The sequence below is a fragment of the Mytilus edulis genome, chromosome 4, assembly GCF_963676685.1.
Source record: "Mytilus edulis chromosome 4, xbMytEdul2.2, whole genome shotgun sequence".
NCBI lineage: Eukaryota > Metazoa > Mollusca > Bivalvia > Mytilida > Mytilidae > Mytilus > Mytilus edulis.
Window position 1 is genome coordinate 59,445,939 of NC_092347.1, and position 71,063 is coordinate 59,517,001.

Sequence of the window (71,063 nt, forward strand, 5' to 3'; positions counted from 1 at the left end):
CCTGTTTACCGAACACTTGTATGATTTTACACATGATAGCCAAATTGAAAATTTTCGTCACATTTTTCTCAGGAACTACAATACAAGGATTTCTGAAATTTGGTTTCAGGATTTACATAAGTCAGCTTTACCTTGTGATGCGTTTTCAGATTCATCACTCGACAACTTCCTGTTTACCGAACACTTGTATCATTTTACACATGATAGCCAAGTTGAAAATTTTCGTCACATTTTTCTCAGGAATTACAATACAAGGATTTCTGAAATTTGGTTTCAGGATTTATATAAGTCATCTTTACTATGTGATGCGTTTTCAGATTCATCACTCAACAACTTCCTGTTTACCGAACACTTGCATATTTTTACGTCTGTCCATCAGTCCGTCCTTCAGTCAGTCTGTCCCACAAAACTTTCGTCACATTTTTCTCAGGAACTACACATCCACCCTTTCTGTAATTTGGTATCAACATTTATATATGTCAGCCATACCGTGTGATGCGTTTTCAGATTCATCACTTGACAACTTCCTGTTTACAGAACACTTGTATGATTTTACACATGATAGCCAAATTGAAAATTTTCGTCACATTTTTCTCAGGAACTACAATACAAGGATTTCTGAAATTTGGTTTCAGGATTTATATAAGTCAGCTTTACCGTGTGATGCGTTTTCAGATTCATCACTCGACAACTTCCTGTTTACCGAACACTTGTATGATTTTACACATGATAGCCAAGTTGAAAATTTTCGTCACATTTTTCTCAGGAACTACAATACAAGGATTTCTGAAATTTGGTTTCAGGATTTTTATAAGTCAGCTATACCGTGTGATGCGTTTTCAGATTCATCACTTGACAACTTCCTGTTTACCGAACACTTGCATATTTTTACACTATTAATATTATCCACTTGCGGCGGGGGTATCATCAGTGAGCAGTAGCTCGCAGTTTCACTTGTTAGAATTTTCAATACATAACCATTTGGGATAAGGTTTCGGTTTCCTTATTGTATATTGTCAGCTGTTCTTAACCTTATTGTCATTTTCTGTATTTATTTATTTGTGTTAAGTATCTATTATTAGGACAGTATCTTCAATAGTTAAAGACGAGACTAGCTTTTTATGGTACATGTATATAGAATTATTGTAATGTGTACATGTCCTTTTCACAAGATTCATTTAGTACCATGATGTTCATTTAAGCATTATTGATGATTTCAATATGCATTTATATCAAATCTTTTATAAATTGATTAAAAAAAAACAGTTTATGTATTTTATAAACAATATTCTGTTCTACAACACGTAATCAGTTGACCGATAAACAATTGAAAACACTAATTTATTTTTAATATTATGATTAACTGCCATGTAAGAAGTAATCTTTGAATGTATGTTTAACATGTAAGATGTGATTTAAAAGCATTAAATCTTTAAATGTTGTACATGGATAGTTTTTCTCCTTCCTCAAATGACATTGGTCTCCATTAATGATAAAAATTAGTGATTTCATCGTTCAAAAGGTTCAAAAGGTTTTTAAGGATTACCTTAGCCGTATTTGGCACAACTTTTGGGAATTTTGGATCCTAAATGCTCTTCAACTTTGTACTTGTTTGGCTTTATAAATATTTTGATATGAGCGTCACTGATGAGTCTTATGTAGACGAAACGCGCATCTGGTGTACTAAATTATAATCCTGGTACCTTTGATAACTATTTACACCACTGGGTCGATGCCACTGCTGGTGAAGGTTTCGTCCCGAGGGTATCACCAGCCCAGTAGTCAACACTTAATCGCTTAAGTGTTGACATGAATATCAATAACGTGGTCATTTATAAATTTCCTGTTTAAAAAAACTTTCAATTTTTTGAAATAACTAAGGATTTTCTTATCCCAGGCATAGATTACCTGAGCTGTATTTGGCACAACTTTTTGGAATTTTGGATCCTCAATGCTCTTCAACTTTGTACTTGTTTGGCTTTATAAATATTTTGATATGAGCGTCACTGATGAGTCTTATGTAGACGAAAGTTAAGGGAGGTGTCATGGTTTAATGCCACATTTATTATGCCCCATTTATGGGCATTATGTTTTCTGGTCTGTACGTCCATTTGCTCATCCGTTTGTTCGTCTGTCCTGCTTCAGGTTAAAGTTTTGGGTCAAGGTAGTTTTTGATGTCCAATCAACTTGATATTTAGTACACATGTTCCTCGTCCGTTTGTTCGTCTGTCCTGCTTCAGGTTAAAGTTTTGGGTCAAGGTAGTTTTTGATGTCCAATCAACTTAATATTTAGTACACATGTTCCCTTTGATATGATCTTTTTAATTTCAAAACCAAATTAGAGTTTTTACCCCATTTTCACGGTCCACTGAACATAGAAAATGATAGTGCGGATGGAGCATCTGTGTACTTGGGACACATTCTGGTTTCCTAATAAGATATTCTAATCCCCAATTTGATGAAAAAAATATTGTTTTCAAGAAGACGACCAAAATTATGAATGTTAATTAGTTGTGTGAAAAGAATTATGACTCGGTGAAAAAGGGATAAAAAGCAAGCATTTTTCATGTTTCAGGACAATTATTTTTGTATATGAAACTTTATCACAAGGTTCCATGCTTCAAAAGTAAAGTTTGAATTGATTTTGGGGTCCTTGCCAAAACTGTTCAGTTATGAGGGGCAGAAAAGAGCCAACAAACTAGAATTTTCTGTTTTCTTAACAATAACTTCAGTATAAGTCTATGGATTGTGCTATTTAATTGTGCTAAAAGGTGTTATGCAACAAGAGGAAGGTTGAGATTGATTTTGAGATTATAACCCTAATGGTGTAGGAAAAGGGGTCCAAAAACAATACTTTTGTATTAATTTGTATACAATGGTTATTTCTTGACAATTTTAAATGGAGTTCAATTCAAAGTCTTGAATTCTTGGGGTTCTTTAATAGGGTGAATATATCGGAGCATTTAGATTTTAGATATTGGAGTATTGGACCATAAAAGGTACCATCCAATTTTAAATTTATCAAATCTTAGGCCACATTCAATCGTTGACAGAAACCTATGGTGTGTCAAATGTTTAATCCCAATCCCAATTCAGAGCTGTATCAAGGTTAAATGTAGTGTCCATACTTGTCCCAACTGTTTAGAATTCAACATCTGCAGTCATATCTAGCTGTGCCTAGCAGAGCATTTTATTAACATAGTTTATAGTTTATTAAAGAAAACACATATACCCCTTTGCATCTGCAGAAGCGACACCATACACTTTTTTTTCCAAAAAAGATCTTTTAGACCTTAGATTGTACTATGTATTCATATACCCTTCTTGCCTGGTCGGCTCATGCTTTTTATACGACCGCAAAATTTGAAAAAATTTTCGTCGTATATTGCTATCACGTTGGCGTCGTCGTCGTCGTCGTCCGAATACTTATAGTTTTCGCACTCTAACTTTAGTAAAAGTGAATGGAAATCTATGAAAGGAGTAGGTCCGGTAGGGACCGATTTTGGCCTCAAATTTCATGTTCATCTGGCGAAAGATTTTGACCACTTTTCAAACACTTAAGTGTCTATTTTATTTAAATCAATTAGTTTATGTGAAATATTTTAACTGATTTAGTCATAAAAAACGTACCGATTCAAGCTGACATTTGAAAAATCTTCCAAATATGCCGAAAAATGTCATTTTTCAGATGGTTTTTGTCAAAAATGAAAGTGGCCGCATCCGTGTTCATCCTCAACCTTTATATATGTTATGTGTTATCATAAAATACAACTTACATTTAAATATTAAGGATGAACACGAATGCGGCCACTTCCGATTTACACGAAAACTGTCTAAAATTTAACTAAAATGCTAGAATTGTGAAGATTTTAGTAATTTAGCATGACTTACTGGTGCTAGTACCCGATATACGTGCATTTTATTGTCAAATTCAGCCCAAATGTATGTAGCAGAAGCATTCTACTGTCCAATGAATAACTAAAAGTTTACATTTTAACAATTTTGTAAAACTGCTATATTTTGGGGCCAAAAATGGGTCTTACTGGACCTACTCCTTTTAACACAAGGTTTATGACCACAAAAGGAAGGTTGGTATTGATTATGGGAGTTTTGGTCCCAACATTTTAGGAATTAGGGGCCAAAAAGGGCCCAAATAAGCATTTTCTTGGTTTTCGCACTATAACTTTAGTTTAAGTAAATAGAAATCAATGAAATTTAAACACAATGTTAATGACTACAAAAGGAAGGTTGGTATTGATTTTGGGATCAAAATTGAATAATTGGGGTTCTTTGATATGCCGAATCTAACTGTCATGACTGTGTATGTAGATTCTTAACTTTTGGTCCCGTTTTCAAATTGGTCTACATTAAGGTCCAAAGGGTCCAAAATTAAACTTAGTTTGATTTTGACAAAAAATGAATCAGTTAGGTTCTTTGATATGCTGAATCTAAAAATGTACTTAGATTCTTGATTATTGGCCCACTTTTCAAGTTGGTCCAAATCGGGGTCCAAAATTAAACTTTGTTTGATTTCATCAAAAATTGAATAAATGGGGTTCTTTGATATACCAAATCTAACTGTGTATGTAGATTCTTCATTTTTGGTCCTGTTTTCAAATTGGTCTACACTAAAGTCCAAAGGGTCCAAAATTAAACTTAGTCTGATTTTAACAAAAATTGAAATCTTGGGGTTCTTTGATATGCTGAATCCAAAAATGTACTTAGATTTTTTATTATGGGCCCAGTTTTCAAGTTGGTCCAAATCAGGATCTAAAATTATTATATTAAGTATTGTGCAATAGCAAGTCTTTTCAATTGCACAGTATTGCGCAATGGCAAGAAATATCTAATTGCCCAATATTGTGAAATAGCAAAATTTTTTTTAATTAGAGTTATCTTTCTTTGTCCAGAATAGTAAGCAAGAAATATCTAATTGCAAAATATTGTGCAATAGCAAGATTTTTTTTTAATTGGAGTTATCTTTCTTTGTCCAGAATCAACTTAAATCTTTGTTTTATACAATATACAATGTATATTCACTTTTTACTACCAACTGATAAATTAAAATAATCTTTACCATTCAGTGATAACAAGCAGTTTTTTTACATCTTAATATTTTATGATGTATTTAAATGAGTAGTTATTGTTGCAAACTCCATTAGAAATTTTAATTGAGATTAGTTTTGGAATAAGGGAAAGGGGGATGTGATTAAAAAATTGGGTTCAATTTTTCTCATTTGAAATTTCATAAATAAAAAAGAAAATGTCTTCAAACATTTTTTTGAGAGGATTAATATTCAACAGCATAGTGAATTGCTCTAAGAGAAAACAAAAATTTTAAGTTCATTAGAACACATTCATTCTGTGTCAGAAACCTATGCTGTGTCAACTATTTAATCACAATCCAAATTTAGAGCTGTATCCAGCTTGAATGTTGTGTCCATACTTGCCCCAACCGTTCAGGGTTCAACCTCTGCGATCGTATAAAGCTACGCCCTGCAGAGCATCTGGTTAATTTCCTGCCAAAGAGCTCAAAACATTCCAGCCATAAAAAAATCAAATCCTTGAGGACGTAGAGCCAATGAACTTTGCATGAATTATTTTGACAATTTGACAAATTTGATACATGTGTATATAATTACATTAGATGTATTTTTCATTAGTATACGTTATTTTGATTGGCTAACATCAATCTCGCTCCATTCTTCATTTCAAAATGAATTGCATGAATTGAAACATATATGATGACACACGTTTCCACGATAAAGTGCACAGGTAAATAAAAGAAAAACTTGATAGAAATCGTGTTTTCATGATCATAGCGAAAAAATGTATTGAATGCTTCTTTTAGTAATTTCATAGGGTTGTAAAAGCGTTGACCGTGCATACGTTTTTAGAATGATGCGCTTCCGTGCTTCATACAAAATGTACTTTGGTCAACGCTTTTACACCCAAATGAATTTACAAAAAGAAGCATTCAATTCTTAAATATGTTTCTGGACGAACGATATAAAAATAGCACAGTTAAAACCAATATTGGAACAGGTCTTCATTTGTTGTTTAGATAATTCTTTTAGGTTGCAATTGTTAAATGTTGAACACCATGGCTAAAAATAATACATAGTGGTAAAATGTAGATTTTGGCTTATATCTCTGAAACCAAAGCATTTAGGCAGCAACCATTTGATTTTCGGGGGGGGGGGGGGGGGGGGGGCTATGGTTTTTTTTTCTTGACAAATTAAAACAATCTATTTTTTTCGCGACAAGTCGAAAACAATTTTTTCTTTTAATTTTAGCATTACATATAGTGGCAGCTGAGGGTGAAACAAACAATTTTTTTTTCTCAGAATCAAAAACAAATTATTTTTTCCTCCAAAAACTGGAAACAAACTTTTTTTTCCAAAAAAAACCATAGCCCTCCCAAATTTTACATGGGGTGAAATGTTTGTCATGTCAACTTTTGTCTGCCCTAAAATTTTCAGTAGAATCGGACTACCCATTGTTGGGTTGTTGTCCCTGAATTGGTTATTTTAAGGAAATTTTGCCGTTTATTATAGATAGAGATAAATTGTAAACAGCAATAATGTTCAGCAAACTAAGATCTATAAAAAAGTCAAATTGATCCAAATGGTCAGTTAACCCTTTAAGGAGTTATTGCCCTTTATAGTAAATTTTTAACAATTTTTCGTAAATTTTTGTAATCTTTTACAAAAATCTTCTCCTCTGAAACTACTGAGACAAATTTAGCCAAACTTGTCCACAATCATCATTAGGGTATTAACCAACCAAGACGGCTGCCATAGCTAAAAATAGAACATACAATGTAGGGGTAAAATGTAGATTTTGGCTTATATCTCTGAAACCAAAGCATTTAGAGCAATTTGACAGGGTTGTCCGATGATCCCCACCGCGAACGGAGATGGTCGAAATGGTTAAAAATAGTACATAGGGTTAAAGTGCTGTTTTTTGCTCATTTCTCTGAAACCAAAGCATTAAGAGCATTTCTGACGATAATAGAATTGTTCATTAGGTCAAGATCTATCTGCCCTCAAATTTTCAGACCAATCAGGCAACCCGTTGTTGGGTTTCTACCCCTGAATTGGTAATTTAAGAGTTATTGCCCTTTATAGTCAATTTTACCAATTTTGTAAAGTTTTGTAAATTTTTACAAAATGTTTTCCTCTGTAACTACTGGGCCAAGTTCATTATAGATAGAGATAATTGTAAGCAGCAAGAATGTTCAGTAAAGTAAGATCTACAAACACATAACCATCACCAAAAACACAATTTTGTCATGAATCCATCTATGTCCTTTGTTTAATATGCACATAGACCAAGGTGAGCGACATAGACTCTTTAGAGCCTCTAGTTGTAATATATACTAGCATAAGAGATGCATAGCGTTTTCGGATTACTCCATCTTCAGTGAACCATAGACCTATGTGCTCCCATGCTCAATTTTGTGTGTTTTAAAATAACACTTTGTATCTACAGGGGCATCGTTTGTGCCTCCCAAATACAATAATATCTCAAAGAAAGTCCTACATTGCCTTTGTTATAATGCAGTTTCTTCAAAGCGGAGTGTGGGGGCATCACCGTGTTTAGTTGTCGGGCCCGCGACTTGTGTCGCAGAAAGCTCGACATAGGGATAGTGATCCGGCGGCGGCGGCGGCGTTAGCTAACTTCTTAAAGCTTTATATTTTAGAAGGTGCTTCATATTTTGTATATGAATAATGAATGTCTCATGTTATGAAGTTTCCGACAGTCACATGTCCAATGTCTTTGACCTCATTTTCGTGGTTCAATGACTACTTGAAAAAAAGTTAAGATTTTTTGTAATGTTAAATTCTCTCTTATTATAAGTAATAGGATAACTATATTTGGTATGTGCGTACCTTGCAAGGTCCTCATGCCAGTCAGACTGTTTTAACTTGACCTCAACCTCATTTCATGAATTAGTGAACAAGGTTAAGTTTTAGGGGTTAAGTCGCTATCTCCGATACTATAAGTGTTATGTATATGTATTGTATGGTCGTATGTGTTTTGCAGTTTAGTCGTGAGAGTTGTGTCCCTTTGTATGATAATGATGCATATTTGTCATGTGATGTTATCTGTCTCTTTGAAATAAACGTGCTATGGAAATAGACGTGTTTTTGTTGCTCTTAAGCAAATATAACTTTAGCGGCATGGGGAGGCAAGTATATATCCCCCCATGTACGTAATATGGTGGAGGACTTAAAAAACGACCCCTTTGAGTGTATTTTATGTGAGCTGTCCCCAAGATGAAGAACAAACTTTTTAAAGTCTAGACCACGAGGTTGGCGGTGCCATTATTAAATTTTGACCACGTTGAAACCTTGGAATTTTCGTTCAGTGATGTATAGCAGTACCATGACGTTAAGCACGATATTGCGTCTCAAATGGTAACGTCAATTTCTTACGTTTTACGGCGATTAATGATTTGGGATAAGTTTTTTTATTTCGCTTGTAATTTTTGTTTTGCATATCAATATGGATACTTCTTAATGATTTGTTGTACTGAATATGCATGAAATATTTCCCACTGAAAGTAACGTAAGCAACAAGCAACAACATATATCGTATTTGGGTAATGCATAAATCTATATGAAATGAGAAGATATATACGGTATGATGAGTGCCAATGAGACAACTCTCTACCAGAGACCAATTGACAACGTTATGAAATGCGATGTTTCCCCATTTAGATCCGAAAAGGAGGAAGATATATATTTTGCTTTATTATAAAAAGTTTGTCGGGAATTACAAGTTAAACGGGTCTTGCTTATAAAATTCAATTTACTAATAGCGGTACAATTAGATTAAGAAATGAAACGATTGTCAGAAATAAAAGGTTAATTATAATTCATCTCATTTGTTTACAAGCTTTGTATGATGTGGAGAGGTATATAGCCAATGGCACGCTTTACGCCCAATTTCATTTTCACTTTCAAGTTCTATACATATGAATTTTATTGCAGAGAAATAAAAAAAAAAATCGAAGTTTTACGCTTCCCAAATTTGAAAATTTAAATAAGAGGATTTTTTTTATCCTCTCGTGATACTAACATTTTCAGAACTTTAGAACCTCATCTAAACGGACAACCCCAGTCATCGGATTTTTTTATACTTCGTGGTCTTGTTGATAGTATCTGACCATCAAGAAAATTCTGTCTGAGGAAATATACAGATGATCCACCATAAATAGCGTACCCCGAATAGACAACGTTGAAAACGTATGAAAATCGTCCAGTGGACAAACTTGCAAGACATTTCATTTCTTTGAAAACGAACTCTTTTTGACTACGCAAATTATTAAAAACTATGTAGCTGTTTTGCAAAGTTAAAGCACAATTACGGAAAAGCACTATGTAGCATGCAACTAATCTAACTTTTCAATGAATAGCGTCGCAAATGCCAATTTATTTTTAAAAAGCGGCAAAATCCGACATTGGACATCTTGCAAGACAATTGCCAGAAGCCGTTGCATTTTTATATGAAGTGTGAGTGCTGCAAAAATTCGATTCTGATATGGTCTATGTATGTACTTTTGTGAGCATAATTTACACAAACGAAATATTATATAATCTTATATTTTAAAACCTATAAATTTTGATAACTTAACATTTTCCAAAATCTGACCATAATGACCACTATTTGTTTTTACCAAAAAATAGCGTTGATCGTTACAGGAGCGCATATTCAGTAATTATGTAATACTTTATATATAAAGCATATCATTCATTCGAATTTTCGTGGATATAACACTGTTTTGAAGAACACAAACACCCCTGCTAAAGTTATTATGCGCATAGTCTGTTACGTCTGACACGCATATTTTTGACGTTTTGTCAATATGTTGTCCTTATTTTAGACTATAGTAAAGTATGATAAAACAATTTGCACCTTTTTTCGAACTAGTATTTACCAGTCTAGTCTATGGATATAAGTTTTATATATCTTAAATGTTATGATTTTATAGAAAAGCTGTTTATTAGTGTGGACTTGTTGAATACACAGTATTGACGCAATAACGTGCGTAACGTCCATGCGGTTGACACTAGAAACAATTTTTGGATTTTGTGTGAAATTTGGATGTTTTTTTTATTTGGATTTAGCCAATATTCAGAAGTCACAAATTTATAGGAGTTTTCGTCAACAAAAGAAAACGGTAATTAAAATTCAAGGAACTGTTTTAAACAACATTGAATACATGCATATTATTATCGAAAGTATTTCGCAATTGTTTATTATCCTTTGAACTTTGATTTTCATTTGGACTGTTGGACGCGATTGAAATTTCTACACAAACAATTAAATTTTAACCGCAATTTGGCGTTGGTCAGTCTGACAGCTGTGTATGTTTATGTGTGCAGAAAACTGTAGCATGTGTCATGTGACGTCCCGGCCTATCATCTTACAGTACTTCGGAAAATAATTGCTAAAGTAATTGGCGTTATCTTTACTAACTAATCAGCTTGACCTATATGTGTATTTAGGATTTAGCAGGGAAAATGTGTTGCAGTTTTGAACTATTTAAATTATACTACAGACGGTACGTGTGAGACTTATCTCGTCGTACGCTACCCAGATACAAGGAAAACATAGACTTTAACAATGTTTAATTATGAATTCATTTCAATTTTTGTTTGAAGGATTTTTTTTTATTATTAATACATATATTTCTGTTAACAGTTGGACTGATTTGATAGCGGATTGTCAGTAGCGGTGAGATAATAGTCATAAATAAAACCTAGGTTGATATTGACATTTCTGGAGCTATTCATTTGTTTCATCTTTATTTTATTTTGTGAGTGTGATGTATGAGAGATTGAACACGTTAGAGAGGGAGAATTAGTCGTATTTTCTTTTGACTGCATATGTAACTTATGAAGTGTTTCTTTGATGTTATATTTACCATTTTTAAGAGTTAAAGGTCTCTGATGATTATCTATCAATTTGATGTATACAGCTACATTTATGACAATATTCTAGTACTTTCCATTTAGTAGATTGAGTAAATGTATCAAATGCATATTTTTTTTGTGTTGTTGAATGAACGTAATGCGTGCATAAGGTCCTAAGGGGGAGATCGAGATGCCAGACGTTCGGATTTTTCTGCATTGTTGATACTGGTGTGTATGCCAATGGATGCTAGTTGTGAGAACTGGTCAGCCACGAGTATTTCAGTTATTATAAATGTATTTACATGATAAGATTATTTGGAAAACGATTTTAGTCTTATACGGAAGTGATTACATAGTTTGAATGTAAAAGTGCATTTTTCTTCTTCTTGAATTTGTATATGGATAAAACACATAAACCATTTTGATAAAATTTGGGAAATTTTCTTTTTGGGGGCGGGATGTTATGTATATGTATTGTATGGTCGTATGTGTTTTGCAGTTTAGTCGTGAGAGTTGTGTCCCTTTGTATGATAATGATGCATATTTGTCATGTGATGTTATCTGTCTCTTTGAAATAAACGTGCTATGGAAATAGACGTGTTTTTGTTGCTCTTAAGCAAATATAACTTTAGCGGCATGGGGAGGCAAGTATATATCCCCCCATGTACGTAATATAAGCAATAGGTTTAGTATATTCGGTGTATGGAAAGACTCTATATATAAGTTGTACATGTCCAACTGGCAGGAGTCATCTGACCTTGACCACATTTTCATGGTTCAGTGTTTATAGTTAAGGTTTTGTGTTTTGGTCTGTTTTTCTTATACTGTATGCAATATGTCTACTATATTTGGTGTATGGAATGGTTGTAAGGTGTTTATGTCTAGCTGGCAAGTTTCATCTGACCTTGACCTCATTTTCATGGTTCGGTAGTCAAAGTTAAGTTTTGAGTTTTGGTCTTTTTTTTCTAATACTATATGCAATAGGTCAACTATATTTAGTGTATGGAAATATTTTATGATCTATATGTCAGTCGCGCAGGTTTTATTTGACCTTGACCTCATTTTCATGGTTCATTGCTCAGTGTTAAGTTTTTGTGCTTTGGTATGTTTTTCTTAAACTATAAGCAATAGGTCAACTGTATTTATTGTATGGAAGAATTGTTAACTGTACATGTCTGCCTGACATGGTTCATCTGACATTGACCCCATGTTCATGGTTCATTGGTCAATGTTTTGTTTTCTTGGTTAATGTTAAGTTTATGCGACAGTTGTAATAAAGCTTTATATTTAGGACTATCTACATAATATCAATGATAAGTAAAGAAGGCGAGACATTTCAGCGTGTGCACTCGTGTTTTTAATTATTTATACCCGGCCTTTACAATATCGTTATCGTCCGAGGCGCCACCCAGCAAATGGTAGGCCATATATCTCAAATCTACAAATCATATTCATGCCGATGTATGAACAGTTACACATCCAAGCGACCACAAGACACCAGACAAACCTGATATCAGCATTGGTAGGTTGGAATCTTTTTTTACCCTGATTTTTTTTTATAAATGTCAATTGCCTTCTGTTTATTTACAGAATGTTTGGACAATACAAATAACAATTTTTTTTTATCTTATGTTTTCATTTTTTTTACCACTGTTTCAATGATAAGTTATGCAAATCACCCATCCCCGTAACTAATTATTCCTGTAGAGAGCCATTCATATATAAAACAGCTGAGGAATTTCATGTATCAAGATAACTGTTCAGTTCATTTTCCTATCCATTGATGTTTGTTTGAGGTACACTACCTTTCCTCGAAGCTGATCGACATTTTTGATAAACACCATCTTTTAAATTGATATATGATATGTATTAAGAATTCGTCGTTTAAATTTTTTAGACGTTTCAGAGTTTCCCAGTACCACATTTGAAAAGGAATACTAGTAAATATTTTATGGTACTGAAGATTGTCTTGCTAATGATGTTTATTCTCAACTTTAAATAAACTTTAGAAAGCACAAATTTAATGGGAGAATTGTAATTCATTAACCGATTTTGCATGAAATTGATAATTGTTTTTGACTATAGTGCCAAGAGAATAAGTTTCCAATGAGTATTAATCTGAGTGTCAGTTAAAACATGCTATAGAGTGTAATTGAACCCTATGTTACTGCAAGTGCACATTCTGGTAATTAGTATAAGAAGCACTTCCTGATAAATTCATCACACGTGAGCCATCATTTTACATCCATTATAGCATCTTAATGTTTCTTCCATCTGCCGAGTTTGTGTGAACACAACATTTACGGTGGTGTATGTGTTTTATAATGTAGGTGTGATTTCTAACAATAATGTGATTTCATGAAACGAATGTGGTTATAATTTTGTTTTAATCATCAATGATTAAAAGGGATTTGCTTGACTTCGTAAATGTATCGTTGATACGCTATTAATTGGAACTATCTGTATCAACTGTTGAGTAAAGCCACATAGAAAAAAGGATGATTAAATAACTTTTATGTCACTGAAATGGATTTAAAGGAATAAAATTAAAACTTGACATCAACCAAAATGAGTGGTAAAAAATTTGGGCATCGGAATGGCCAAATACCGGACTACAACATTGTTCTTTTGGGACAAATAGGAGTTGGGAAATCTGGTGAGTATATTTGTATACTTATAACTTCATTACAAGTTGAAAAAGAATAAAATTGACAATACGTACAAACGTAAAACAAAAAAAATAGTAAACGAAGCAATGTAATCTAGGAAACCGAAGAAAACATCTAAGAAGGGGCACGACGGTTTAAAAACAAGTTCCTATAAAAGAAATATTTCCTTTTTTATGACTGATTTTGTTATGACCAGAAAAAGTGTCAAAATGTATTCTTGGGTTGTCGTGTCGTATTATTTCATAACTTGGGCGAAAGAAATCTGATCTGGGGTACATCTATCGATAGAAGATCGTGTAAAGGGCTGCGTGGTTTCATTTAAGGAGATTAAGCACATTGACCTTGCTTTTATTGTTTGTATACCTGTTGTTTTTTGAATCGGTCATTTCGGTTATTTTGAAATCCAATGCTTTTTCAGTATGGATTTTGCATGTTTATGGTCTATTCTATTATGTAACTTTTTGATTCCCGAATGATTGAGACATACATACTTAGGGGTTGAGGTTTCAAAAAACGTTTGGTTCTAATGGTAGATCTATGTTCAATGTATTCGCAACTTTTCTTTTCATTGTTGAACACCCGTATATGTCAAATATTTAAGGTTTGTTTTAGTTGGGTTGCTGTCTACGACATATTCGTCCCCAAATTATAGGCAAATCGACAAAACCTACGTATACTCAAAGTGTGTTTATAGGGATGTAAAGTTTTCACATGGCAAATCAAATAAAGCCGCTCAATGCAATTTGTAATGTGACACTAATATGATATAAATGTGCATGTTTAACATGAATTTAATTTTTGATAACAGACCTTACACAATATACAGTATTTCATTAGTTTTACCACATACTGCCTAAGTGGTGCTGGCCTACAGCGGCACACATTTTGTTTATGTAGCTTTTACAGTGTGTATTTCTATGTTATAATGTTATACTATTGTTTCAGTAAAGGGAGAATGTTTGGTACCATTAAAACGTTTGATCCAGCTGCAATTGTTTGCACCTGTCCTAATCTGATGTTCAGTTGTTGTCGTTTGTTTATGTGGTTCATAAGTGTTTCTCAATTCTCGTTTTTATATAGATTAGACCGTTAGTTTTCCCGTTTGAATGGTTTAACACTAGTAATCTTAAGGACCCTTTATAGCTTGCTGTTCGTTGTGAGCCAAGGCTCCGTGTTGAAGGCCATACCTTGACCTATAATGGTTTACTTTTATAAATTGTTACATGGATGGAGATTTGTCTTATTTGTCTCATTGGCACTCATACCACATCTTCCTATATCTACCTAGACTTCTTCCGTCCGGTCGTTAAATCCATGCATACTAAAGAGAGGCGTCCATTTAAGCTTGAATGGTGTATAAATTTGCAGTCACTTCCGGTCAGAACCAGGGGAATCGTGCAGGAAGAGAACCACTGTCGCTGAAACTTTATGAAACCCTTGAAACAACTGCAGCCCTTCTTATTAAATTGGTTATTTAATTGTTGTTTAAAAGTTCTGCTATACTGTCAAGTGTGTCATTTCTATAAATGCATGTAATATTTGCCACTGGAACAATTAATTTATGAAAAAATATAATTTGCATTTTTTCATCGGTTTCACAACGTGTTTCTGTTTGGAAACGAAACCTTTAGTGAGATAGATGAGGTATAAGTATTATTTGTATATATATATATATATAGAGCCCAGGTGGTCGTGTGGTCTAGCGGGACGGCTGCAGTGCAGGCGATTTGGTGTCAAGGTATCACAGTAGCATGGGTTCGAATCCCGGCGAGGGAAGAACCAAAAATTTGCGAAAGAAAATTTACAGATCTAACATTGTTGGGTTGATGTTTAGACGAGTTGTATATATGTATATACATACTGATGTTTATATGAGGTGTAAAACACGATCATCAGTTTTCTTATCTTAATATGTTTGTATTTATGCATGTTATACTTCAGTATTCATTGTATTATCTGATTTGACAAATTATAGCTGACGTTCATGATTCTTGTAATAGGTGTAACATAACAAGAAACTTTGGCATTTATTAGAAGATATAAATATAGGAGGGGGTAATCGACACTGAGAGTCAGACAATACATATATTATTAAACGAAGAAAACGCAATGCTTATTAATTAAGTGCAGTATTGTATTATATAATATATTGCATTAATAATAATAATACTATTTGATAATATGTTCCCAGGTACCATGCTATATTCATCTGATTTTTTTTTGGGGGGGGGGGGCATTTTATGTCCTATTGATTGATATTCAAAATATTTTATGCATTAAGATTTCGTTAAATCTTTGATAGAATGTTAGGTTTAAATCACAGGCACTTGTCTCAAAATTTCTTTTCCCTATATACCTTAATATAACACCTTGTTATATTAAGGTATATAGGGGAAAAAAATTTGAGACAAGTGCCTGTGGTTTAAATATAGACAGATATTTAGTGCATTCGGGAAAATAAAGATTTCCACAAACAGCTATCACGAATATTACTTGCCCTATTCATATTTTCTATTGTTTGCATATTAACTATATAAATAAAATGAAAATACACTGACCTAGAAACATTTGCAAACAACGAAGAAGTAAATGTATTTCTATGATAATGTCACGTTGTTTGACTGAAGAAAGGTCAGAAAACCAGAGAATGGTATATAAATAAACTACATTTTCTTCACGAGATTCACTAAACGGTGCCAGGAAATGTTTTATATTGACACGAATTGTTTATCTTAGAAATAGCTCTTTCTTTAACTGTTATACTTCTCAAACCCTCATGGTTTTTTCTTGTCTTTAATAAAGCAAATAATAAGGAGAGAAGATAGCTCTACGTTTCTTAATTAGTATTATAAGTGGAGATAAATAAACATGTCCAGTGCATTATCTCTCCGTTATACGCTATGCTTGAATTACATACGACTACAGTTGGTTTGTTTCCAAGAATCAAAGACGAGGAAACCAGACACTAGAGGTTAATCATTTCATTTTGTTATGATCATCGAAGATCCTTACATTGAGTATTCGTGTGGCGATGCATGGCGGATTTGGGATAGCATCTTCCTCATCGTTAAGAATTTCTTGATCTTATAAACCGATGCCTCAATTAAATGTATAAAACATATTACATAAAGATAGGAAAAATCTGAAAGTGTTCAAATATTGATTGTAAAGGTGAAAACAAAAGTCATATCTTCCGATCCCTAATTTATAATCGTTTATAGTTCACTTATTTATTTATCACCGCATGAATCAAGACTACAAAAATGTTGATCTTCACAACGACAAATACTCATACGCGTGTAATACGGATCAAAGAAAACCTTATTCGTGTACGATTCAGTGGCAGATCCAGAAATTATCATAAGTGGGGGTCAAATGCCTGCCTAAGAGGGGGCCCGCTCCATTCATGCTTCAGTGATTCCCTATATAATCAACAACAAAAAATTCCACAAAAAGGGGGACTCGGGTCCCCTGAATAATCCTCTAAATCCGCCTCTGAGATTGAATTAAAATGATATTTCCATTAAATACAATATTATGTTCGTATGTCAAAAATAGTATAGTTTGATGAAAATAAACTATTGATAATCAGAGCGTGTATGATATTTAAAAAAAAACACAATTTTCTTTTGGGGGTACGTACCAGATCAAGCTATCATGATTCAATGATGTTAGATTAACTGATGCACTAACGTTATGAAATTTGCTAGTGCATGTGTATAATCAGTCCTAACAGAAGGATGATGTTTAATATGATACGTTCTTGACTTTGGTGTGTAGGAATTTGATTCTGAAAATGTACATTTGCAGGGGTACTTGTTTGCCAATTATTTTAATTTTAATCATGATGGAATTTACAACACCTTTTGATGGTATTTTCTCTCAGGTTAACAAGGATAAAATACGTAAACACGTTTCCCTTGCATGTTATTACGTTATATACAACAGCTGAAATGAGATGCTTCAACTCGGGTTTCATAAAATGGATAGGCTTTGTCATTTGGCCTCTTGTGGAGAGTTGTCTCATTGGCAATCATTCCACATCTTCTTTTTTATATCCATTTATATGCTCTAGTTTGTTTTCAATTATTAAAATAAAAAATTTAACCAGTGATATCGGATTTCAATTTCCTTTCTTGGAAGGAAATCGTACAATTATATTAATTTTAATAAGTTCATATACATGTTTTATTTATGCAAAAAAATATTTTGAGTGTTTTCATCATGGTTTCGTTTCCATGAAGGGCCTCGGTGGCCGAATGGTCTAAATGGTTCAACTACTGAAATCACTAGCTTCTCAACACTGAGGTGTGAGTTCGAATGTTGACTTAATACAAAAGTGTTTTTCTTTCTTGTTTGTTTGTTTGTTTGTTTGTTTGTTTGTTTGTTTGTTAGTTTCAAATTTCTTTGATGGCATAAAACATTTCACTGCTTGATTTCTTGAATGACAACATATTTGTTACGTTTGAAGGACGTGTTTTTCAACTGTCGGAATTCTAATGGGAACCAATTGTTCCTCTCTTCTTGCCGACTTGTTTCTTAATTCTTATTAGGCTGACTTCATACAGGAACTTCTTAGGATAAAAAGGTTGCAATATCCTTTTAGTTTACGTTCCGCTATATAGATGATGTTCTCTCACTAAATAATACAAAATTTGGTGACTATGTTGAACGAATCTATCCCATCGAACTAGAGATAAAGGATAATCATACTACAGATACAGTTAAGTCTGCCTCATATCTTGACTTGCATCTAGAAATTGACACGGAGGGTCGTTTGAAAACAAAACTTTACGATAAACATGATTATTAGAGATGATTTCAGCTTCCCAATTGTAAACCTTTCATTTCTACTAGAACACACCGGTGATATTACGGGTCCGTGACTGAATTAAAGTATATATAGAAAAATCCTAAATACACCGTTTAGTGGTGCGCCTGTCAGATGTGACAATGATTGAATTTAGTAGTGTCAACCCTGTGATTATGACCCGTGTATATATAGCAAAATCCTAAATACACCGTTTGGTGGTGCGCCTGTCAGATGCGGAACGTATGTAGCTAATAGGTGAATATACTATTGGTATCGGTATCGGATTCGACCCGGAACTTGTTAATTATTGGCAATATTAATTATGTGGAAAACAAAAGGGTAGTGTTGTAATTTTTAATCTACACCATTGTCCAATATTAGCTATATATAAAGTTGGATTCTTTGATTTCTCGTTTTTACCCCATGACGGCTCACAAATTGGACCTCGTTATTTTAGTATTATAGATAGTATGATGTAGCAATATTCCAGCAGCGACTGTATACGGAGTATATATCTCCCGATTGATACGATATTCCCGGGCTTGTATTTCCTATCATGATTTCCTTGACAGAGGATTGCTGCTCACAAGGAAGCTATTAAACCAAGAGTTCCAAATGGTGAAGTTGAAATCATCCCTTCGTAAATTTTACGGACGCCATCAAGAGTTGGTTGACCGTTATGGAATAACCGCTTCACAGATGATATCGGATATGTTCCTTATGTCGTATCTACAATACCCTTCCCTTTTCACGAATGTGACCTACCGAATTGGACTATTTACCGGATTTGTAATAAGCGTCACTTAATCGCTTTTCCACAACTTTTATATATATACTTAACATTTTTCTGAATTTAAAATATTTCTAAAATCATTTTATAGCATTAGATTGTACATGTATATTTATTATTGAAGTGTGAAAACATGTTTCTCAAAGAATGTTCTTTTCGTTAGTAATTCTAGTTTTTCTTTAATATAAATTAAGAAAGGATTTTTCTCCTGTTGATAGTATATTTCTTGTACTTTAATCATCTAATTTGATTGTCTTACATATGTATTCCGAGCTTAGCCGCTGATTTAGATAGATACACATTATATATACCCTACTTAAATTGTTATTTTGATCACTATAGTTATTCTTAGTGATTGTACTTTAACAAAAAACATCTATAGGATATTGAACCAGTTCTGCTCTTACAAACAGCTATATTGCCAGATTGTTTACTAAGTACTAGTATATTTACTAACCACCAGCTGAAGGACACTTCCGGGTGCGGGAATTTCTCGCTGCATTGAAGACCTATTGGTGTCCGTCTGCTGTTGTCTTTTCTTTGGTCGGGTTGTTGTCTCTTTGACACAATCCTCAATTTTACTATTGCGAATATATTGTGAATATGAAAAGCACTCAATTATTAAATAATGCATGATACATATTCACAATACCTTCAACTAAAAAGCTTTTATCAATGTAAAGATCCGCTGTTAAGCATATTTATTAATATGTAAAATCGCGCTGAATTGATATTTAAGGGATTTTCCTCATTTAGGGAATTGTTCCGCTATGTTATTTATATATCAATATGTCAAATGGATTGACCTTTTAATCTAGCGAAAGAATTTATATTTTTTTTTGACAGGAAAGAAAACAAATTCCAGAAACTTGAGGATAATTTTATATATTTTAAAAATCAGGTTTCTATGTATTTTAATGAAACATTTTTTTTAGATCATGAAAGAATTGAAGCATCAATGTAACAATCGACAAATTGGACATGAATATCACTATATATTCGAATGCCACAAGTTCTTTTCCGATCAAAAACTTAAAGACCTCCTATTTTGTACAACGACATAATACTTATAAATTCTCTGAACTTATGTCGACAACACAAGAACCAGTCCTGAAGAAGCTTTGATAATTCATAAAAAAATATTAAAATACTTGTGTTTGTCCTTTTCTCTGTCGAATTTTGTAACCTCTCTCCCTTGTTTTTATATATATAAGTACGTCTGAGCCAGTGACAACTCTACAACAGATTTATCCATCGGATCACCAGCAGTGATGGTGATACATGGCTGTGTACATTATGTATATAATTATATACAACTCGTCTAAACATCAACCCAACAATGTTAGATCTGTAAATTTGCTTTCGCAAATTTTTTGTTCTTCCCTCGCCGGGATTCGAACCCATGCTACTGAGATATCGTGACACCAAATCGCCTGCACTGTAGCCGTCCCGCTAGTAAATATAGATATTGTTGTTATCTCTGTACTAATGTCATTGGCTTTATGATAATAAAGATATATATACACAGAACATTGAATCATATAACCAACTAAATGATACTGGACTAGTTCTTTTCTTACACGCATCTTAATTGACCGATTATTTACTAAGAACAAGAAATATTGAAAACATCAAAAAGAAAAAAAAGAAAATAATGGCAGTATTCTGAACTATTTCATTACTCAACTCGCCGATTCCGAAAATCTTGAATACCTTTGTATTTTCGCCACATTAACACACATTTTTTTGTCCTGTTTAAAAATGATATCAGTTTATCCACTATCTTTTAGAATGATTACCAGTGAATGCTGTTATTTTTAATTTTATATTAAAAAAAAGAAATTAATATAATTGCGTCTTCAAATATGTGGTTTGTTTCTTGTGTTGATAAACATGCGCCTTTTTGTCAGCTATTATTGTCATCTAAAACTATCAGGAGGTGGTATTTATATTTAGAAAGTTTAAACTACACGTATACATGTTGACATTTTATATTTGCGACAGACGCGCGTTTCGTCTACAAAAAACTCATCAGTGACGCTCGAATAAAAAAAAATTACGAAGAGCATTGAGGACCAAAAATTCCTAAAAGTTTTGCCTATTTTCAATAAAAAAAAATCTGGCACTGAAATATGAAAAATTATGATTTAACCCTTTGGAAACAGAATTATCTTCGGTCATTGAATTTCTGAAAATAGTAAAATACACCGTTGATCACGTATTTTTTTAGCTGTGTTAAAAAATTAGTAAGCTTGATTTGAAAGGGCTATCTGAAATATGTGCAATAATTTAGAGAATAAATCGAAAGATTCGATTACATGAGCATGATATTCATCATAAACATAACTGACCTTTGATAAAAATGTAAAACAGAGATATAAAGAAATGCAGCTGATACATGCGATTACAAATGGTGCACTTAATCAATTCATACAGTTTTCGTTCTTTACGTGTCTATGTTACATTTAAAGACTCATTTTATAGAGAAAGTTGTCCACCAAAGTTTGACTATAGTGTAAACTTAATAGGTCACACTACAGTGGAGGACCAGAAATTTTCGATGATAAGGTGGTGGGGGCGCTGACTGACCTCAAAATGGGGGCGCTCCAGTCATACCAAAGTGATTCCCAATATAATCAACCATATTTTCCCCACGAAAAGGGGGCGACCCCCTCCCCCTCTGGATCCGCCTATGCCCTATTGCAAAATATCTGATATACTTTTCAAGCGCTGTTAATGTCTTCATCCTGATTGATCCATCTTTGAGGAAGCATACCTTTTTTCATTTGTGTCAAGGCACATTTTCCCCTCCCATCCAATATACTATTTCCAGTGATAGTCCGAGTTATCGTCCGTCCATTGTTATCCCAGTCGACCCACATTTCAGAACGTTGAATTTATTGATAATTTGTTCTCGTCCTCCGTGAGCATGTCGATATTTGAAAATTTAAGATCATGAGGAACATATTTTCCTACATTGCCAAATCAGCAATAATGTTAGAAATTCTCTTATAAATGCAATTAAACCTAATATTCTAATTTAACCAGCTTGACTAAAACGCTAAACTTAAAACTATTTTAGATTCCAATAAAGATATTTTGTCTAGTGTTGTAGGCTTTTTTTCGGGGCCTTTTATAGCTGACTATGCGATTAGGGCTTCGCTTATTGTTGAAGTCCGTACGGTGACCGATAGTTGTTAATTTCCGTGTCATTTTGGTCTGTTGTGGAGAGTTGTCTCATTTGCAATCATACCACATCTTTCTTTTTTTTTAATATAAGTAAAGCCATCCGAGGAGTTGTAAAATTTAGATTCACATTGGTCAATTATCTATATATAGAATGAAATTCAAAACAGTGTGGCTGTGGCCATTGATTGACACATTAAATTCATCCATTGACTGGGACAATGTACGTGAACGTTTGTCTGTAACGACCACTGTTCACGACGTACCTACGATAGACATTTAAATTGTGGGCCACCAAGGTTTCTTAACGCCTTTAATTATAAAATAATTAGAAAAATTAATTAGAAATAACCTTTATGTTTTGATTTATATAATTGATATAAATCAAAACATCGTGTTATTTCTGATTAATTTTTTCGAATTACTTTATTAAGGTGTTGAGAACCTTTGGTGACCCCATAGTTTAAGTGTCTTTAAAAAGTACACAGTGAGCAATGGTCGTTACATACAAACGTTCACCTTAATTGTCCCAGTCAATGGATGAATTTAATGTGTCAATCATTGGCCACAGCCACACTGTTTTGAATTTCATTCTATATATATATTAAAAGAATTAAAAGAATATATATGTATATATATATTATCAATTTTAGAACCTTTTTGTTCCCCCTGAACAAGAGACATAGAAATACAGGGTGTCCGATCGGTCTTGTTAGCGCACTCACGGGTACAGTTCTTGTCAGATCTCTATGAAATTTATATATCATAGGTTTATATCAGCAATGTCTTGGACGAGTTCGACAATTAGCCCTATCAATTGCCTAAAAGTGCCTATTAGAGTTATTCTCTTCGGAAATATTGATTATTTGGAAGGTGTCATCGTTACAGCTCCCATGTGTACAATTCTTGCCAGAATATGATTCAGCGAGTTCGAAAATTAGTGCCAATCAGTCGTTACGTCCATTGTCACTGAACTAGTAGACCCGATAAATAAGATTTTGCTTATAATATAAATCATACAGACTATCAATGGCATTGTGCCGCTGGCTAATACGACTCAATTTGAAATTTTAAATACATAAAAAATCGCCTTTGTCCTTTCCCCTGACTGAAGCTGTGGTATGAATAGCTTGGGCATGATTTCTATTGTGATAAAAGTTTGACTGCAAGAACAGCTGTTACTCCAGCAACACTAGTGTATTAGCACAACCTGCTTTGCATCAATCACTATAACATATATATCTCTTACCAACTGATGATCTTTTACTGAAGATCTTTATTCATGTAAATGGTTATAGATTTAGACAGGTGTATTATAATATCTTTTAAACAATTCATTTTATAAATACTGTCAGCCAGTGTTTGCCAGTCTGAACAGGTTGTCAAATGTCAGTCATTATTCTTCCATGGTGGATTTATTTTACTAAAGCTGAAAGTTAAAAAAAAAAACCCTCCTTCCAAAAACAAAAAAAGGGAATCAATTAAGAGAAAACTAAACATTATCTAGCTGAAATGAACGACTACTATTGATTTTACCGGAAAGAGACTGATCGACATATTTATAAAAAAAAAAAACTACAAAGTACTATGATGAACCTCAAAGCTGTACTAGTATTCTACTTTGCCTCAATTTCTGTTTTGTCAACAACAAAAAAATGTGTATATATTTTTTCCTTTTGTATCATTACATTGTACTTAGTATAAGTTAACTAAGTTGTTCATGGTATCCTAAATTTGCAAATAACTAACAAATTAAGAGGTTTAAGTGTTCACGAAAAGACATTATCAAGTGTTCACGAAGATTAAGCTTTACTTTTTGATTGCAATTGAAACAGTTAAAATTTGAATTGTATTATACATTTTAACATATTACCTTAGCATATTTGAATGAATGTAACGTATTTTGTTTTAGCTATTGCATTGATATCTCCACTATCTTTTCTAAGTGATGCAGTCAAACATTTTATCAAAATTTATCCTTTATCTTTTAAATAGAATCATTTGAAGACACATCACTAGGTGATTTTTGAAATACTTGGATGATATTTTTTAGTCATCAATTACATACTTTTTACTCGATCAAACATCCGCGAAAGATAAGACCAATAATTGATCATTATTTGATCAGCTTCTATCAAAAAGCACGAAACCTGTGATGTTGATCATAAAATCTTTTCATTAAATCACGTTCATTATTTTACTGAAGGCACTAGTTTTATTTATTTTATGTTCACCCTTTAACTCAAGACTTACAGACACCATGGTAACAGGTGCAGCAAGGAAACGTGACATGCATGGAAACACGTACTACAACTGAGTTCACTTCAATCACAAAAACTATAAAAACTATATATCAAACATCGGCATCTGAGGGCGTTACCCTTTAATATTGGATATGCATGCGAGAAGATGTGTTGAATAAGTCAATAAGAGAGAAACCCAACAAATAGTTATCAAAGGTATCAGGATTATAATTTAATACGCCAGACGCGAGTTTCGTCTACATAAGACTCATCACTGACGCTCATATCAAAACAGTTTAAAAGCCAAACAAGTACAAAGTTGATGAGCACTGAGGACCCAAAATTCCAAAAAAATGTGCTAAATACGGCTACGGTAATCTACTCCTGGGATCAGAAAAAGTCTTAGTTTTTCGAGAAATTCAAAGTTTTATAAACAGGAAATTTATAAAAATGACCATATAATTGATATTCATGTCAACACCGAAGTGCTGACTACTGGGTTGGTGATACCTCGGGGACGAAACGTCCACCAGCAGTGTCATCGACCCAGTGGTGTAAATAGTTATCAAAGGTACCAGGATAATGATTTAAAACTAAAAGAGAAATAGAGAATAACAAATGATTTCCATGACATTTCATGCCATGAATTAACTGAAATGAATAAAACCAACATAATAAAATAATCTAGAGCTCATTATAAGGAATATCTGGTTTTATCCTACAATTAGCCAGCTATTGTACTAATAATAGGTACATACAAATAAATGTTTGCTCTATTCGTACTTGTACAAATAAAATCTCCTGTTACCCCACTTCCACGTTGAGCAAGCGGTAATATGAATATTACTGTTTCCTAACCAGTTCAATTTGGGGTCCTCTTCGCGGTCCGCGTTTCGGATCAACTGGAGTATACGGAAGAAATAGTTCTCATTAGCGGATTATTAATGAGTGAATCGGCATTATAGTCAATGGCTAATTAATATGGACACATCGACATATCGACACATGACATATCGACATATCTACATCCGTTTCCTCCTGCTGTTTGTGTACGTTTTAGTTCTGTTTATTGCTGTATGCGTATCGTTTTTGTTCTGTTAATTGCTTCGTGTGTACCGTTTTTGTTCTGGTTATTGCTGTATGTGTATCCTTTTTGTTTTGATTATTGCTGTAGATGTATCATTTTTTGGTTGCCGTATCTTCATTTTCAATCTAGAACCAACATAGAATTGGTTCACATTTTTCATGTCGGGACCTCTTATAGATTGACTAAACGGTTTCTCATTGTTGATGGCCATAAGTTGGCATACAATTACTTATTACCAATTCATATTTTAACTCTGTTGGATAGTTATCTCATCTACTCATTTTTAATAGAACATCATGTAGGCAGTTAATGCAGTTCTCTTGGTGTAAGAACAACCAATTCAGGACGAGAACAATTTAATATATACTAGAGGTAATATAATAGATACTATTTTTCCTTAATATTTTATATATGTATTACTTATATTTTCAGCTCTTACCGTCAAATACATCACAAGAAGATTTATCATGGAGTATGACCCCAATATAGGTAAAGATCCTTTATTATTTTCTACAGGCACATTAAAGTGTTTAAGTCACTCCCTTTCTCTCCTTCTCATTAAAATGTACAAGTCATTTCAACTTGATTTTAAATACCTTACAAGTATCCTTGTAAAAACTGTATCAAAACAACTGTGCTGAAACAAACATGAGCGCTGCAATAACTCCTTACCCTCAGTGGTTTGCTCTAAAAAAAAAACCAGCGTAATTTGTTGGAACCCTGTTTTGTTTTATGATCAAAATTGTTATGCAATCAATGTGATGTAACACTTACTATTCAGTTTAAATGGAAACTATTAACGTACTGAAATATGTAGGTTCGTGGTGACCATGCATTTGTCAATTATCATATCTTATATATATCAACGACATGCACATATCCATTTGGCATCATTATAATTAATGGGTTATGATCTCCGTTAACAATTTTCTGATTAAAGGTAATTTGTCTAGCGTACATGTTTTGGTAGAAGCCATATTCCAGGGTTCTAGTTAATAAACCATCTTAAGTTTAGCTCAGCTGACCCAGAGGCCGAGTCAAGTGAGTTATTCGCATCCTGTGGCGTCCGTCGTCCGTTGTCACCGTCCTCCGTCTACCGTCATTTTTACAAATATCTTCTTCGCTGAAACTTCTGAACCAATTAGAATAATCTTAGCCACAATCATCATTTTGGTATGAAGTTTACAAATGTGTTTGATGAAACAACATGGTTGACTTGGGTCAAAATAGAAGAAATGGGTAAATTGCAGGTTTTCTTAATTTTCTCGAAACAACCATATATAGAGAAAAAAACTGTCATGGGCAAACATGTTCAGAGTTATGAGACCTACCTATTGATCAATAACATAAACAAACTTTTAGATGACTGTTTACCCTAGTTACTGTCCTATATGATGAATATTACCATATTACCATCAGCAAAAATCATCGTAAGACAAAATATCTACAAATAAGTTTAAATGGCTTAAATTTAAATGAAGATTCTTACCATTTTGTTTTTACTTTTGTCTAGTATTATTTTGATACCGTTTAGCTTGATAACTAAAATTGATATATAGAGAAACTTAAAACAGAAAAAAAAACAAACGATCATCCAAGACAAGATTTACAAATACATCAAAGTGCCGAAATCATAAGACGAATCTGACATTTTACCTATTATATTGAAAACTATAAAAGATAGATAGAAAAAGTAAATAGAATAAATGATCAGCAAGACAAGAACTACAAATAAGTAAAACATTATCAAAATCGTCAGTCGACTTCTTAGGAGAGTTTCTACCCTAAAACGGAGTTTTTATCATTCTTTATGTATATTATCTTGAACACTAAAAATAGATATATAGATAAAAACTTTCAAAAAAGAAAAAAATCAACAGCAAGAAAGGATCTTCAAATATGTCAAACATAACCGAAATTATCAGTTGACACATTCAATTGTTATTGCCTTTAAATGACGATTTTTTGCGTTTTTTTTGGATTTTGAACTTTGGAAGACATAGAGAGAACTATAAACAGTAAAATAAAAATTGCAAGCAACACGCGATCAACAAACATGTCAGCAAAGCCAAAATTGTAAGTCCTGTGTTTACCAATCTCCCATACAGACGGAGTTGTCGTCCTGAGGAGGAAAGGACGACAAATATGTCTGTATGGGAGATTGTGTGTTTATAGGAGTAATTGTCCTTGATTGTTGATTTGTACCCATTTTTGTGATTTTGGCAAAGACTTTTGCAACTCGAATAATTCTGCGCCCTATAGCCTATCGAGCAATGTAGCAATCGGAGATTAGACGGAGATCGGCGGAATAACGACTGGCATTATTCGGTTTAAGACTATTGTAGATAGAGAGAAAGACAAAAACTATGTCAGCAAAAAAGGATCATCAGATAAAGAGATTTTTGTCATAAATCGTATTCTAGTCAACAATGTGAAGAGTGACCATTGGTGAAGCTACACAGAGACCCTCTTGTGAAATCAATAGATAGATATAGGAATATGTGGTATGAGTGCCAATGAGACAACTCTCCATCTAAGTAACAATTTATAAAAGTAAACCATTATAGGTCAAGGTACGGCCTTCAATACGGAGCCTTGGCTCACACCGAACAGCAAGCTATAAATGGCCCCCAAAATTACTAGTGTAGAACCATTCAAACTGGAAACCCAACGATCTAATCGATATAAAAACGAGAAACACGTCTAGTTATTAGAGCTTATTGCAATATTCGTTTGTGGTTTTTACCGAAAGTAATCACTAAAGCTAAGTTCCTAAAGAAGGAGAGTCATTGTAAACTTTATTTGGATGAATTTAGGCATTTAGTTTCTTGGTATATATGAGAAAACATTTTTACCAAATTGTTCAATGTTCGTTATAAATTTCTTATGTGTCTGTGGTTAACAAAGTTATAGATAAACTCATCATAGATACCATTATTGAAATTTTGCATTTGCGCCAGACGCGAGTTTCGTCTGCAATAGACCATCATTCAGTGACGCTCGAATAAAAAAAATGTAAAAAGGCTAAATAAAGTACAAAGTTGAAGAGCATTGAGGACCAAAAATTTCAAAAAGTTTAGCAAAATGAAGGTAAGGTAATCTATTCATGTGGTATAAAAGCTTTAGTATTTCAAAAATTCAAAGTTTTGTAAACAGTTAATTTATAATTATGACCATACCAATGATAATTCATGTCAACACAGAAGTGCTGACTACTGGGCTGGTGATACCCTCGGGGAATAAAAACTCCACCAGCAGTGGCATCGGTCCAGTGGTTGTAAATAAACTCATCATAGATACCAAGATTGAAAGTTTGTATTTGCGCCAGACGTGTGTTTCGTCTACTAAAGACTCATCAGTGACGCTCGAATAAAAAAAAGTTAAAAAAGGCCAAATAAAGTACGAAGTTGAAGAGCATTGAGGACCAAAAAATCATAATAGTTATTTGTTACAATTTCCAAGGTCACAGAAAACGTAAAAAATTGCCCGGAGTGTTGGAAAATACAGGTTTTAGGCAAGACTAGAGAACTGTGCAAGTTGAACCTCCAGCCAGGTTTTACAATTTAACATTCTGCTGTGATTGTCGTGATATGCGCACTGTGATATTTAAGGATGTACTTAGGTGAGGTTTTGGAATAAATAAGTGTCAAATGTTCGGATTCTTGGTATTTTTCCATACGATACAAGGTACAATATTTTACCCCATAACACCTATTTATCTTTTAATACAAGACTTAATAGCTCATAAAAGGTCATTTGATAAAATTTAAGTAGATTCTTGATTTTCTTTCTTTTAATTTGAGACCCAAATAATACCAATTCAAATATAAGGTAAAAGTCCGAGTCAGCCTTTTCCCGCCATATTTTATAAATCAAATATCTCGAAAAGCAGCTCCATGACCTATCAATATTTTTAGCTTATTTTGATCCTCAACTAATACTCTTCCAGCTTATAGTATCAATTTTGAATTCTTGATTAATTTAATTTTACCACAGATCACATAAATACATCATTAAGAACCCACATTATTTTTGTGGTAAACATTGTAAAATAGACAAAATGGATATTTTCTTTTGATTTGGCAATATGTGAAAATTACAGTTAACTTTCTATGAACAGTATTTGTTTTCAAAAATAAAGTTACGGTCAATGTAGGAAAGATTATTTGTTATAGTCATAAAATATATGTATGTATCTGACTGATACAAATACAAATACAAATATTTTATTGGCACAAACACAATTACAATAATTGGCAAAGGCCCATATTACAGTGCATTACAACAATGAATACAGCATACAGTTACTAGTATTTAAATATGTTATAATTAAGAAGCTAAAATCTCGTTTCTATACATCAGACATTTATATATATAAGAACTAGTCACTTTCAGGACTTTTAAAGAATTACTATTAATACAACTATTAATATTTAGCTGATTTTCACTACAACATGTAGGAAGTATATTTAATATCTTATTTTTAAAGTTAAATCTATAGTTTGAAAAAATTTCACATTTCAGTAAAAAGTGATTTTCATCTTCTACCTCATCTGATTTACATACATTACAAACTCGTTCGTCAGTGGCTAAACCTAAATATCGCCCCTTTTCAATAGCAAGATTGTGTGCACTCAATCTAATTTTACACAGAGATGACCTTTCTAATCTATTACTTAGAACATCAACATAAGAACTACGCTGCTTTGAATTATGAAATTGTTGGTAAAATTTTAGTTTTGATGAATCATGAATTTTTGATGATTGATCCTGTGTGCACTGATCAATCACTCGTTGTTTAATACTTGGTAGATATTGTTTAATAGAAAAGTTTCCCCCAGCTAGGTTTGAAAATCCTAGATTGTTAAAGATAGAATAAAGTTTCTTTGTCCAGGGGTTATTTTTTTCAGTTGCCAGAAAAACTTTGGATATAAGTGTGTTTTCAGACCTTAAAATATGATCATAAAACTTAATACAAGAAAATGATATTTTTGAGCATAACGGTAGCCTGCAAAGTTCAGCTCTACAAGCAGCATTAATTTCTTTACAATGAACACCTAGAATTTCTTTTATGAATTTCATATGGAATTTTTCCAAAATGGAATTGTCTCCCGAATTATCAAAAACACCCCAAATCTCACTACAATACAGCAATATGGGGCTTACTAATGAATCAAATAATTTTTCTAAAAGTTTACAAGGATTATCCAATCCAATTGTTTTCTTAATCTTAAAACATGCTTTCCTAGCTTTTTCCATTAGTAAGGATACAGCCAAGTTAAAGTTGCCATTACACTTTAACATTATTCCCAAGTAGCAATATTTGGAGACAGTTTGTATGACATTATCATTATAGAAAAACTCATTTAGATATGTTTTACCATTAGAGTTAAATACTAAAACCTTTGATTTTTGAACATTAACCTGTAGCTTCCAATTTGAGCAATATGTACTAAGAGTATTGAGACTGGCTTGCAAACCAGTTTTGCTTTCTGATAGTAATACAATATCATCAGCATATAATAAACAATTTGCAGACAAATCACCAACTCTAACTGGTTCACAGCTACCATTGAATAAATCTTTTACAACATCATCAATAAAAATATTAAAAAGTGTGGGGCTTAAAACATCCCCTTGTTTAACACCTCGCTCTGAAGTGAATGCAGTACTAAGACCATTTGAAAATTTAATTCTAGTGGTAGTATTTTCATACATTGCAGAAAAAATATTAAAAAGCTTTTTAGGTAAACCTGATTTCAAAAGTTTATAAAATAAGCCTACTCTCCATATGGTATCAAAGGCTTTACGTAGGTCTATGAAAGCAGCAAATACTTTCTTCTTTTTACTTTTATAGTGATCAATAATGCTTTTTAAAGAAAATATGTGATCAGCAGTTCTACAATTTTGTTTAAATCCTATTTGATATTGACTGATAAGAGATATGTTATTAACAAATTTCAGTAATCTTGAATGAATGACTCTATTAAAAAGTTTTCCCAAGTAAGAAGTGATAGAAATGCCCCTATAATTGCTAGGGTCCATTTTGCTTCCAGATTTGTGTAAAAGGGCTAGTAAACTATCATTCCATTTAGATGGGAATTGGCCAATATTTAAAATAAAATTAAACAGCTTTGTGAGAGGATTTAATATAGCCTGACCTCCATATTTAAGCATTTCATTTGATACCAAATCCATTGCAGTACTTTTCCCATTTTTAAGAGCTTTGATAGACTTAATTATTTCATCTGTAGTGATATCTACGTCTAAAATGTTATTAGATGGATCATTATCTATATTATCTTTTAATTGCTGGAAATGTTCCATCATGGTTTTATGGAAACTACTACAGTTATCATCACTTTTGTTTAACTTTTTAAAGAATTGAACAAAATTGTCATGAGGTATGTCCTGAAAGGAGTCAGCATTGTCATGCATTTTATCCAACTTATTTAACATTGCCCAAAATGATTTTGGATTCTTTTCAATATTATCATTTATATCCTTACAAATTTTTTGTTTATACATTTTTTGTTCATGTTTACAAAGTCTTCTGAATTTTGATATTAACACACACAAAAACTTCTTGAAAGTAATGGGTCCGAAATTGGAGATTTTTTATCTTACTGCTCCTTTTATAATACGTACTATTTTTGCAATTATCATCACTAACAGCTCTGTTAATTTATATTTTGTAGAGGATACATATACAAAGCATGAAGATTTAGACGGGACTGAAATTTCGGTTCATATAATGGACACTTGTGATAAGGTATTTTTGAATGTATCATAATGAGGTTAGACAACGCATTCCATAAAAAGAAGTGCATAGTCACTTACATAAACAAAGTTATTCCGAAATCGCCAAGTCCATCGTTCCAAACTTTACAATAATAAAGTGACTTGATGGTACAGTACCAAAATCACCAAAACCTACAACTATCGTTTTGCGTTTCAATATAAAAAAGAAAAGAATATCAACGCCAAATTCCACATCAACCAATTTTGCTCATAGTAACTATGAAGTTTCATTAAATTTGGAGCATTTTGATTTTTTTGAAATTTGTGGTGTTGTTTCCATATCAACGTAATAGTTCCAAGAATTGCAAAAATCGTCCGAAACCAGAATATAGTGGACACCTACATTGTATGAAGAAATCTAATGATTTTAAGTTTAAGCATATCCAAATAATTTACCAAAACCAAAAAACTTGATTTTTTCACATTTGTTCCATTTCCATGGTAACGGTAGCCATTTTTTATGTTCCAAAGACCTATACTGAGACTCGAAATGTTGTGTTCCTCATTATAGTAAACAATCATTAAGATTGTTTCCATTGGCTCCAAAAAATGCCGGAGAAAAATCATTGCATGAATATTAAAATAACTAGATTTGCTATTGCAAGCAATAGCGGATTTCACCCTTCCCCCGTTGCCACTAAGCGGCAGCCATTTCAAAAATTTAAAACAGTGACTGCAGATATAAGCTTGGCTCTACATCTTTCTGTAAATTTTCAGTACATTAGGAGCATTTTCAAATTTTACATCTATCGAATCTTTTATAGAGTGTGTAATATCTTCAAATCAGGTGGTACATCTAAATAGAGACTCGGTCATCAATAATAATTTTAGAGTTAAATGTCGTTCACTAAAACAACGTCAACACAGAAACATATATATATTAGATATATTGTTCCGAGGTCAATACGACTTCGTTCATTGTGGAAAATCAAGATTTCATCCAAATTCCGATCTTATTTTCACAGGAAACCAGTGACCAAAACCGTTATCTGAGGTGGGCAGACGCCTTTATCATTGTTTACAGTATAACAAACAGTGGTAGCTTTGAGAATGCACGTGGATATTTACAAGATGTAAAAACACATGCTAAAGATGTACCAGTAGCACTAGTGGGCAATAAAATAGATTTGGAAAGATACAGGTGAGCATATAAATATCAGTTTTCAAATCACAGATGTGTAGAGCAATTATCGAAGAACAACGTTCTTGGATTATATAACCATTTAGTCGATTATAAATTAAAAGAATCATCCTTAAATCATTCAACACTGATTGAAAATGTTTTAAAAAAGAAAATTACCGATTTAATTGAGATAAGAATTAAGATTCTATTCAAATCATAATATCATTTTGTTAAAAGTCTCATCTCTCAATAATATATAATACAACAATACATTTAGTGTAAAAATATATAGAGATAAAAATAGAGCCATTCTGTATAGAATTGTAAGAGACTATAACATTAAAAACATCATAGAAATTCGTCTATTATAAAACATATTTATAAGAACAATATTTACAGTATAAAACATTTCTCGTCTATCTAAAATAAGATAACAGGCTTTGACACAGCTACGAATCATAATAATATTTGTACATAAAAACACTAATTCAGTCTGTTTATCGTCCAATGGTATATCACTATAAAAATGTATTGCTTCATCATTTTTTTTTAATTCTCAAATCGTCATATATAAAAGACACGATAAAATAACATGGGATTCATCTTCTAAAATATCCTTACAATTATCACAGACTCGATTCATTAAAAGTATATTTTTCAAATCGCCCCGTTTCGATTCTTAGTGTTGCTACAAAAAAATCCTTTGAGAAAAGGGCATTGGAATTGTACAATACGTTTCCGTTTCAAAACTGTTCTTAAATAAATTATATGTTCAAAGTGTGTTACCACCTTTGCCAGATAAAGCTTTCTCTGACTGTAAATTACATTGCCTGCTACTGTTAATATTATTTACTAAACATTTTAGATGTACTTGTATTCACAACTGAGGTACAAACAACATATTCTGTTACGATACACAAATGTTCTGCATTTGAATCAGAAAATGTGTTCCTTATGTATACACTTTGTTTTTTACTCTTAATGTCTGCCCATATGATTTTTTTTCTGTTAAACCGATCAGAACTCATATTGTTGTAACGGCAACATAGTCGAATTAAGCAATGCCATTGTTTTTGAAAGATGGGTATCCACCCCATAACCCCAGCTTTTGAAGTATATTTACCAACTTCAAGAACAAAATCTGCAAGCTCTATTATGTATGGCATTAATAAAAGAAAAGTTTTTGCAACCCGATATACCAGCAATATATTCAACAATTGGAAGCACCAAACTCACATATAATTTTAAAAAGACATTATGAGAAACACCACCAAAGATTTTGCACTTAGCTATAACAAGGCCAAGTACTCTATTTGCAGGAGCTGCAACAGCTTTAGCAGTTACGTCATTATAATCTAAAAATATGTACACCATGTGACTTATTAACGGAAGGTGTTTTAAAATGCACAATATTACACTTTTTGGAATTAATAGTCATACAATTATACCCATGTATATCTTATATATATTGAATTACAGATTTAATTAAATAAATTATTGAAAAATGAAACACGTACAAATATATTGTCGTTTATTTGTCTGAAGTATTGCAATTGATGTATATTTAAGCTAACTTACCAATTATGCTGTGATCGGCAAGGCTTAGATTGTAGGTTTAAGTATTGTCACTCTTAAATGCTCTCAAATAGTCTCTGCAATATATCTGTGACACTCGTCTGCACTGTCTTTCACACGAGGAAGATTACTCCGCACACACACTTCCGGTTGGACTCTCTGGTTCTCTCGTCCCAGTCCGTACTCGTCATGTCTAGCTTACGTAACCTTACCACACCCTCCCCCCTTTTAAAAGACGGAGGGATGCTCCTGCATCTTTTATTTTTTTAACAGACTTTCTATATGAACACTATGAGCACTAGAGCTTTCTCCTAGAAATAAACTAAATCTTCTACTTATCACATTTAACTTAAACGGATAAAAAAAAATTCCAACGCAAAGAAATTTATTTTCCCCGTGCCAAATACCTAGCATTTCTGCATTTCAACGTTATACTTCACAAAACATATATACATTTCCTCCTTTGCTCCTTTCGCACTGAGCATGGAATAATTAGCGTTAACTTTGTCAGCTGTGAAAACGGGGGGGCCGTGTAAACGGGTACATTTCACAAACTTACATCACCTAACGAATACGATTCACTTTAAATCACTGTACACATTATCCAATAAAAAAAATAATCCAACAATCACATTGTATTGTCCTATACATGTGAACTATTTACACATAAACACTATTGGAGCTCGGCCTGTTCACTTGTACTATATCTTTTAATCCAGAATAGTCCAATAAACATATTTACATATATGTATACCACTATTTGTTCCGTGCATACATCTTATCCACTAACATTATATACACAACGAAATAAGTATATGACACTTAAACAAAAATTCTCTTGGCATTCTCCAAGGTTGCCAATGCCATTGTCTGGAGGTCAACGTACCTCAGTGTTGCTAGTTTTTCAACCACTTCTCCAACATATATTGGGGTGTTTATTCGTATCCCCCTCGGTGGCATGTATGGTGCATCAGTTTCTGCCAGTAGTCTGTTGACAGGGATGTAGCGAAGAGCCTGAATCTGTTGTTGGTTGAATTTTGTTATGAGGTGTGTAAATCCAAAATATGTGTTTCTAAAATTTGAAAGCCATGAAGTTATTGTCTCTTTATCGCTCGTAAAACAGTGTAATATAAAAATTTGATCTGGATGACAACGGTGTTTAAAAATTTGTAAAGCTCTGTAATACAGGTTTTTGGAATACGTATCTTGTCTATTGCTTCTAATGTGTAAAATAAGTGGCATTGTTGGTTTAATCCATTCGGTTATTTCTTTTAAAAATTGTTCTTGTCTATCTAAATTTGCCCTGCCAGGATTCATGCTGCTGTCCAGCCCCACCTCACCTACTGCTGAAACACGCGAGTTGGTCACATATTCAAAAAATCTGCCTACTGACTGTGGTGATGCTTCATATATTTTCTTGGGGTGAAGTCCAATAGCCACTTTCCATTTTGAATCAAACGGAACTGTCTCCGGATACGTTTCTGGGTCGCAAAATATTAACAGGCCACCCTTTATATTTACTGGCACTACTGGAGGTCTTTCCATTTGCTCTCCGAGCCAACGCTCTATGGTAATAGCGGTCGGATTACCAGATATTCTGGTACTGGCACGATCCAGATGAAAGTGAGAGTCAAACACATCCAGAACACTCCTCTTCTGTACACGTAGTTCACTGGAGTGCTCCTGTTTGGATCTTTTTACAGGGATAACTGGTTCATCTGATGTCCCTCTTTTAAGTTTCACTATTCTTCTGTCGGACTCTACCAGTGGTGTATCCTTTATTGTCGGTGTTTCTATCTCATTTGTCTCTTCATCTATGTCGACATTCAATTCTTCTCTCATGGCAAGCACTCTGGCAATGAGAGAGTATGTCTTGGCATATTCAAGTGGCGATTTTTCCAAGTTTTCAATATTGTTCATGAATTCCAGCCCAAAACACATATATGCTGATAGCTGTTCATTCAGCAAATACTGGCTAAACAAAACCTGGTATCTCCAGTGAACTAACACACAAGGTGACACTATTGGCCTAAGAGCATACCTGTCTGGTTTACGCCATTTCAGCTCCTCACAAAGCCCTTCCATCTGGATCCTTGCATTAGAGAGGATCTCACTTCTCTTGGGTATCATTTTGGCAATGTTGTTATTTGCCCATCTTATAAGCTCGGTCATAGAACTGTGTCCAGTCAGACACTCACTTAGATACTGTAGCACATTACCCCGCAGTTGATGGACCTCTGCTAATCTTTCTTGCCTCACTGGTGGTTGTGGATTGTCCCACATGATGCGCGGCATGTGGATGTGCTGCACATGAAACTTGAGTTTTCTTCCCACAAAATCGCATCCCTCAAATGGACATGGTGAGTTCCGAGGATCATCCTTCTTTTCTTCAACTTGTAAATGCAAGCTACCTTCTGATATTTCTTCATATACCGAGTTGTTATTATCATCCCTCGAGCTGTCATCCCAGTCGCTATCACTCTCAATCGGATCCAGCTTGAACGTTCTTCTTACTTCAATATTCTCTGTCATCTTTGGATACCAACGAGGTTCTGTTGTTTCAGATTCCGATGACTCAATATTCTCACACTGAGACAGTAAATTTCTAATATTGGTCAAGTCTTCCTTAACAATGCATGTGCGCTCCTTTTGAATAATTTGTTCATACGTCCATGTTGGTAATTTAGATGGTAAATCTGACTTGGGAATCTGTTCGTTGACTACAATGTCCCCAGTGGTTTCATCATAGCCAATATGAGGATTATCCTCAAACTCATCCATATCCGCCACAGAATCTGTCCCTATGCTCTCTGCATCTAACAACGTGTCTTCAGAACTTGAAATGTCCTCAAAAACAATTTCCGCCTTATCACTGTCCATACTTAAAATGACCACTTCCCTCGAGTGCAGTATGTGACCGTCTACACGGTAAAGCACTTAGTACTAACTCAAACTATCCGTATATATATATATATTTACACTACGCAAAAAATAAAAAACGCAAACGTACACAAATATATGAAAAAATGTCAATAAAAATGTCAATGTCAACACAGTCAAAACTGGATAAATCCTGAAATATAAAGAATACAATAATTATAACTCCTATATACACTATCACTTTGCACGGCCCACTATATATCATTCGGTGTTTGACATTTCGGACAGTGATACGTCGCGAAAGTCTCGGCCACTTCTGGAGTGACATTTACGCAAGTCCCATGATACCAGTCGTCGCAAAGATCGCACTGTATCATGAACGCACCTTGATCCCCTTTTCTACAAATGCAATAAATGTCTCCATTATCTACTAAAATATTTTCACCATCCCGTAACTGATTTTGCGCTCTTTTCAGCCAAGCCGGAATATTGCGATCATTGCACTTTTTCATTCGGTCATGATTTATCACGAACACTGACTTCTCTAGTTTTACTCTATAAACATATGACGTAATTTTCTCAACTATTATACCTGGCCCTTTCCATGGAGGGTCAAGTTTCTTACTCCGTCCTTTGACACTTGCAGTATCTATGATATATACTAAGTCACCTGGAACATATTCATTTTTTCTCATCTTTATATCATAGTCCCTTTTCATATATTCCTGCGAAGTTTTAAGTTTTTGACGCGCGATTTCATGCGCTTGTCTGATCTCTTCAATCAATCGACTGACATATGCCTCCTCGCATTCATCACTCTCTTCTGTTGGTGGTCGAAAAACTAAATCTATTGGCATGTTTACCTCTCTTCCAAGCATCATTTTATTAGGTGTCATTCCTGTCATTCTGTTATCTGATGATCTAATAGCACTAGCAAGTTGTGGGAGATATTCGTCCCAATCCTTTTGTGATTTGTTCACGAAACATCTTACAATGTCCATCAGAGTCCGGTTATACCTTTCTACCTGACCATTTGCAGATGGTCTATAAGCGGTGGTCCTTGTTTTATGTATCTGTAGAGTTTTACACACCGATTTAAACAGATTGCTCTCAAAATTTCTCCCTTGATCGCTATGTATAGAGAATGGACACCCGAAACGTGTGAAAAACTCATTCACAGCTGCTTTTGCTGTTTCTTCAGCTGTTTGTGATGGTAGGGGTATAATTTCTACCCATTTAGTAAACTGGTCTACCATAACCAATATATTTGTATTTCCCGTTGTTGTTTCGGGTAACGGTCCTAAGAAGTCTATATGGACTCGCTCCATGGGTGCTCCTGCATGATACTGGGTCAATGGACATCTTGCTTTTCTCGTTGGCTTTTTGTTCTTATTACAGACATTACAGGTCCTAACATACTCTTTTATCATGTCTCCCATTTTGTACCAATAAAATTTCTTTTTAACTCTACCTGTTGTTCGGTCTATACCTTGATGTCCAGTTATTGGAAGGTCATGATTTAGAATCAATACCTCCTGAATATATGCCTTTGGAACAACTAATCTAACCTGATCACTCTTTGATCTATTAAAAAGTACTGCCTTATCTAAAAAGAATTGTTCTTTATTGACTAAATATTTCTTGGCTGCTGGTCCTGCCATGTACACTATATTATCTGGTGGTTCTTCCTCTTTTTGTAGCCAGTGTAGTATCAACTGCAAGTCTGGATCCATTGCTTGTTCAGATGACAACTGGTCAGTTGTATACTGAATTCCAAATGCACTTTCTTCAGTTAAAGATGCGGTGTTCGCTAAAACTCCGTCTAAAACCATAGTTGTTGTATTACACTCCCTTGATCCTTCCTCAGCTCCCTGAATTACACCAGATGTACTACCGGGGTACTCTTTTTCTCCTGATCTATTGACATCATGTTGGACCGCAGCTAACGGTATCACATTGTCAATTGTTCGGAAATCCTGCCATTGTTCATGAACTTTAACACAATACTTACATCCTCCACACGGAAGAGATTCTGGATTCACAGAAATTGACATTTCCGGGCAAGGTTTTCCAGCAAGCTGTCGAGACAAACCATCCGCGTTAACGTGTTGTCTTCCTGGGCGATGTTTGATTTTCATATGGTATTGACTTAAAACCTCTAGCCATCGTGCTAGCTGCCCCTGTGGTTCTTTAAAACTTATCAGCCACTGTAAACTACTATGATCAGATCTCACTATGAATTCTCGACCTAATAAATAGTGTCTGAAATGCTGTGTGAATCGAACTACTGCCAGCAATTCTTTGCGTGTGGTGCAATATCTACGTTGAGCTGGTGACAATGTGAAGCTTCCATAGGCCACAACGCGTTCCTTACCATCTTGCACTTGCAATAACTCAGCGCCTATGGCCATATCAGAGGCATCCGTATCCAAAATGAACTGGTCAGTTGAATTTGGTAACGTTAACACTGGTGTGGTCTGTAACGCACTTTTCAGTACGTCAAAAGCCTCCTGTTGACTTTGGTCCCATCTAAATGGTTTCTTTCCTGTTATCTCTGTTAATGGTTTAGCTATTTTAGAGTAGCTCTTAATAAAATTGCGATGGTAATTAACAAAGCCGAGAAACTGCTCTACTTCTTTCGTGTTACTCGGTATTCTCCAATTTTTTATCACTTCTACATACTCTTCACCGATTGCCATACCCTGTTTGTTGACTGTTCGGCCTAAAAAACTTACTTCCCTTTTGCACAAATCACATTTCTTCGGTTTCAACGTTATTCCGTACTCACGGAAGCGTTCAAACACAGCCCTTAGGTTTTGGATATGATCACTGAAATTTTTCCCCATGACAAGAATATCGTCCAAAAAACACAGTACAATTTGCCAAGTAAGACCCCGCAATACTAAATCCATAGCACGTGCATACGTGGATGGTGCATTGCAAAGTCCAAAACTCATGCGCGTAAACTGAAAAAGTCCGTACTTTGTTATGAAGGCGGTCTTTGCTTGGTCTTCCTTAGCCATTTTTACCTGCCAATACGCGCTATTAGCGTCTAACTTCGAAAACCACTCATTTCCGGCGAGTGTATCCAGACATTCCTCGATTAATGGTAACGGATAAACATCTTTTTTCGTTACAGAGTTGAGTTTCCTGTAATCAATCGCGTAGCGCACTTTCCCGTCTGATTTTCTGATCAACACTGGCGCTGACGCCCATTCAGACATACTTGGTTCAATTACCCCAGACTTTAACATTTTCGCTAATTGTTGTTTTTCTTCTTCCACAAATTGTAACGGCGTTCTTCGCATTCTTTGTTTGATTGGTTGTGATTGTCCTGTGTCAATACTATGTTCTACTCCTCTGAATGTACCAATGTCAAATTCATCTTTTGAAAATATGTCGGCGTATTCTGACAATAGCGCTTCTAACTGTTGTTTTTCATTTTCTGATAAATTCACACTAGAGCTATCTAACTGTCTAATTTCAGGAGATAACTCTACCTGCCCTTCTTCACTAACTTCTGTGATTTGATTCGTTGACACACTGGGTTCAATTTCATTAACCACTTCTGCTTTTGCAATTACAGAATTTTTCTTGAGTGTATAATATCTGTCACTAGCGTTAACCAAACAGATACTAGGTTTATCCTGATTGTTATAAAGACATCTTGGAATTAAAATTGGCAAATGTTCATCACATGGTTCAATTATATACCTTTCAAGTTGGTTTTCTAACTTCGCCTGCACGTGTACAACTGAATGCGGCGGAACTACAGTCCTTTTTCCAATTACTACTTTGGATACAACAGGTATACTTCTTCTCGGTCCAGGGGACAGTTCTAACATTTCTCCTCCTATATTGAATGTGAGCTTTTCTAGGTCAACCGTTACACTATACGCCACCATGAAGTTCAAACCTAACAACATGTCATCATCTATTGGCGCCACATACACATCTGTTTCATAAAGTTTTGTACCAATCATTAATTTCACTGGACCTACTACTAAGGTCTTCATTTTCATGCCCCGGCCGGCAGCATGCATAACCGTCTCTCTCAACATTGGCGGTTTCTTCTTGAGTGATTCAAAAACTTTATCTGAAATAATGGTCACTTCCGCAGCGGTGTCTACAGCCGCCACCAACGGTGTATCTCCTAACTCTAAGCTCAATCTCAAAAGAGATGAATTACCTAACTGCATGGTTGTAAATATCATCTCGGAGCCATCAGTCACTGTACTTGTCTCACTGATATCCACCTGGTTACCTACGTCTATTCCTGTTGGGGGATGGACCGTAGTTAACGGTATTTCCACAGTTGTTTTTTGTCCCTTTTTTTCCACTGATTTAATATCAAAAACATTGTCAACTTTATTTCCAACACTTTCCTCCTCACAAACTTCTGGTTTTCCACACACTGTTGTATCGGTGTCAACATCGTTAAATGTTGTTTTATCTGTGTGAACATCGTTAAATGTTTTATCACTTTGTACATCGTTAAATGTATTTACACTCTTAACATCGTTAAATGTTTTTTCGGTGTCAACATCGTTAAATGTTGTTTTGTCTAAATTGATCTTTTCATTTTGGCGATTTTCAACAGTGTGGGACGGACCAACGCCTTTTAGCCCGACCCTTTTAAGTTTAAAGCCTCTTTTGGTGTTTCATTAGACTTTGGACAAAACTTTGCAATGTGTCCCAACTCGTGACAATTATAGCACTCCCATGTCGATCTATCTCTTCCTTGATTTTGGCGCGGTCTGTACTGCGACCTGCCTTGACTGCTTGTTCCGGTTTTCTTGATTTGATTGATGGTATCCTTCATGTATTCCATTTCATTTTCCCATTTTCTCTCCATCCCTTTCATTTCTGCTTGTACAGCCTGGATGTTTTTATCAACACTGCTCTGAACATCACCAATATTTGCCTGAATGTGCTTCAAATTACGGTCAACATTCTCAGTCAATTTATCTATGCTCTGGACTAATTGCTGTTGAGAATCCATCTTCACATTATTTACTTGGAATGCATTTTCCTCAAAATTTTCACTATTTGGCTCTTGGATCTCCCGTGTATTACGGGTACGCACATCCTGACCAAACAAGGCTTTGTCATTGTATTGTTGCCACTTGATTCGTTCCAATGCCTCATCTACTGTTTTAGGTCGAAAAGATGCTGCTACACTTCCTGCATGCTTATCCACAGTACCATGGCACAATTTCGTGATAACCTCACTTGTAACAAATTCTTCTGGCAACTCTCCAAACGCTTTGTCCGCCAAACTCAAAAGACGCTCTGCCCAATCGTCTAGGTCTTCTCCAGGGGATTGTCGTGCACTTTGGAACTGGATTCTTACAGTCTCTGTTAATTTTCTCAAATTAAATCTCTTCTCCATACATTTCACCAGTTCAGCATATGATATGTCCTTATTACGGCGCACACGCCCCAAGCAAAATCTTGCTGCATTCCCTGTTACTGCCCAACATAGATGTGCCCGTTTATCTTGTTCACTTAATCCTGCTACATCTGCATACATTTCAAACTTGCCCAAAAAGGATACCCAATCATCTCCCTTGTCTGTGCCATCATACTTGAGAGATTTCAACGGGGTAGTAGAAGCCTTATTAGTCATTGATCTTGAAATATTGGCTGCTGTACTTGGCGCAAATGTTTGGCTAGGATATTGACTGCCTATCCCATAGCCAGATGGTTGTTGAAAAGTTGTCATTGTTGGAGCTGCTGTATTGATTGGTTGTGCATTGTAACAGTAAGTGCCTGTTGGTGCTGGTCTCAAAGTACTCCATACTGTGCTTGGCATTCCAGGCATATTTGGTGCTGAAAACACATTACTACCTGCTGAAACTGAACCTGGCAACATAGTTTGTAGTTGTGGTGTAAACTGTGGGGGTGCGACAGGGCGCATTACTGACTGTCCCACTTTACGCTTTCTCTGAGCAATGCCTGTGCTTACTGCTTTTGGTCGGAATGATAATGTTGGTTTTTCATGCCTGTCTACCGGACTTGAATAGCTTCTCGGAGCCACTTGTTCAAATTTTGGTACACTATCCAGAACTATGCCCGTTTTCACGGGTTCTTGCACAAGATCAAATTTAATCTTCTTTTCTTGAGATTCATGACCCAGCTGCATTTGTGGATATTGAAAACTAAATGCCTTTGGTGGTATCAAGGATTCACTTTTTTCAATAATTGTCTGCAAATTAGGAACTTTTGTCTCCTCCTCTTCACCATATTCATTTTGCTCCTCCCCCGAAAAGATGGAACACTTGTCAGCAAAATCCTCCAAATCATCCTCGACATGGTCCACAAATTTAACATCACAAAGAGTGGTGTAGTCAATGAATTGGTGGACAACATCCATTCTTATATGCGGGATAGTCACTAACATTTCTGGTGTTATATCCCCTTGTTTACGCAATTCCCAAATACGGTCTGCAGTAATCTGACCAACGGACGGAATTAACAACAATTCATCATAACCACAAAAATTAACACACACTTTGTCCATATTGATGTCACGTTCTAAATAAGACATCTTGTTTAATGAATTTTATTTTCACTTAACGCACTCAAAATTCACTCAGGATTTATTATGCGAACTGTATACACGAATATAATATATCACTTTTACTCTTTAAAAAAAATATAACTTTACAATCCAAATTTCAGAAAAAAAATTCAAAGTCCCATTTAATAAATTGTTCTCTGAACACTTGTTTTTGATTTTATTCAAAAAAATTTTTTAACTTTTGCCCATTTGACCGTTTACACGGTGATATGGTTAAAAAATCTAATTTTCCGACTAACGGCTAAAAAAAAATCAAAAGACTAAATTTCCAAAAACGTCTAATAATAGGATACTGTGGTTAACCGCTTTTTGGTGAAAACTATTTTTTTCGTGACAAAATTTTTCAAAATTTCAAAAATAACAAAAAACTACTCACTGTTGTTGCAAAATGATATACTGAATCACATTTATCCTTTATTCATGAATTCCACACAGTTATTTATATAATAGTTCTTGAAAAACTGGTCATTATCGTGATATATGGACTGCCCACAGGACAGTGGTATTGACTAAGATAGTGATAATGACTGAGCCGAAGGCGAGGTCATTATCGCTGTCGCAGTCAATACCACTGTCCTACGGGCTGTCCATATATCACGATAATGACCAGTTTTTCTAGAACTATTATGTTTATTTCATTGAGAAACCATGTTTTCAAAATAATTCATAAATTCAAAGTAACCTCATGTGTATGTATTTATATAAGAAAGAGTGAAGACCGGTCATAGTTTCAAATGACTATAAGTCACTGCCATTCATTTGAGTGCAATTTTCAGTATATGAAATACAAAACGAAATTTTCTATAACTTTATAAGTAACAAAAACATTATATGGTTAACAATTCAACAACAACTGCAATATAAAATGAAAACAGGAAAATGTTCAACTGGAATAAATCCATAGTACATGTATAAATTTAGTCTTTTGAAACATAGAAATTAAAGACTCCTCCAGACACATTTTGAATATTAATGCTATGATCATTTCTGTTGCTCATGGACTCTTTTTTTTTAGTAATTGTTTTGCACATTGGTTTGAGACGAACTCATTTCTTTTAGTACTTGATCAAAGTCTGCAGACTCACTGATAAAACTGTCTGAATCGCGATTGCGTTTTATTACGTTACGTCACTCAAATAGACAAACCACGCCCCACCGGTCCATATCATGTAAAAGTTATTGTTAATGACCGGTTTTCCGGTCCGTTTAAAACTTTTGTTCTGTTAGTGACCGCTGGAATTAATTACTGAAGATTAATGAATGTCATGTGGCCTCTTTTTATCCAATAAGAGAAGCTTATTTTTAACCGATATGAAATAAATCCTGTTAAACTGTCGATAGATCATACAACGTGTTCGCGCTCACGAACTATTTTTTTCTGCACTTTCCCTTTGAAAAGCTTTTCACAACACTTAAACCCAGCTCGCAGTCGCCATTTGATGTATATTTAAGCTAACTTACCAATTATGCTGTGATCGGCAAGGCTTAGATTGTAGGTTTAAGTATTGTCACTCTTAAATGCTCTCAAATAGTCTCTGCAATATATCTGTGACACTCGTCTGCACTGTCTTTCACACGAGGAAGATTACTCCGCACACACACTTCCGGTTGGACTCTCTGGTTCTCTCGTCCCAGTCCGTACTCGTCATGTCTAGCTTACGTAACCTTACCACACAATCAATAAATTTCACCAATTTTTTTTTACAATTCTTGACCGGCGAAATTTTGTCATATAATTTTGTATTCTAATTCATCTGATATTTCTTACAGGCAAACCAGCAAGGAAGAAGGTAGTGCTTTAGCGACAGAATTTGACTGTTTATTTTACGAAACTACGGCTGCGGAAGAGTTTGAATACGTTGAGGACGTTTTTCATGGTGTACTTCATGAAATTCAAAAAGAAAGATCTCAGTTAAATTTCCAGCCTTTATTCATATCAGAAGAAAAATTCCATGTTGGACATAAAGGTGCAAGACCGAAATCACCAAAAGTCGTTGTAGATAAAAAGGACGACAAACCAGTAAAGAAAAATAGCACCAGTTTCAAACTGTTCAATAAGAGTTTTAAAATTTTTAATTGATTAACAAATTGCTTGTTCTCAATTTCTTTATTCTCATCTGTGATTGTATATTTATTGATTAATTTATTTAGAAATTTCATTAAATCAGTTTTAGTATAGAATTATAAATCAATGGGCCACATTTAGTGTTGCTACGTGTAATACTGAAAAACTGTTTATTTCTAAACATAGTTTACAATGAGACAACTATCCACCAAAGTTTAAATGAAGTGGAGTTAAGCAAATATAGGCAACCCTACGGTTTTAAACCGTATGACCGACTATACGACTATAAAAGCCCCCGACATGAAACATATGAACCAATTTAATTGAGAAAATTAACCGGCGGCATAATTTATAGCAAAACAATTTACGGAAAACCAAATGTGACAGACAAAAACCAACAACCACTGAACTACGGGCTCCTGATTTCGGACAGACACAAAAAAAAGTCATTAAGAATGGTGATAGGCGAGCGCTCAACCCTTCCTTAAGCAGGGAAAGTGGTGAAACAATGCAACATAAGAACAAACTGTAAAAACCAGTTCAGGAGGCTTAACTCATCAGATAGATATACAAATAGAATACATCTAACACAGAGTGAACGTGGACGATTATTCATACATCCCCAAAACAAGTACAGATCGGAGAGTACTCGCAGTTACTGACATCCATTAGAGCTGTACAAGATCTATGAAAAATCCCCGGTTGCCCTAAAGGTGCCGAGGGTGGACAACCATCCACCACGAATAAGACAAATATTTATTATTGAGTTACTCTGACGTTGTAAATATAATAAACCGTACGAACTTCAACAATGAGAAAACTCCATACCAAACAGTCGGCTATGAAATTCCGCGCCAATAAAATTGAGGAACAATTAATACGAGAAAACTAACGGTCTAATTTATAATAAAATAATAAACGAAAAAACAAGACCGACATGCACCAACAACAACCATTGTACTTCATGTTCCAGTCTTCGGAATGGAACAAAGAATTTTGGGACGCGGCTTTAAACATTTTAAATCCCCCTTATCCAACCCGGGACAGCACACCATAAGAAAAAAACCTTGTAAAGGTAAACCATAATATGCCAAAGAATATTTAGTTCTAAAGCGTTACTTGCATCATTTAAATACAAGTTTAATCGTCATACTAGCCAGTTGTCAGAAAAACTAAACGTGCAACGTGAATTATTGTGGTGATGAAATTTCCTTGACTTATAATGAACCCCAACGAAAACTTACTGACAGTTCAAAGGATTATGGTATTAGTATGGAGTATACACCTTGTAAGTTGCCAGTTCAAAAGAATGCATGTAAATGTCAGCATATTGAAGATTCAGACGATCAGACAAAACAACACAAAAAAATGCAGGCAAACAAAATTAGACGGACTGATGAACATGTAGATCGACAGATGGATATGAAAACACAGTATGGTAGACATGTAGACCGACTGGTAGACATGTAGACAGACTGGTGGACACATGTACAGACTAGTAGAGATGTAGGCACACCAGTACTGGTGGAAACGTAAACTGACTTGTAAACATGTAGATAGATGAGTCAACACGGAGACAGGCGGGTGGACATGTAGACATAATAGTAGACATAGACGGACCGGTGAATACGAAGTCAGACTGTTGAACATGCAGACAGACAAGTAGACACATAGACAGACCGATGAAAATGTAGACGGACTAGTGGAAAACACTAGAAATAGACAGACTGGTAAACATGTAGACAGATTTGAGAACACATATCCTGTTGCGAATGTAAACAGACTATAGAATAATATTAGAAAGACTGGGGATAATACAGACAGACGACTGGACACATATATATATAGACAGGCTGATGACCATGTCGACATTGACAAAAAATATGTGTCAGCATAAAAATATAATTATACCTCTGTTAATTGGGTTTAATTTTCAGACTGATATAAATATAGTGAAATCTGTTCTATGGGGGAAAAGAGTGACAATATGTATACGTATTGCCAAATTTTCTCGGGGGGGGGGGGGGGGGGGGGGAAATGGCAATGCATGGTCCAAAATTTCCCCGTGGGAAAAACTGTCATGGGGGAAGAATGGATATATAACACCGGCAATAGTAAAGTGGGACTATGTTCCGTTTCCCACCTATGCTGACAACCTCGTATGAGTCTAAGGTATAAGTGCTAAATGCTATTTCAGAGGCCATGTCTACTTCTTCCTCTGTCCTACGTTGAAAATCTCTTAGTTTTGCTAGCAGGCAATAGTAAAGTTGGACCAGGCTAGCAGACAATAGTAAAATTTGACCATGTGACATACCGGGATACCTTTACAGTTCCATGGTATAACAACTATGGGCTATTTTAGAGGTCATGTCTATTTTAATTCTGATATTATTGATTGATTGATTATTTGGTGCTTAACATCCAGTGGCAAACATGTCATGCGTGTTCAGGGTGAGAACAGATTAACAATAAATACAATAACTAGGTCCTGTAATAGAGACCGTCCGTGGTGAAGATCGGAAAATTTAGACTGCAACGGGAAAACGAGGGTATATTGGATATGGACAGACATTTGGCTTTTCAACAGGCCACATAAGGTCCCCTCAAATAGTTGTTGCAAGTGTTCTTAACGTGAAAAGAGCACGGCACTCTCTCTTCACGAGACAATTCATTGTATGTCCCCACTCTGACCGCACGTGGCTGCAAACTTGTACATCCAACACAGCAGCCAACGAAAGCCAAGTTCAATTGAAATTTGGATTCACATTGAACAAAATATTTTCAAAATTTTTGGCAAATTGAGCAACATTTAAAGAGTACATCCATGTGAAATGTAACATTTCACCCCTAGGTGTTAAGTAAACTTAAACTAACTTAAATGCAATAAATACTATTTATACGACTGCAAAAATTTTAATTTTTCGTCGTATATTGCTATCACGTTGGCGTCGTCGTCGTCGTCCGGCGTCATCGTCGTCCGAGTACTTTTAGTTTTCGCACTCTAACTTTAGTAAAAGTAAATAGAAATCTATGAAATTTTAACACAAGGTTTATGACCACAAAAGGAAGGTTGGGATTGATTTTGGGAGTTTTGGTTCCAACAGTTTAGGAATTAGGGGCCAAAAAAGGGCCCAAATAAGCATTATTCTTGGTTTTCGCACAATAACTTTAGTATTAGTAAAAAGAAATCAATGAAATTTAAACACAAGGTTTATGACCATAAAGGGAAGGTTGGGATTGATTTTGGGAGTTGAGGTTCGAACAGTGTAGGAATTAGGGGCCAAAAAGGGGCCCAACTAAGCCTTATTTTTGGTTTTTGCACCATAACTTTAGTATAAGTAAATAGAAATCTATGAAATGTAAACACAAGGTTTATGACCATAAAAGGAAGGTTGGGATTGATTGTGGGAGTTTTGGTCCCAACAGTTTAGGAATAAGGGGCCCAAAGGGTCCAAAATTAAACTTTTTTTGATTTCATCAAAAATTGAATAATTGGGGTTCTTTGATATGCTGAATCTAACTGTGTATGTAGATTCTTAATTTTTGGTCCCGTTTACAAATTGATCTACATTAAAGTCCAAAGGGTCTAAAATTAAACTTTGTTTGATTTTGACAAACATTGAATCCTTAGGGTTCTTTGATATGCTGAATCTAAAAATGTACTTAGATTTTTGATTATTGGCCCAGTTTTCAAGTTGGTCCAAATCGGGGTCCAAAATTAAACTTTGTTTGATTTCATCAAAAATTGAATAATTGGGGTTCTTTGATATGCTGATTCTAACTGTGTATGTAGATTCTTAATTTTTGGTCTTGTTTTCAAATTGGTCAACATAAAGGTCCAAAGGGTCCAAAATTAAACTTAGCTTGATTTTAACAAAAATTGAATTCTTGGGCTTCTTTGATATGCTGAATCTAAACATGTACTTAGATTTTTATTATGGGCCCAGTTTTCAAGTTGGTCCAAATCAGGATCCAAAATTATTATATTAAGTATTGTGCAATAGCAAGAAATTTTCAATTGCAGAGTATTCAGCAATAGCAAGAAATCTTCAATTGCACAGTATTGTGCAATAGCAAGAAATTTTCAATTACACAGTATTGAGCAATAGCAAGAAATCTTCAATTGCACAGTATTGTGCAATAGCAAATATTTTCAATTGCACAGTATTGCGCAATAGAAGAAATATCTAATTGTACAATATTGTGCAATAGCAAGAAATTTTCAATTGATTGGAGTTATCTTTCTTTGTCCAGAATAGTAGTTGAATCAACTTAAATCATTGTTTTATACAATATACAATGTATATTTTTACTTTTACTACCAACTGATAAATTAAAACAATCTTTACCATTCAGTGATAACAAGCACTTTTTTTACATTTTAATATTTTATGATGTATTTAAATGAGTAGTTATTGCTATTTCTTCAATTTTTTTGAGAGGATTAATATTCAACAGCATAGTGGATTGCTCAAAGGCAAAACAAACATTTTAAGTTCATTAGACCACATTCATTCTGTGTCAGAAACCTATGCTGTGTCAACTATTTAATCACAGTCCAAATTTAGAGCTGAATCCAGCTTGAAAGTTGTGTCCATACTTGCACCAACCGTTCAGAGTTCAACCTCTGTGGTCGTATAAAGCTGCGCCCTGCGGAGCATCTGGTTATCTTTTATTATAATATCAGTTCTTTTTCTTCTTTAAGGTCAACAAGGCTTAAATACTGAAGAATACATGTTGTTGCGCATGCGTGAATGACAAAAATTTATACAAAATTTATAAAAATATTTTATAACAATTGGAGTGTTTGTATTTACAGATTGTGATTAAAAATATATGTACATGTTTTGTTTGAATTTGTTTATTTGAAGCTAGAGAGAACAGCTGGTGTTAGCCGATCTCTAAAGCTGTCAACAGTGGTGGTTTCAATTACAGTTTGTGGTAGTAAATTCGATTGAATAATTGTTCGCGGGAAGTATGACCATTTGTATGTGTCCTTGGAAGTTTGGATGTGTCTGTATGTCTGAGTATGATTTTGTCTTGTTCTGCTGTCTGTTTGTTCAAGAATATGCGATGGAATGGCTACAAGACAATGTATTACTTTATAAAATAAAATAAGTCTGGTTTTTAAGCGTCTCTCAGCTAGTGGTGGCCATTTCAACTGATTTAGCATGTTTGTGACACTGCTCGTGTAATCGTAGTTGTTGTGTACATAACGAGCAGCGCGTCTCTGTACCTTTTCTAATTGTATCTGTTGTTCTTCCATATGGGGGTCCCAGACACTACAACTATATTCCAGTTTGGGTCTTACTAGTGCCTGGTATGCTCTTGATTTTGTTTCTGTGTTTGTAATTTTTAAATTTCATTTTAGAAAACCAAGTGATCTGTTCCCATTTGATACTATGTTGTCTACATGTTTGTTCCACTTCAGATTTGATTGTAAGGTAATGCCTAGATATTTTGCGGATGTAACTGATTCGAGAATGTGATTGTGGAGGATGTAATTATGCCGATAGTTATTTTTCTTTTGAGAGATAGAAAGGTTTGTACATTTATCAGGGTGAAATGCCATAAGCCAATCTGACTCCCATCGAGCTGCTGAGTCAAGGTCAAGTTGTAGCTTATGACAATCATCTTGTGTTTTTATTTCCCTGTAAGTTATGCTGTCATCAGCAAAGAGTCTAAGTTTACTGTGTTCTAGGTATTCCGGTAAGTCATTTATATAGATAAGAAACAGTATCGGGCCCAATACTGTTCCTTGTGGTACACCAGATGTTACAGGTACTGAGGTGGAGGAAATGCCATTAATGACTACTGTTTGTGTTCTGTCCTGTAAAAATGCCCGAATCCAATTTAGTGTGTTATTTTCAATACCATAGAATTTGAGTTTGTAAAGGAGGTGACGATGTGAGACTTTGTCGAACGCTTTAGCGAAGTCCATTATGATTAAGTCAATTTTGTGTGTTACTATTATTTGATCGTGCTAGTTCCTGAATGAAGTCTATTAGTTGTGTTTCACACGACCTTGATTTTCTGAAGCCGTGTTGTAGATCGTATAATATGTGATGTTTTTCAAGGTGAGACATGATGTTACTTGTAATGATATGTTCCATTAGCTTGCAACATATGCAGGTTAAAGATATTGGCCTGTAGTTTACGGGTTTGTATTTTCCCCCCTTTTTGAAAGCTGGAGCTACATTAGTATGTTTAAGGGGAACAACTTATGGTTAGATGATAACTAAATGGTACATGTACGCAATTGTATCAGCATAGGAGCATTTCCAATGACAAAGTTAACATAGATTTACATGTGAACCTTTGTGATCCACTTATGTTGATATTTGGTATGCAGTTGTACATATGTATTAGCATTGACACATCTCATTTCCATGGATACGATTTGACACTTCCCGCTGGCATGGTCTTTTGACCAAAATTTTTGCCTAATGCTCATGTATTCGTTTGTGATGGAGTTTATTGAGGGAAAACCATTAGTTGTAGATCTTATATTTGGTATGCAGATATATAGACAGTGGCACATCTCATTTCCATGGAGATACTCCAAAGTCATGAAAAATATGTTACAAATTTGCAGAAACGAAACTTTTGGTGAACAAAATTTATTGACTTGACTCCCAGATTTGAATTAAAAATTCAGGTTAGGCTCTATAATATACTTATAGGTTTCATGAAAACCTTGGATTATTAATAATAGCAGTTGCCTTCCAAAAATTAGTATTTCAATACAAGACTTTAAACCTTGGTTGAAAATTGGCATGTAGAAAGGTGATACATGTACAATTCAGAATAGAATTGTTTTTTATGAAGTTAAACTTGAGGTAAAATATTTAGAAAGCTAAAAATGGATGAGTAGATATGGATTTTGAATAGGTGGTCTGACTGACACCTTGTAATACTTTATTAATGTAGCAAAGTGAGGTGAACATATAGAAGATGCTTTATTTCCATAAAATGGGCTCACAAGGAGCATAATATAATAGCATTGTAATATAATATTCTTTTACAAATATAATAAACAACACATAGTTACAAACACAAATAAGAAACAACAGTTATCACATATTAGTATATATATAAAACCTTTGTCTCATATATATAAGTCCTATTTATGGTCATGTCCAGTAATCTATTGATAATTTACTCAGATAATTTTACCCCCGATTTAACAGTGTGGGTATACTGTTTACCTCTGTCTGTCCGTCCACCTGCTTATCAGTCCCATGAATATTTTTCATCGCATCTTTCTCGGGATCTACAATACAAGGATTTCTGAAATTTGGTTTCAGGGTTTATATAAGTCAGCTATACTGTGTGATGCGTTTTCAGATTGATCACTCAACAAATCCCTGTTTACCGAACACTTGTATCATTTTACACATGATAGCTAAGTTGAAAATATTCGTCACACTTTTCTCAGGAACTATACAATACAAGGATTTCTAAAATTTGGTTTCCAGTTTTTTTTGTCAAGCCTGCAACTTTTGTTGCAGAAAGCTCGACATAGGGATAGTGATCCGGCGGCGGCGGCGTTAGATTACTTCGACGTTACGCACGGTATTGCTAGAATGAAATTCAAAACAGTGTAGCTGTGGCCATTGATTGACACATTAAAATCATCCATTGACTGGGACAATTTACGTGAACGTTTGTCTGTAACGACCACTGTTCACGACGTACCTACGATAGACATTTAAACTGTGGGGTCACCAAAGGTTTCTTAACGCCTTTAATTATAAAATAATTCGAAAAATTAACAGGAATAACCTTTGTGTTTTGATTTATATAATTGATATAAATCAAAATATCGTGTTATTTCTGATTAATTTTTCGAATTACTTTATTTAGGTGTTGAGAACCTTTGGTGACCCCATAGTTTAAGTGTCTTTAAAAAGTACATAGTGAGCATTGGTCGTTACATACAAACGTTCACCTAAATTGTCCCAGTCAATGGATGATTTTAATGTGTCAATCAATGGCCACAGCTACACTGTTTTGAATTTCATTCTATATATTTTAGAAGGTGGGAGACCTGAATGCTTCATACTTTGTATATAGATGCCTCATGTTACGAAATATCCGCCAGTCAAATGTCCAATGTCCTTGACCTCATTTTCATGTTTAGTGACTACTTGAAAAAAAAAAAAAATTGTAATGTTAAATTCTCTCTTATTATTAGTAATAGGATAACTATATTTGGTATGTACTTACCTTGCAAGGTCCTCATGCCCGTCAGACAGTTTTCACTTTACCTCGACCTCATTTCATGGATCAGTGAACAAGGTTAAGTTTTGGTGGTCAAGTCCATATCTCAGATACTATAAGCAATAGGTCTAGTATATTCGGTGTATGGAAGGACTGTAAGGTGTACATGTCCAACTGGCAGGTGTCATCTGACCTTGACCTCATTTCTTGGTTCAGGGGTTATACTCGATTTAAGTTTTGGTGTTTTGGTCTGTTTTTCTTATTCTTTATCCAATAGGTCTACTATATTTGGTGTATGGAATGATTGTAAGGTGTACATGTCTAGCTGGCAGGTTTCACATGACCTTGACCTCCTTTTCATGGTTCAGTGGTCAAAGTTTAGTTTTTGTGTTTTGGGCTGTTTTTCTTATACTTTATGCAACAGGCCTTCTATATTTGGTGTATGGAATGATTGTAAGGTGTACATGTCTAGCTTGCAGGTGTCATCTGACCTTGACCTCATTTTCATGGTTCAGTGGTCAAAGTTAAGTTTTTTCCTAATACATTGTACTATATGCAATAGGTCAACTATATTTGGTGTATGGAAATATTTTTATGATCTATATGTCAGTCGCAAAGGTTTTATTTGACCTTGACATAATTTTCATGTTCATTGCTCAGTGTTAAGTTTTTGTGTTTTGGTCTGTTTTTCTTAAACTATAAGCAATAGGTCAACTATATTTGTTGTATGGAAGAATTGTTAGCTGTACATGTCTACCTGGCATGGTTTATCTGACCTTGACTTCATTTTCATGGTTCATTGGTCAATGTTTAGTTTTCTTGGTTAATGTTAAGTTTATGTGACAGTTGTAATAAAGCTTTATATTTAGGACTATCAACATAATATCAATGATACGTAAAGAAGGCGAGACATTTCAGCGTGTGCACTCTTGTATAAGTCAGCTATACTGTGTGATGCGTTTTCAGATTCATCACTCAACAACTTCCTGTTAACCGTATACTTTTAGCGGGCGGGGTATCATTCGTTAGCAGTAGCTCACAGATTCACTTGTTCAATTTACAAAATGATGTGCATGATATATAACTAAGATGAGTTATGCATATAGAATGATTGCCAATGAGACATCTCTCCACAGACTTCACATATTGTTTGGATATTTTTTCCTATTAAAAAATTAAATCTGATCATTTTATTTCAAAACTATAAATTATAGTTTAACAGCCACGATGTTGTCTAATTTGTTTTGTGCAAACTTATTGATGACATTGAATATGAGCAAAGTTTGAATTACGGGTGATCATTTCCACAGAAAAGACACTACTTCAAATGTCATGTTTGTCGAATAATATTTTTCTTACTTCTTTCCTCTTGTTCCATTAAGCAAAATTTTTCTTATTTCATAAGCAACTACGGTAGACAGAAATACGTTGTACTGCGTTCACGAGCACCGATTTTTTCAGCTATTTCATGCTTCCTGCTATTTTAAAGTTTTAAATATGTGAAATCAACTTACAGCCGATTTCAATGAGTGTGTAGGGAAAGGTCATATCTTTGGTAAGCTTGCTTGCTAGCTGAACCGTGAAGTCATTGTTAGGCTAAGAGTAGACTAGTCTGACAGCTGTCTGAAGGACTAGGCTACTTCGAACGGAGGGTAGTATACCTTACCTAACAATGACTTCACGATTCAGTTAGCAAGCAAGCTAACCAAAGATATTACCTTACACTACACACTCAATGAAATCGGCTGTAATAAGTTCATTAGGATTTAATAGACAAAATATTTTATCTGCAGCTTGGCAGTGGTGATATGTACATTGATTGTGTTAAGGTGGTACCAAACACCATGACTCATATCAATTGATAATATATAATTTGACCATTTGAGAAAAATATTAAGATTTTAAAAAATTTTAACACACTTTATCTGATAAATTTCATTGGATCTATAGCAGTTTGGAAATCAGTTTGGTAGTCATTTAGGCCACACCTATTTAATTTCTTGTTCTATGGATTTTTCGGACTTCAAAAATTACATTAGAACAACATGGTAAACAAAGTTGCAAATAATGGTATATATAATCTGGGAACAGTATATCTAACGTTAATATATATGTTCCTGATATAATCAATACTGATAGGTGACAGGAAGTACAAATTATAGTAACATGATTAAGCACATGTATTAAAAGGTTTTAATAACACTTTTGCAAAACTTGCTATTCCAGTAAGTGTAAATAAATCTGATGTATTCATCAGTTATTTAAATTTTAAAACATTTGGATTATTACATATATTTAAAGGTAAATATGTAGCTCTTACATTGTTGAAAAAGGTACATTTGAATAAGTAATGAAACTCATCACCAGGTTCATTAGCATTACAAAGATAACAATGTCTTTCAGTTCTATCAATATTGTTAAAAATGTTCAGCTGATTTTTACAGAGTTATCTCCCTGTAGTATTATGAACCACTTTAAATCTTTTTTGGATTTATATAAAAAGACACCTGCTTCCTATTTTCTGACACTTAATTGGAATAATAAACAGGTCTATTCTTTTAAATAGAAGACTTTTTGTTGATTTTGGTCTCAGATTTTGGTAGACAATTATGCACTGAAAAGAAATTCAATAATTCAAGTATATTTTTGAAAAAGGCTGCAATTCCTTGACTAACTGTAATATATGACTTTTTCTAGGATTTGCAAGTGTCATACAAACTTAGACTAGTGCCTTATCTAATAAATTGTACCAGATATTAAAATTAGTATTGCATTTGACAAATTGTTTTTGAGTTATTTCCCTTTTGCCAATGTAGCTGTGACTAAAAAATTTTTAGTTATAAGTTTAAAAGTTTTAAGAAAATTCCCGAAAAAATTCTTTATTTCACTGTTTAATCGACAAAATGTATCTGGTGCTACTTATACTAGTGAGGAGTCATTCATCTATTTCACTGTTTACTCGACTACATGTATCTGCTGCTACTTATAATGAGGGCTATTCCTCTATTTCAATGATATATCAGTGTATCTGTTAGCTGTATTTATGTTCTCCTGTGGCATATATAGTATTGTGGATCCATTATTATTAGTGAGCTACCAGTTTTTGTGGGCTTTGTGAGTATAGTTGAAATTATATTCAAATGTTCAATTACCTATGTGCAAAATTTGACTTAGCTGAGATGCTAGCTTTGACAAAAAAAATGAAATATTCACAAAAATAAAATCTTTCCTCATTCCACAAAAAGGAATCCACAGTATAATGTTTAAAGGAGGGAGACATGAAATAATAAAAAAAAAAAAAGGAAAAGAAAAATTATAAGTTTTATCCTAAAATATACATTAAACTATGTCAGGCTTCAAAGTGCATGTAGGTGCGGGAGTTTCTCGCTGCATTTGTAATGAGGTTCTTCCCTGTTTTTGTAATAATCAAACAATCAACTTGTGCCTAAGCCGCAATCAGGCAATTATGTTGATCATTACATTGTGCTAAGTCTGTTACGACTGGTAAACTATAGAATTAGAACATAACAATATTTTACAAATGTATGATGTGAAAATCATCATATCTTAATGCACTCAAAGTCTTACATTTTTATTTTTCATCAGAACTGTAATTAAGATACCTGTAGTAATTATTTTTTTATTTGTACATGTAGTACTTTTGTGATAACAGAAGAAAACAAGGTAACGCTATTGTCATGTTTTTTTTAATAGTTTCCTCTCACATAATTATAAGCTTTTTCAAAAGTTCTGGTACTACATGTAATGCGCAAATTGAAACTAAAACCCCCACCACTGCTTACAAATATCTTGAATATTTGTAGTATTAAACTTTTCTTACATTGGATAAAAGGTTATTGAAAAAAAATCTGTTTTTCCTTGGGGTGTTGTTTTGTTTATAATTGTATGATTTATTATATATATCTGTTATTCTTTGTTGAGGTTGGTCAATTTTAGACTTTTATTTGGGCCATTGAACCTAGAAATTAGCATAGAATGTCAGCGTTCTACTCTTATTTCCAGCCCACCAGAGGCTATTGTGCTGCTTTTTGTGTTTAGATTTATTACAGATAAAATATGGATTTGTTTCTAGTAGTCTTACTTTTCAATTAAATTTAGACCCTTAAACCCAGTATCAGGATGTTTTTTCTATTTTACATGGGCTTCCCTGTGCAGTAGTTCATCTCTTTTCTGTCAGAAAACTCGTCTATTTCTTGTTAATGTAACACAAAACTAAACTTTACATTCATTTAAGAATATAAGAATTGCAACTAAAATGCATTAATTGTCATATGGTAAATTTGAAAAATCTTATCTATATTGTTACATCGAAGATACAAATTTTGCTTATATTCCTATGTTTTATTTTATTCTGGTAAGCTTTTCCTTCCTCAGTGGCGAATCCTATAGTTTTTTTTTGATAACCAAGGCGTTATCATTACCAGGTTGGTACTCTCCTTTATCCTGGGTTGGAACCCCCTTTTGAAAATGACTGGATGATGACTCAGAAGCAGATCCAGGGAGGGGGGTGTACGGGGTTGGACGATCAATGCATTTGAATGGGGACATGTGGTTGGAACCCCCCTTTGTCTTGGATTGGGACCTCCCCTTTTGTAAAATGACTGGATCTGTCCCTGTGACTTTGCCCCTGCATCCTGTTAAAATACTTAGTGCATTAAAACTTCAGTTAATGAAAGTTCAACAAAAGTAGAGTTAATCATATGTAGACATTTATGGACCCATTATGGATTTATTGTTATAATTTGTTCAGACAACTGCATCTAATTAAAGTAGTATTACAAATGTCAGCATACTCAGTACCTATTTTCTGTCGGCGGTGACAAGGAAATCTATATAAAAAAAGGAGATGAAAAACAGGTGATATGGTAATAGGTTTAATGGAAAGGAAAATACAAATGTATGCAGGTTTTTCTACTTAAAATGATTATATTATTAGAAGGAGATAGAATATGACATTCCTTGAATCATTTAATTGAAAAAATTGATAGTGTCAAGGGTTCCCTGCACATGAAATTTTGAGGTGAACACTATCAGTACACTCAACAATAAACACCATGACCATTTACTTAGGGACGACATCAAAAGTTCAATGCAGGATAAAAAAAACTTAATTCATATAGTTTTTACACTGACACCCTACTCCCCCCCCCTCTTAACTTAATTTGGGAAACATTGATTGACCAATAAAGATATATATAAAATCGATGTCAATTAAACAAAACTTGCAGCAATTTTGACACCTTCATTGATTTTTTGATGTCCTCTCTTATACTGTTTCACCATCTTCAGTATATGGTATTAAAATAAGAAGATGAGGTATGATTGCCAATGAAACAACTTATCCACCAGAAACCAAATAACATCTAAGTTATCCACTGTAGGTCATTGTACAAAGTTAGCCACTGTAGGTCATTGTACAAAGTTAGCCACTGTAGGTCATTGTACAAAGTTAGCCACTGTAGGTCATTGTACAAAGTTATCCACCGTAGGTCATTGTACAAAGTTATCCACTGTAGGTCATTGTACAAAGTTAGCCACTGTAGGTCATTGTACAAAGTTAGCCACTGTAGGTCATTATACAAAGTTAGCCACTGTAGGTCATTGTACAAAGTTATCCACTGTAGGTCATTGTACAAAGTTAGCCACTGTAGGTCATTGTACAAAGGGTTCATCTTCCCTAGAATCCTGCACATCTCACTGGCGGATCTAGAAAATTTCATAAGTTGGGGCCCACTTGCTGCCTTATAGGGGATCCACTCCGTCATGCTTCAGTGATTCCCTATATAATCAACCAATTTTTTTCTCAATAGAGGAGGCCTGGGCCCTCTGCACCCCCTCCACCCTAAATCCGTCTCTGCATCTAAACAGGAATTTACCTCTTTTTTGTTGGCATGGCCTAAGTGGAATAAATGCTGTCAACATCCAACATTTACATATGATTTTAGATGTGGATATCATAAGTTCTAGTTTGATGAAGCTAGCCTTTCAGTTTCATTGAAAAGAATTGAATTTACTGTTTTCATCTCAAAATCAAAGTATGGCATTCATCAAAAAACAAAACGTCACACATGACTGTAAGCTAGCCTTTCAGTTTCATTGAAAAGAATTGATATAGTACAGTTTCACACTAGGCTTGTATTGCTGTTCTTCATCTCAAAATCAACATCATCATCATCATCATCATCATCAAAGTATGACATTCAACAAAAAACAAAACCTCACACATTACTAAATTCTAGATATCCCCTAGCATCTGTTTGAGATGCAATAATGCTATTTCTGTCATAGAAGAACACAAATGCCATGTAATATGTCTACACAAGCAGGATATTTTCTTTGGAAAAAAAATGTCAGATAGGTAACATGTTTACACTTAAAACAAAATATGCTCTTACATAATCATCATCAATTTATGTTTATATGTAAGCAAATAATTATACTAAATAAATGCAAATTTGAATTTTCACAATCTATGAGATCAAAACAAAAGGCAGGGAATGTAATATTTATAAAATGCAAGAAATCAAAAGACAGAGTGCACTATTTCTGTTTTAAAATGTGTACGAATTAATTACAACTTTGGATTCTGCCAAACCTTTCAGGCTAATATCTTTCAGTGATCATATGAAATGTGTTTTGTTACAAATGCATTTGATGTATGAAATAAAACATCTCAAGCGTTTTGGGTGTCCATATTGCATGAAACAGCTGTCTGCTAGCTTTTACTATTGAATCATTATTAATTTTATATTATATAACCAGCAGAGGATCTGAATTTAATATTTTCCCAAAACATTTTTACTTGGTTTCCATAGCAACCAATTAGAAAAACATACTAACTGACATTTTAGTTTTCAGTAATTATGTTACCAACACTTTAATGCTTTATAATAATCAGTTACAAGTTACAAAAACTCATTTAGCAATTTGGCTCTCGCAGGGATTTTTTATCAGTATGGCCTCTATTGTTTCGATGGTAAGAAATGCGATTACATAATTTTAGAGGATATCTTATCATATTTTCTTGAGATATATAAATATATGATGATAGATGTTGTTTATAAGTTATCTGACTTTTCGTTTTTACATGTTATAAAAATTGAAATATGTGATTTATGTAATGCATGCTAATATTGTAATTCTGAAAAATCACATTTCACATTTCACGAATGAGATATATTCTGAAAAGATATGGTAAACCAAAAAATGGGAAACTGAATTGTCTAATTTTTCCCTCTAAAAGTTTTTTTTGATATAAAGCAATTTTTAATCTTACCCTGTGATTTAAAAAAAAAATTTGGCTGAAAGCAAGTGGAATACTAGTATGCAGTTTTGAAATAGTTACGGTACCTTAGGAGTATTTATAATATCAAGTTTTGTCAAATAAATATACAATATTGTAGTGCCCCTCAATAGATTAATATAAGTAAGTAAAAGAAGATATGCTATATGCATCAATTTGACAGCAACACAACAAATTAGATTAAACCCATTTTTAAATGTCTGATCTTAAAAATTTTGACAAAAATGCTTATTTCTTCAAAAAATATTTTTAGAGAAGCCAGCATTTTTAAATATGTTTTATAAATAACGAAATGTCCTTTTTTTTATATGACTGTGTTTTGGGGTTACAAATTCAGTGTCAAATACCGAACAACTCAAATGGTACTCATATATGAAAATGAAATTATTTGGTAATTGTTTGTAGATTTGCTACATCTTACAGCTGGGACCAATACATCCATATTGGTCCCAGGTAAGAGGAGCATCCAGAAAAGAGGTTTCAATCCACCATTTTCTACATTTGAAAAGAAAATGCCTGTATCAAGTCAGGAATATGACATTTGTTGTCCATTCGTTTGATATGTTTTATCATTTGATTTTGCCATTTGATTAGGGACTTTCCGTTTTGAATTTTCCTCGGAGTTCAGTATTTTTGTGATTTTTACTTTTTTCCAAACATACAGTTTACCACCATAATACTTAAGAGATGCATTCTCATCTAAAGCTAATCTTAATTGAATAATGTTTAATTTGCCAAAAGATTATCTCCCTTGAACAGTAAAGTACATCTGACCACGGGACATGAAAGGGAAGTCATGTTTTCTTATCTTTCTATATCTGATAATCACTGTTGGTTCTTTTTAATCTTTATTAAAACCTGTGTAAACATTTACTTTGGTCAAATTGACAATGAAAAACAAAACAAATTGTTTTCTTTGTCAAAATTAAATGACTTAGTTGTTTTATGAAAACAAAGTAAATGGTTTGGTTATCAAGGTACATTTAAGTTCTATAGCCCAGTTGTATTGTTTTTTTAGTGTTAGATAGGTTGATTTTTTTCACACATTTATATATCTCATTCTGATTTTCAGCTTTAAAGGGAAGCTCTGTTTCTGGTAACTGATTAAAATGTAAGTAAAATTTAACTTATATTTCAAACTTTGCTCAACTTGGTATAGTTCAGTTTTACAGTACATTGTATTCCAAGGCTAGAAAATATTTTAGGTATCTATGATGGAATATTGGATCAAATAAGAGGATTAAACCTGTTTACAGTGAAGGTAAGATTCAAATTGACCCAAAATCAAATATATTTCAGATTTTATAACTATTTTAGATTTTAAAAAATAAATATTGAATGGATGTACTTTTAGAAAAGCAATACTGTTTTTGGTTTAAAAATAAACCTTATTCATGAGATATACAGCCTTTTCATATGAGTGCATGAATTCAATTAAATGACTAAAATATGCAAAACCTTTACTAAATGACTTGTTCATGCTTAGAAATGAAATAGAGTACAACCTCCAGCCAAAAACATATTTTTAAACAGTAAGTGTTTTTTGTGTTTATCTAATCACTGGGAGATATTATATTAGGCAACGCTTCTGTACTCTTATGTTGATTGAGTCAAAGTAAAATTACAGTTTAACCTATTTTTGCTTAAAATCTGATAAATCTCAGTGGCGGATCCAGAATTTTTCCTAAGGGGGGCCTGCTGACTGACCTAAGGGGGGACCCGCTCCAGTCATGCTTCAATGATTCCCTATATAATCAACCAAATTTTTCCCACGTAAGGGGGGGGGGGGAATGGGGGGGCCCTGGATCCGCCTATGAATTATCTCATTTATGATGTCACTGTAAAGAGGTTATACAGTAAAACATAATTGTGTTCACATTCATATTTTCTGAAAAGCCTTTCTGAAAAAATATGATCATTTATGATATCAGGCAAAGTATTTTTTGGTGAATTTACTGTAAATAAGTCCTAAAATGTACCTTGTCGTTAAAAGGATCAGTGAGTGTTTACCCACTTTGTTTTTATATAGCACCCTTTATTATACAAAAGTACATTATCTGTAAATACATATTTTCCATTGTTTTAACAATGTTTAAGAGAAACCTTTAAATTTAATTATTATTCACTGTCACAGAAATGAATTTCATAAAGTTTAAATGTACTGGTATCCTATTGCGTCGTCGTAGTATAGACATGTATTTTGAACACTAATACAGAAGTTTGGGTGAATAGTTGGATACTAATGTCCAGTAGCAAATATCACATGCTTATGTTGTATCAGCCCCTCCATGTTTTGTACTAACTAAACTAACTCACTAGGTAACATAATGCAAGAGCCATCAACCTACCCAAGTCTACCAATCTTCCTTCTTAACTCTTTAATGGTATGTGTTATTGCAAATCAGTAAATTACAAACTCTTGTACTGTGGATTCATTTATTTTTGTGGGTACCAATTTTCATTTTTTGAGGAAAAATTACATATTCATGGATATTTAATTTCATGGCTTGGGCATGGTCTACATTCATTCCTTGAGAAAATTTGTAATTCGCTGAACATTTAAATTCATGGTTCGCCTGTACCAACGAAATCCACAAAAATTGGTATGCAACGAATTAAGTATTTCACAGTAACTTTGACCAGGTCGACCAGGAATCAATCACATGATCTCTTGCCACTACCACAATGCAACTGGGTTAGTGGTTGTTGTTTGTTGGTTTGGTTCATAAGTGTTTCTTGCTTCTCATTTTTGATATAGATTAGACTGTTGGTTTTCCTGTTTGAATGGTTTTACACTAGTCATTTTTGGGGCGCTTTATAAGCTTGCTGTTCCGTGTGAGCCACGGCTCTGTGCAAACTTTGACCTATAATGGTTAAATTTTACAAATTAAATGTGAATTAAATGAAGAGTTGTTTAATGGCTCTCATACCAATTACCCTCATACCACATCTTCTTATATCCATAATTTTTTTTAAATGGTTATTACAGGATCAAATACATATAAGTCTTAAAATAAAAGCATTAAATTAATTTTTTTATAAATTCACCAGATCACTTTTGTAAGTGCCAGAGGGACACTTACACTAATTATTAATCAATTCAGTTGATACAAAATTTATTAGGATATTTAGTCAAAAAATGGGATCAATGTCACTGCATTTATTAAGTGGTAATTGAAATTAAAAAAAGTGCCACAAAAATTGCTATCTACCACAGTTGACATAGATATGTCAATATATATTTTGAAAGTGAAATTAACAAGCAATTATCAAAAAATTATTCTCAACACATGTTATCTTATTAAATTTGACTTTTATTTGATAGAATTATAAATTCATTTACATTAATTAATATTTATAGCCTTATAATTACACGTTTAAATCTCAACCTAACTCCTGGAGAGCTGCTAATCGGGTGTCAAGAATATCTCAATCTCTTCTCATCTATGGCGTGTACATTGGTATTACTTCTCGTAATTGATAAAGATTTGATAATATTCAACTTTTGAAATGTTCAAAGTCTTGTTTAGAATCATCTGTTTGGCCCTGCTCTGTGAAGTGGTTGCCAAATTTGACCATGAAGGCACTAGACTGTGAAATGTGGTGAAAGTTCTATTTAAAAATGCACAAAGGAGCTGTTTGTTTTGTAAACATTCGTCTCATATCTTAAAAACCTAATGTAATTGATAATTAATTCATCAAACACTTTAAAGATCTTTTAAACGTCAGGACCATTTGTTGAATTTGAAAGTTATACCAGGGACTATTATGAGACTATTGTAGTCCAGAAGTACACCTGCATGTACTGGAATAATTTGGTAACTGAATACTGGTAAATCTCATCTCTCCTTGGTCCAGGTTTGTGGTTGAACATTTACATAGTAAGTGAAGATAGATAAAACTGTTGATTATTATCATATGTATCAGAGCCAGCAAACATCTAGTGTATTTTATTAAGTGCACTTAAAATAACCCACAAAAATATTGTAATAATCAGCAGTGAGGTTTGGCAAACCATGGTGGCCTCGATGGTGGCTGCTCACAAACATGTGTAGCCTTTGCCACATTCTGTATTATAAGCCTGCTCCAAGTGAGAAATCTATATTTGTTTTACATTTATCATTTCCAGGCCTTTCATAGCTTGTGGCATGTGTTTTGCTCATTGTTGGAGGCTGTAGGGTCACCTATAGACTATAGTTACTAGTTTCTACTTCATTTGGTCTCTGGACATTGAAGAGTTGTCTTATTTGCAATCATACCACAGCTCTAAACAATGCGCAGCTTGTGAATATATATATTAAGTCCTTACAGTTTTTTTAGAGATTATAGTGCCTGCCATATGTACTGACTTAAAGATAATAGAAGCTATATAAGGATACCTTTTTCTTTTTTCAAATTACATTATCTACCATATTTTCCATATAATATTTTCATTTACTTTTACATAGTTTGATAAGGAAAATATGTTTAGCAGTTCTAAAACAAGGATGTCTTTTATAGATTAAAACTGTAGATTTTTGTTTAGGCAGCAACCATTTGATTTTCTGGGGGGGGGCTCATAATGGTTTTTTTTTCTGTACAAACTTTTTTTTTCGCCTATGGCGAAAAACAATCTATTTTTTTCGCGACAAGTCGAAAACAATTTTTTTCTGTCAATTTTAGCATTACATATAGTGGCAGCTGGGGTTGAAACAAACATTTTTTTTTTCTCAGAATCAAAAACAAATTATTTTTTTCTCCAAAAACTGGAAACAAACTTTTTTTTCCAAAAAAAAACCATAGCCCCCCCCCCCCCCCCCCCCCAGAAAATCAAATGGTTGCTGCGCCTTATATGATTTGTATCTCAATGAAGCAATTAATTTACTTAATTATCAATTTCCTCATCAGCTTTAATACTAAAAACTAATTAAATTTCTTCTGATAAATGTTTTTCATGGAAATTGCAGAAATCAATGAATTTCTCCATCAAATTCTTTCCTAACTTTTTTTGCATGCCCAACATCTTTTATAATGTTTTTTTTAAGGTCACCATCTGTCGGTCTATAAAACTGGATTTAGTGATTGCAACTTGAAAAAAAATTTGTGATCATTAAATCTGTAGATTTATTTGTTTATTTGTACAAGGACGTATATTAGAATATAAGTCCTTAAATTGATTTGTACCATAAATTTTTTTTTTTTTTAAAAGTGCAAAACAAGAAAGAAAATGTGTATGTAAAGACAAAGTAAAGTTTAGGTTTATTTGGAGACCAGCGATATTATTGTTTCTGTATTATTATTACTACATGTACCATGCTGCATTAGGACTTTCATGTTAAAATGCTGATGGAAATTTTTTTGTGACACATTTTTAGCACTATAATACTATAATAAGTCCCAGATTTCAGCCCTGAATTGTTTCCTATATTTTAACATTTGCATATTGACTACAGAAGATGTAATGAGGATTATTATGTGCCACTACTTTATCTCACAAATGAGGGGGGTTAACAAATATTTAATGTACAAAACATTATTTGATTTTATCATCACAATAAATGGTAACATGTAGAGGAAAATTTGCCAAAGTTGCCATGTTGTGACATCTTCTTGTCTTCTTGTGAACAGATCCCCCCCCCCCCCAAAAAAAAAAAAACCCACATGTTTTGGTATAAATTGTAGTTGAACAATCTTTTGGGGAATTATCTTTTTAAATATGTTATTACGTTAAAAAAAAAAGTTCTGAAAGCTGTATATTATTCCCTGGTGCGTAATGTTGAAACAGATATATTTATAGCCATGGCTATTATATCTTTGTATGGTTGAATATATGAATTATAACCTTTTTTACTATGTCCTCATAAAATTGGAATTGAATACACGTAGTGGCCAGATTGTTTATTCATAATTGGCAAGAAATAACTAATTTTAGTTATTTAAGCTAGACACAAGGATACTTTATTTGGAACAAAATAAACCTCCTTGCTAGAAAGAATATATGAAGTTGCTTAAAATACAATAAATTTGTTTTTTTCTAATAATTTTTTATGATGAAGTACCGTATTTATTAATGTGTCCAAAAATTTATGAATATTAAAAGTGTAATTTGAGAGCAAAATAAATTCAAATTGGCATTTAAAACACCTGATGAATTGTTCTGTAAAAAACAAATTGAAATAATTCGAGAGATTTGAAGAAAAAATTCAAAAGCGCTTATGTAGCAGTTTAAAAACTTTTGATAATAAATCATCATAATAACTATGAGATACCTTATCTGTAATAGGAAATAAATGGGCGCTAAATATTTATCATTTTTGCCATCATCCCTTTGGCTTTTAAAATTAAATTTGAAAAATTTCTTCCATTTATCTGATATATTGTGAAGAAAATGATTTGTTTTGACAAGGTTTTATATCATATGACCAAATCAACCCCAGGTGATAATTTTAAACTTTATTCACCCCATGATAACGGGTGTGTGGTAATGACATTTTCTGCTCAAGTTGATTGGTATTTTCCTTCTAGCCTTTCTCAGGTTTCTGTAATTCTTTAAAATCATAAGATTATTGCAATACTTAGTAAAAGAGAAAGAATTTGAAACCTAATTGTTCCCAATATAGACCCGTAAGACCTGAGTTTACAATGTAATTAAGTAAAAATAGTTAATCTACTCTAGACTTTTTTTATTCCCATGTACCATTTTTCTTGGAAAGAATAAAGTTATTTCTTCTTGTTGACCATGCATAGACCATCACTTAAACACAGAAAAATTAATACTATTTTTTCACAAAATTAGAAAGGAAAACCTTTCTTGATAATGGTAGATGGTCTTATTATAAAAGGGGTAATACTCTTTTTCTCTTTTTAATTTGTTAATATAGTTTGATGTATGGAGAGGGGTTAAATAGCCCCACTCCTGTCCAGGCCCTCTTTTGGAGCTCCAGATTACAAAGGCCATTTATACCACTCCTAACATTGTTGTGTTGGATCCCCTCCCCTTTCCTTTGTTCATCCTGGATCTGCTTATGAAACAATATTGTCTTCTATGATCTTCTATAGCACAGAAGATATCGAATTTAGTGTGATTGTCTTCCCTTGTCCATGAAGTGCAAGTAAATATATGTATTCCATAAAATTTAATGGATCTATAGTGATTTTATTTTCCATTGTTTGCCCTGAAAACACATTCTGATCGTCACAACCACCGAATCTCAATCATGCAATGACAATGTACTTGGAAAATTTTAAAACAACAGCTTTTAGATATATGTTGCCTTAGTCTGCTTAGAAGTAGATAATGACTTCCAATATCAGGACATAGTAGCTCAGAGAGTCATGTAAACATCATCTTTTGATATATATGCCCAAGTACAGTAAAAATAATTATGGTAATTATAATCCCAACTTTTTCAAATTGTTTAAAATCTTTGTGTTTTTTTTTCAAATCCTGGTAAAACAAAATGTATGGCAAGCCAAAGTGGACAAAAAGAGCTATTTTCTAATATTAGAAAATCATTTTCTAATATTAAAAAATCATTTTCTAATATTAAAAAATCATTTTCTAATATTAAAAAAGAAAAAGTCTATTTATTAATATTAAAAAATGATTTTCTAATATTAACAAGTGTGGACACAGATGAGTGTGGATAGTATGTATGGATGTTTGACAGTGTCTTATGACAAAATGAGTTCTATGTTTTTTCTATATGGTGTTATTAACTATGTTGCACGATGACAACCAATCTGAGCATTATGAGTGTTATTTATTAAATTTTTTATGCCCCCACCTACAATAGTAGATAGGCATTATGTTTTCTGGTTCGTTCGTTTGTCCCGCTTTAGGTTAAAGTTTTTGGTCAAGGTAGTTTTTGATGAAGCTGAAGTCCAATCAACTCGAAACTTAGTACACATGTTCATTATGATAAGATCTTTCTAATTTTAAAGCCAAATTAGACTTTTGACCCCAATTTCACGGTCCATTGAACATAGAAAATGGAAGTGGGAGTTTCAGGTTAAAGTTTTTGGTCAAAGTAGTTTTTGATGAAGCTGAATTCCAATCAACTTGAAACTTACTACACTTGTTGCATATGATATGATCTTTCTAATTTCAAAACTCATAACTGCTCCAAAAGTAATCTGATAGAATTTCAAGCATTTTAAGCCAATATTATCAACATCTACTAATGAGTCTTAATATGTCTACATATCTAAAAAGTCATAGTATTCAAAAGGTAATGCAAAATTATTCCTTTTCATTTTTTTTGTTATATGGATACACATTTGAGTGATACATGTACCAATACAATATTTGTTGTGGTATGAAAGTGCAGTAATTAGCATTTACTGTAACTATGTTAATTCACACAAATTGAAAAATAAACAAATGAATGGACCAGATGCTCCGCAGAGCCCAGCTTTATACGACTGCAGAGGTCGAAGCCTGAACAGTTGGGGCTAGTATTGACACAACATTCAAGCTGGAAACAGCTCTGAGTTTGAATTGTGATTAAATAGATGACACAGCTTAGGTTTCTGACACAGAATGAATGTGGTCTAATGAACTTAAATATTTGTTTTGCTTTTGTGTTAGGAGCAATTCACTATGCTGCTGAATATTAATCCTTTCAAACAAAAATATCTAAAGAAATTTTCTTTTTAATTTCTGAAATGAGAAACATTTAGAGGAGATAAACTTCAGTTAAGAGATCAGAAACTAAAAAAATGTATAATTTTTCCATTTGTAAAAGGGCATACCCTAGAAAGTGCTTGCAATCACTGAATGGTTATTAATGACTGC

The 71,063-nt window shown here is 33.7% G+C and overlaps 2 protein-coding genes across 7 annotated transcripts in view; both read left to right on the forward strand.

Moving 5' to 3' along the window:
- The first annotated feature begins 12,704 nt into the window (after positions 1-12,704).
- Positions 12,705-46,856, forward strand: LOC139520098 (ras-like protein family member 12). 2 transcript variants are annotated; one of them, XM_071312531.1, is made up of 5 exons: positions 12,705-13,581; positions 26,146-26,202; positions 32,412-32,485; positions 33,480-33,655; positions 46,446-46,856. In XM_071312531.1, the coding sequence occupies exons 1-5, from the start codon at positions 13,494-13,496 to the stop codon at positions 46,753-46,755; spliced, it is 705 nt and encodes a 234-aa protein (XP_071168632.1). In that variant the 5' UTR covers positions 12,705-13,493; the 3' UTR covers positions 46,756-46,856. The 2 variants fall into 2 exon arrangements, with proteins under 2 accessions (XP_071168632.1, XP_071168633.1); XM_071312532.1 differs by lacking the exon at positions 26,146-26,202 and having other exon boundaries at positions 12,838-13,581.
- Positions 46,857-61,833: 14,977 nt separating this feature from the next.
- LOC139520099 (leucine zipper putative tumor suppressor 2 homolog) overlaps positions 61,834-71,063 on the forward strand; it is a 59,162-nt gene continuing 49,932 nt past the window's right edge. The window contains exons 1-2 of one of the 5 annotated variants that reach the window (XM_071312534.1): positions 61,834-61,960; positions 63,360-63,398. The gene's annotated coding sequence lies outside the window, so the exon portion shown is untranslated. Of the gene's footprint in view, positions 61,961-63,359; positions 63,399-69,272; positions 69,379-71,063 lie in introns of those variants that run through there. The other 4 variants (XM_071312533.1, XM_071312537.1, XM_071312536.1 and 1 more) reach the window with 4 other exon arrangements.

Coding starts and splice junctions, on each gene's coding strand:
- LOC139520098 (XM_071312531.1), top strand. CDS start 13,494: ATGAGTGGTAAAAAATTTGGGCATCGGAATGGCCAAATACCGGACTAC. Junction 13,582..26,145: donor AATAGGAGTTGGGAAATCTG/GTGAGTATATTT, acceptor TTATATTTTCAG/CTCTTACCGTCAAATACATC. Junction 26,203..32,411: donor GGAGTATGACCCCAATATAG/GTAAAGATCCTT, acceptor TATATTTTGTAG/AGGATACATATACAAAGCAT.